This window comes from Rosa chinensis, chromosome 1, assembly GCF_002994745.2.
Source record: "Rosa chinensis cultivar Old Blush chromosome 1, RchiOBHm-V2, whole genome shotgun sequence".
Classification (NCBI taxonomy): Eukaryota; Viridiplantae; Streptophyta; class Magnoliopsida; order Rosales; family Rosaceae; genus Rosa; species Rosa chinensis.
Genome location: NC_037088.1, coordinates 14,112,641 through 14,173,588, shown reverse-complemented (window position 1 = coordinate 14,173,588; position 60,948 = coordinate 14,112,641). Strand labels below are relative to the sequence as shown.

At 38.1% G+C, this 60,948-nt stretch overlaps 3 protein-coding genes, 1 long non-coding RNA gene and 1 pseudogene across 18 annotated transcripts; 2 read left to right on the top strand and 3 right to left on the bottom strand.

The window, feature by feature from the left end:
* Window positions 1–990: 990 nt before the first annotated feature.
* Window positions 991–5,779, top strand: LOC112182986. Of its 12 annotated transcripts, none has more exons than XR_005810143.1 (6): window positions 991–1,586; window positions 2,515–2,632; window positions 4,782–4,879; window positions 5,021–5,090; window positions 5,196–5,294; window positions 5,410–5,779. XR_005810143.1 is itself a non-coding variant. In XM_040518751.1 (4 exons), the coding sequence occupies exons 1-4, from the start codon at window positions 2,059–2,061 to the stop codon at window positions 5,503–5,505; spliced, it is 360 nt and encodes a 119-aa protein (XP_040374685.1). In that variant the 5' UTR covers window positions 1,594–2,058; the 3' UTR covers window positions 5,506–5,779. The 12 variants fall into 12 exon arrangements, 1 of the variants encoding a protein (XP_040374685.1); XR_005810142.1 differs by having other exon boundaries at window positions 4,761–4,879; XR_002929623.2 differs by having other exon boundaries at window positions 992–1,586; window positions 4,772–4,879.
* A 486-nt stretch (window positions 5,780–6,265) lies between these two features.
* Window positions 6,266–7,445, bottom strand: LOC121051552. The gene is made up of 4 exons (XM_040514100.1): window positions 7,152–7,445; window positions 6,767–7,072; window positions 6,592–6,679; window positions 6,266–6,489 (listed from the first exon to the last, which is right to left on the bottom strand). Exons 1-4 carry the CDS (start codon window positions 7,340–7,342, stop codon window positions 6,352–6,354), a joined length of 723 nt encoding a protein of 240 aa, XP_040370034.1. The 5' UTR covers window positions 7,343–7,445; the 3' UTR covers window positions 6,266–6,351.
* Window positions 7,446–16,555: 9,110 nt separating this feature from the next.
* LOC112181750 lies at window positions 16,556–18,558 on the bottom strand (annotated as a pseudogene).
* Window positions 18,559–33,836: 15,278 nt separating this feature from the next.
* Window positions 33,837–39,431, top strand: LOC112175591. Of its 2 annotated transcripts, XM_040512999.1 has the most exons (4): window positions 33,898–34,505; window positions 34,594–34,664; window positions 35,481–35,538; window positions 35,635–39,431. In XM_040512999.1, the coding sequence occupies exon 4, from the start codon at window positions 38,555–38,557 to the stop codon at window positions 39,347–39,349; it is 795 nt and encodes a 264-aa protein (XP_040368933.1). In that variant the 5' UTR covers window positions 33,898–34,505; window positions 34,594–34,664; window positions 35,481–35,538; window positions 35,635–38,554; the 3' UTR covers window positions 39,350–39,431. The 2 variants fall into 2 exon arrangements, with proteins under 2 accessions (XP_040368958.1, XP_040368933.1); XM_040513024.1 differs by lacking the exon at window positions 35,481–35,538 and having other exon boundaries at window positions 33,837–34,505.
* Window positions 39,432–41,660: 2,229 nt separating this feature from the next.
* Window positions 41,661–46,500, bottom strand: LOC112179586. Of its 3 annotated transcripts, none has more exons than XR_002927809.2 (7): window positions 46,101–46,500; window positions 45,063–45,108; window positions 43,713–43,790; window positions 43,441–43,556; window positions 42,615–42,674; window positions 42,052–42,129; window positions 41,661–41,927 (listed from the first exon to the last, which is right to left on the bottom strand). It is a non-coding gene; the product is annotated as an uncharacterized LOC112179586 (long non-coding RNA). The 3 variants fall into 3 exon arrangements; XR_005800950.1 differs by having other exon boundaries at window positions 43,441–43,552; XR_002927814.2 differs by lacking the exon at window positions 45,063–45,108.
* Window positions 46,501–60,948: the final 14,448 nt, after the last annotated feature.

Here is a 60,948-nt window from a genome sequence, read left to right as displayed (position 1 = left end):
CGCAGAAATTTGGGTTATCCATTTTTAAGGGAGGTTATGCCGAAATTTTTGGTAAATCTCATTTAAAGGTGGGTCCCGCAGGGCCACTTCGGATTCCAGGGTAGAATTCGGGGTGGGTCCTGTCAATGCAAATGGATCATTCATATACCATTTTTTGGTAAAATTGATGCTTGTACAATGGTTCTCATCAACTTGAATTCCCTTTCTTGGAATGAGGTCCAGCCAATCACACTTGAAAACAACCACCTGATTATTTCCAAGATAGGATAACACAATTATATCTTTCAAAGCACCATAAAAGTCAATACTTTTACCACGATACTTGCCTTTGACTACCACTCCACTGTTTTGAGTATTTTTATTTCCATTGCATTTATGAGTATGAAACCTTATGCCATTGACAACACACCCACTATACCGTGTCACTTCACGCTGAGGTCCACTGGCCAAGTTTAGTAAGGATTCGATATGTTCTGTTGAACCACTATGCCAATAACTCAATCATACAACAGACATCAGATGACAGAAAGGTAATTTTCTATTGTCCCAAATTTTCAGACAACAGACAAACCTAACTCTGTTGTTTGAATACCCATCGAAACACAGTTTTTTTATTTGAGTAAATGAGTGACATTCAGACAACGCTTTAATGTTGTTACTTGAAAATAGAGATGTACCTATAATTTCATTCCTCTGAAGGCTCTTATTGAAACAACATTTTTGTGTTGTTGGCTGAAGTTAGAGAATTTCATTCCTTTGAAGCCTAAAAGCTTGACTTATTCAAACAACAATGATAAGAAAATCTGTTGTCTGAATGAGTTGGACTGAAATTTTAAAAATCTCCCTCCCAATCGATAAGGTACTTCCCTCTAAAAATTGGTCAAAACCCTAGTTGAGTCAAAGAGTGGTAAGCATCAGACAACGTAATTGTGTTGTCTGTGGGAGTCAACTCATTTAACATCTGTTTTTTATTTTTTGTGCAAGGCAAAATTGCCTTCTGCCTTTCATTTGTGTAAGCCCGACCTCATGCACGTCTCTCAAGTCTGCCTTTTTCTCTCAAGTTTCTCAGCTCAACTGATCTCAAAATGGGCATCCCTCAAGTCTCCATTGAAACTGGGGCCAACGACCACAGGGCAACCACGACCGATTATCGGACCCTAATCTCAAATTCAGCAGCAGATCGAGGTGCATTTGAAGAAAACGCTAATTTCAGTAGCGGCGTTGCACTTGAAGAAAACCATGATAGGCCATCTAACAATCATCCATGAAGAACCCATTGAAGGAAGTAGAGGATGAGTTGATCTAGAGGAAGGTCCGACAGATCCTAGATCCAAAATTTGAACAAGAAGAAGAAGAAGAAGAAGAAATTGGGGCCGATTTTCCAAAAGCCTTGAAGTTGAAATCGAAGTTGATCGACGCATAAGTACTCTTTCATCGTCACTCCGTATTTTCTTAAACATCAACGTCATCCTTCCTTTTGGGGTTTTTGCAGGGTTGCAAAGTTTGGTGCCTTGGTGGGAAATGTGGACGTGCACCCCTGTCTGCTAGTTGTTCATTCACTACGGCCTCAAATTCTTCTGCTCAAGGTAAGATTATGCTCAGACTTCTTCTGGGCTCATACTTCTTCTGAGTCACCTTTGATTATGATTATTGGGTTGAATTGGTTTGCCAAATTTTCACGGAAAGTTTGTTTCTTTTTGGAATCTGGATTTTGGGTTTTACTGGGTTGGATGAGTTTTTGATGGTAGCTGCATCTTTGTATTATTTTTCAGATTGATGATTAGTTTTCAAATTTCAATTATCTTCCCTGTGATGGTATTATGATGTTCGGCAATATATAGATTGATTGTGAAGCTATACATTCTCACCTTGCATATATTTGAATTTGAATATTAATTCCAAGAGGTGGGCTGATCATGATCTAGATAAATCAACACCTTTGTAAACATTCACAGTAGCCGACAAGAAAAGAAGCTTGATGAGGTGCCGACATAGAAAAGCAAAAAAAAAGAAGAAAAGCTTGGCGGTGGTTTTCTAATCAAGTTTGAAAACTTGGTGATGATATGCTCCCTAAGGAATCAATTCCCACTAAGTTTTCGTAATCTGTATGTGTCATATATAGGCAGTTAGTTATTCCATTCTAATGAGAAAATGTTTGATTCACCATTGCATTCCAACCTCTTTTATGCCACCGCTGTGGACGATTTGTAGAAGCCAACTTTCTGCATAGTTGTAGGCATCAAGACCCATTCTTTTATTCTCCTACTGTGGTAAGTATATGGGACTCATAGGCATCTTGTCATTGTTACTAGGTTTCAACATTCCCCATATTTTTTCATGATCAAATGCTAAGGTCGTGTAACTACCAATGTTTTCTTGCATGTTTAAATTAGCAGCTCTGGCAGCTCACTGTTAAATATCAATGTGAAGAATAAAGTGAACAATTGCATTGTCTTTGTAGTTATAATCTAATCAAACAAAGGCACTTAAGTGATCAGATCGAATCTTTTGTAGGTATAATGGTGCAGAAGGCCTCCACACGAAAGTGACCAAGTTTGTCAGGGACAAAGACTGTGTTGTATGTGGCCCAGGTGTGCTTATTGAGCTGGACAACTCAGTTACTTTGCAAAAGGTATTTTCAGTTTCCTATGGTTTTATTGGATTTCTGTGAATCATGAATAGTAAGTGAAGAAAGTTCTTGATTAAGAGTACTTGCTGGTACAGATAAAGTCTTCTATAAATGATGCTAGAGTCCGTGTTGTAGTGTTCCTAAGATCAATTGAAGTGTTTGCTTGTCTAATCCTTGTTTGATTGAACTTGTGTCAACAGTTCATTGAGCTACTTGAAGAACACCCTAAATTGCTGTGGCTTATTCTCAAAAAAAAAAAAAAAAAAAATTAAGGGTATAAGACAAAATGGCAAGGTGGAGTGCAGTAATACCAAAAGCTTTGAAATAATTATCAAAAGCTTTGAATTCATGCAAGAATTTTGGCGTGGCTGGGACTTTTTTATTTGTCTAAGTGATCAATATCTACTTCAATGTGGCATTATGATTTGTTTAGCTGCATTTAGTTTCATGCTTAATGGAATCGTCTCATTTTCATTGCAAATGGAGTCCACCATAGTTTCTGAAAGGCCTTGATCAAAGCTAAGAGAAGCAACACAGACAGAAAGCTTAAAATCATAATTCTAGTTATCATCATCTAGTAAGCAAGTTGACTTGAAATTTTTTTCGTTCTTGACTTGTTCCCCTTTATAAATAATTGACTCAGCTATCAACACTAAAGTACTGTCTGCAAGAATTACCAATTAACAGCTGGAACTTTAAGCTGTTTCTATGGAAGGCAGAGTCGGATAGTTTTCACAATCTTCTCCCAGTTTTACCTTCAGTAGTTCATGTCCGTCTCCTAATATATTCCTTTTTCACAACTACTTGGCATTATTTTTCAGAAAAGCTCTATCTTTGTTATATTTAGTATTTCTTACACACCTCAGGTTCTGTAATCACCATTTGAGTCAAATGACCATGCCACTGAAAAATTCTTCCCTATTGTAAAATGTTTATAGAATTTGTTGTGTAACAACATTTTAATGTATGCCTGTTTGTGTTTATTGTGAGCTAGAATCTAGGTATAAACATTTCTGCTGGCCCCAATTATCTGCAGCCATTATAGTTAGAATCTAGGTGTAAATCCTTTTGCTGGCCCCATTATGATCAGGCTCTGCTATATGTTGTATAGCAAACTAATAATCTTGGATTTGCATGAATTGTGTTGTTCATGTTCCTATCTTTGGTCTCGAGGAGATTCTAGTTATAATTATTTTTGTTTGAAATCTGTTGGCTCTTTAGCTTATTGGACAGAAAATTGTAGTGTGTCACTTTCTTGCTTGGAATATGTACCCCCAGTAAACTTGATCTGTGAGTTTTGTGAAAATTTGATAGAAATGAAGTGAGAAGCTGGTTTCCACTTTAATTGCTTTATTGTGCATATTTGCTGCATAGCTGGACTGCTGAATCAATTTGCAACATTCTGATCATTTAGAAATTACAGAAATTTAACTAGAAATTTCAATTCTCCCTTAATGATTTCATTTCATTTAGGTTTCACACGATTTGCTACAAAAAGATTCTCACCCAAATTATTCTGCCTAACTGCAGTTTGTGTTGTAAAAATCCATCCTCCCCTAGTCCCCTTCTTTTCTTCCATCATGTTAGTATTAGTAATTGTACTACAAGTTTTTATATCTCTCTTTTCCTTGGGTGTTCAATCATTTTTGTTATTACTCCTCTTGTTTCTTCTAGTCCAAAATCACAACCTATCATTCAATCTAGGTCTAGATGAAGAATTAGAGTTTTTTTTTTTTTTTTTCCTCCCTCAATTTGTGCAATCTTACTGGATTCTGCAATTGAAATATGTTTAATAATTACAATAATTATTGCAATTGCAATCAACATGGAGAATATACAGTGGGCTATGCCTTTTTTTTCTTTTTGCGTAGAGAAGAAGAAGATGACATTCATTTTCTAATTTTGATTTGATTTTCTTTATAAAGTTATTTTAATTTAAGTTTTTATTTTATCTTTCATAAATATATATTGTTTCCACATCATACATGAAATTAATCAAGACCATTGAAAGTATTTAAATCTAATGGCTAAAAAGAAGTGTATAAATATGTGTAAAATAAAGTGTCTCAGGAACCGGACCCATATATAATATGTTGCATACAGTAGTTTGTTTTGGTACTAAGTATATCAGTTTGATGTTAGTTGTCATTAGATGTTAACGGTTGTGAACCCCGCTGAAGAAGTTGTGCATTTCATGAATCCATTGAAGAGACGACTTATCACCGGTGAATGGAAAACTATTGTGGACAAGTAAGTAATATTAACCTTCAGTTCGTAACAGTTCTAAAATCATTGTTTTACTAACATTTTTACTGGAAATGTCAAGTGCTTTGATATTTTTTAAGTTCTTCTATTTTTTGAAACTTTATTGTCGTCATCATGAATTTACAGCTCAATCAAACTATGCAATGAGCAAAAAACTAAGAAAGGCAGAAAAATAGTTACATGAAAAAATTGTGCGGTATGTTCTAAATTTGGCTCAATGCATGTGCAATTTCATTTAACTTATAAACTGCTTAATGTCATTCCACAACTTTTTGGTTGGTACTTGACATTTTTGTTGCAGGGCATTCTGGAGCAGCAAGGTGATAAAACCTGTGGGTTTTGGATTATGCATTACATGAAGGACATAGTGGAGGACAAGAACCAAGAGTGGAGTGCTAAGGTAATATATATATATATAACCAAAATCTTTTTTATCTGGCATTTAATGAATTTCAGTTCTTCAAAATGGCTTACATTCCAACTAATATTAACTTTCATATTTTCTATTGTTGCAGTGGGACAGAAAGGGAAGCAACATGTACACACAAAATGATATTGATAAGGTTCGGGCCGAGTGGGCACCAAATGGTGCCCAATTTCAAGAAAGCTAGTGCCTAACTCTTATATATATCTGCTTTTGGACATGCATCACATATATAACCCAGATCAGGAAGCTATAGGTACTAGTTTTTTGCTTTACATGCTCGATACTGTAATGTTTGTTGCGTTGCCTTTATCGATCATGTCTTTTGTTTCATGGATGGGGTTGTATTGAACTGATCCATAGCAGGTTGTGTAATATACTGAATGATTTGCCAGTTTGATGAAATGGCATTTTCTGGATTTCCAGATTACCTAATGAACAGTACAAAATGATTTTTCTGATTTGATTTGATTTGATTCGATTTCCAGATTACCTAATAAACAGTAATTGTGTCGTCTAAACAACCATCCAACAACCCACTCAAAGCCAAAAGTGTGTTGTTGGATCAAACAGAAAACAATAGAAATGGGAAAATTCTATTGTTGTATACTAACTCAAACGACAAAAAGTTGTAGTTTCAATATCACCATGTAGACAGATATATGAGAAATTATGTTGTCCATTCAATTAAACAACAATAGGACTAGGAAAATTCATGTGATCTTAGATGCTTAATATCAACACAATCATATGGCTCTAATTGATATCAGACGACAGATAATTGTGGTTCAAAGGTACATACAACCACAAATAATATGGTTCTAATTGATATCAGACGACAAATAATTGTCTTTCAAAAATATGTACAACCACAAATAATTGTCTGTGAAATAGCTATTAAATGATAGAAAATAAAGATTGCTGATGTCTATTTATATATAAGATAACACATTTCTGTTGTCTGAAATATTCATAACACATACTTGTACATGTGAGGAATCAATCAGACAACAGAAGACCAAAAACATGTTTGTCATCTAAGTGCAATCAGACGACAGAGTTTCTCTGTCGTCTGATTGCATAACGGACAGCAGCGCCTCAGACGACAGATATGATCTGTCGTCTGATTAACTTTTTGGCATAGTGAACCCTCAACTTGCATCTGTTGAACCTATTTACATAACTTACCAATATTAGACTAAGAAATGAAAATGAATTATACATACACACATGTAAATTTGGAATTATATATGCTAAACTATTGATCACTCACACATCCCAAAAACCACTTTTGAAATCTTTGTTGTTGTTCCTTTCCTATGTTTGTAATATTCTGCCTCTCAAGTTCTGCTTTATGCTCCCTACACGGAAAATGACAATATATTCAAAGTTCCTACTAGTAAATATTTAACCAAGTATACATAGAAACAATGCAATAGTTCATGTACCTTATATTTGGGAGTACCTCATCACAATTGTTCAACACATACCATCGAATTGTTGCAAAATCAGTTAGGCTAAGAACATCATCAACTGCTCCTTTTAAAAACCTAACATTCTGGTTGAAAACAGATATTCGTGTCATTCTTCTCTCATTCACATCATGATTCCTGTCTCCTTGGTTAAATTTTGTCTTAATGTCGCGAAAGTACATAGAACAAAATGTGAGGCATTCACTGTCGCAATAACCTTCAGCAATTAATCCTTCGGGATGGGCTTTGTTTCTACAATAATCCTTTAAATTATGCATTTTTCTACAAAAAAATGTAAATAACAGTTAATACAATTTGTATGATTAATATACTCATATAAATAGATAGTTTTAAAAATTACCTCTCGAATGGGAACATCCAACGATATTGTACTGGTCCAGCAAGTATTGCCTCGTATGCTAGGTGAATTGGCAAGTGAGTCATAATGTTAAAAAATGAAGGTGGGAAGTTCAACTCTAGCTTGCACAGAATTACGACAATATCTTTATCTAGTATGAAGATAAATTGGAGTGTCCAGTAAAAACGATTCATGCATGTAAAAACGATTGTGTACTCTTTAGGGAGAAGTATGAAGATAAATTGGAGTGTCCAGTATATAATGAGCCTAGGTACTCTTCTGATAATGGCAAGAAGAAGGTTCCCTAGAAAATCTTGAGATACTTTCCCTTAATTCCAAGGCTGCAAAGATTATTTATATTGAAGAAAACAACTATAGATATGAGATGGCACAAGGATAAAAGGTCAAATGATCAGTATATGAGGCATCCTGCTGATTCTCAAGCATGGAAAGATTTTGATCTAAAGAATGAGTCATTTTCCATGGATTCTCGCAATGTTCGGCTTGGATTATCAACTGATGGTTTTAATCCATTTGGTAATTTGAGTAACTCATATAGCATGTGGCCGGTATTTCTTGTTCCATACAATCTCCTGCCTTGGAAATGTATGAAAGATCCATACTTTATGATGTCATTGCTTATTCCTGGACCAAGAGCTCCTGGAAATGACATTGACGTGTTTCTACAACCGTTAATTAAAGAGTTAAAGGAACTATGGGAGGTTAGGGTTGCTACATATGATGCTGAATCTGGACACAATTTCTGCTTACGAGCTGCATTACTATGGACAATAAACAACTTCCTTGCCTATGCGAATTTGTCTGGATGGAGTACCAAAGCAAAAATGGCATGCCCTACATGCAATGAGCAGACACCTCATCAGTGGTTAAACCTGCAATATCTTTATCTTTATCATAACTGAGACCTAAGTCACGAATAACCTTTTTTGATTCATAATAAGATGTGGGACATGTGTTTCCATCAGGTAATGCCTCCTTGACTAACTCAAGCAATGCTGTAAAGAACTTGTTGTTCCACGAAACAATATCTTCAAATGAAGCAACTTCACAATGAAGGATAATTTAGAGAATTTTTGACAAACTGGATACAAATCTTGCTCAGCATCGCTCATCAATCGTCTAAACTTACTTTCTTCCATGATAGGGACATGTTCTTGAGAATTGCTATCATCATAAGCTTGGAACTCATTTAACATCTCAACTACATCATCAACATCCTCTTCATTTTCAAATTACAAGATATCATCTTTTGGTTCAAAATCATTGTCTTCTTCTCCATGATCTGTCCACTTAGTGTAATACATAGCCATTCCATTTGCATATAAATGATCCTCAACTTGGTATGGGATATATTTACGAAAATGATTGCAATCCATTCATGGACAAGGAATTAATTCAGGCCCTGGCTTCTTGTGCGCAATTGCGAAATTCATGAATTGTTTCACCCCATTGATATATTCTGGCTTTCCCCTAGTGCGTAACTGAATCCAACTCCTATCCATCAACGATAGAGACTAACTCTAGCAAATATCAAAAATTAGACAAGTTAATGAATAACTTATTAGCTCCATAAGAACCAAAGACACAACAAGACCCCATATATTCACAGTTCTGGATGTGTTAACAGACAAAAATAAAAAACAATAACAGAAACAGGAAAAAGAAAAAGAAAAACCAAATTAAATGCTAACCCACCAGATCTAAAGTTATTGAGATTACCTTTCCAATAGACTTAAGCTCACGACCAATGGGTCCAAAAATTGTAGGTCAACTTCAATAGGCCATACTGCATGCCAAATATGAATCAGCTAAAGGTTTAAAAACGAATAATACAACCAAGTAAAGGTAAGTAGCACCAAAATTCAAACTTAAAATGCCTATGACACAAGCACAGTAATCAAAAGTATCCAGCATTAGAGATTCTCCCTGTAACACACTTATCAAACGCAGTATCTGTTTTCCTAAGAGTAGAACATACATCAGCAAGCTTAGAAGTTAAAAGTAATAACTTTGTGGTAATATGAGAAAAGGAAAGACAATACACCGGTTAAATTATAAAGCAATGTCCTACACCGGTTAACTTTGTGGTAATGTAGTTTTTAGCTTTTGAATCTCAAATATCAAAAACCAAACATTAGAGGATAATAATAACAATAGCAACGATCCTAACAAATAAAATTGGCATCTTGAAATACACCTCAGTTGCCTCAAACATTTAGGATGCCTATCTAGTGTTTCACAAAGTAAGTTAGCTATGCCCTATAAACACTATTGAAATACACCTTTGACTTCATTGATTGTCAAATAGCTCAATCATGAAGTGAGATTATCTAGAACTTTTAGGGTATTCACTAATCTAGCACTCAATCCAAAGTTCATAATTCCATGTTAAATAGAAAATTGTCATTAGTACATTACCCCCTCAATTTTCAGCAAATAAAGAGATTATAGATATCAAATATTATCCTAAAGATGACTGGTTATGCTGTAATTGACAACTTGAATAAAATCTCAACTAGAGAACAACCCTCAGTATACATTTAGAACAAGCATGAGGCTTCACCATCACATAACAAAGGTCGGAAGTAACCCATTTCCCGGATTAAGCACTTTTATGTGTTGGTTTCCTCTTGGAATTGTTTTTAGGACGAACCTTATTGACAAAAGCCTTTTCTAAATCCTAACACAAATGATAAAGAAGAAAGTTATGAGCTTTATAACAACTTTGTGGTCTGCATTAAAATCACAGAAAATAGGGGAAAGTGAGGGGAAGAGAGGCAAGAAGAGTGAAAAAATGGACCTTTGCATATAATGTCTCGTCTAAATGTCTTTAGAATTCAAAACCAATTAGCCTTTACAAAATGAGGTTAAATAAACAAATTGAATCACATCACTTCAATACACAAGCAAATCTATCCCCTCTAAACTCCCCAGATTGCAAAACCAAATGAAGAACACTAAGTTTGGCCAGCGATATCAGAACTTCACCTCCAGCTTTCCAACACCTGGGGAACCCAATAGAACTATTTCTCTTTTAAATTTGTAAGCTATAAATCTATTTATGCCATCTGACAGTTAAGGACAAGTAACTAGAATACCCAGGAACTTCTGAAAACTTGATCACCCAAAGGAACATCTTGACATACACCTCAGTTGGCTCAAACATTTAGGATGCCTAGCTAGTGTTTCACAAAGTAAGTTAACCATGCCTTATAAACACTATTGAAATACACCTTTGACTTCATTGATTGTCAAATAGCTCAATCATGAAGTGAAATCAGTTCAACAAGCCTCTCAATGATTGAAAGAGATACTTACAATCAAGTAATTCATTGGAGGAGAAGATCGACGGAGTCGGAGTTGGGGGAAGAACACGAGGACCGACAAAGTTCACTATATCCACAGGGTTCAACAAAACAAGATAAGGAAATAGTGATAATACTTTAACTATGAGATACACTTTTGGCTAACTTACAGATCTCTACTTCATTGCAAGAAGTTCATAAATCCAAAACTCATATGATCATTTTAGTCTACTATTATGCGTTAGTTTCGTGTTTGGAATGCAGATGATAAACTAATCGAAATGCAGCTAGAAAGATAACAATTCCATAATCACCACACACAAAAGCTGAATTAAAAGAGTTGAAGACTCAGTTACAAGAACTAGTGGATAAAGGATTCATCCAATCTAGTGTGTCCCCTTGGGGTGCCCCGGTTTTATTTGTTAAGAAGAAGGATGGCTCTTTAAGGTTGTGCATTGATTATCGGAAGTTGAATAGGGTTACCGTGAAGACTAAATACTCTTTGCCTCGTATTGACGATCTCTTTGATCAGTTGAGGGGAGCCAAAGTCTTTTCTAAAATCGATTTGAGATCGGGTTATCATCAGTTGCGGATAAGGGAGTCTGATATACCCAAGACTGCTTTTCGATCACGTTATGGCCACTATGAATTCAGAGTAATGTCGTTTGGGTTAACTAATGCTCCTGCAGCTTTTATGGACCTCATGAATCGAGTGTTCCGTCCTTATCTTGATCGCTTCGTGATTGTGTTCATCGATGATATCTTGGTATACTCTAAGGACGATGGTCAACATGCTAAACATCTAAGAATTGTATTGCGAACCTTGAGGGAGGCTCAGTTGTATGCAAAGTTCAATAAATGTGAATTTTGGCTTAACAGTATTGGATTCTTAGGTCATATTGTTTCTGCAGAAGGTATTAGTGTGGACCCTCAGAAAGTAGAGGCGGTGCTAAATTGGGAAAGACCTACTACAGTGACGGAGATACGTAGTTTCTTGGGTTTGGCAGGTTATTATCGGCGATTCGTACAAGATTTCTCAAGGATTGCAACTCCTCTTACTAGGTTGACTAGGAAGGGTGTGAAGTTTGTTTGGTCAGAAGAGTGTGAGAAAAGTTTTCAAGAGCTCAAGAGACGTTTAACTAGTGCTCCGGTTCTAGCTTTGCCTGATGATAGTGGGGGTATGTGGTATATAGTGATGCCTCAAGGCAAGGCTTGGGTTGTGTTCTGATGCAACATGGAAAAGTGATTGCCTATGCCTCTAGACAATTGAAGCCGCATGAGTTAAATTATCCGACACATGACCTTGAATTAGCTGCGGTAGTACTTGCACTTAAACTTTGGAGGCACTATTTATATAGAGCTCGGTGTCAAATCTTTACAGATCACAAGAGTCTTCAATATTTACTTACACAAAAAGAGATTAATTTGAGGCAAAGAAGATGGTTGGAGTTGATTAAGGATTATGATTGCACGATCGAGTATCATCCGGGAAGGGCCAATGTGGTAGCTGATGCTCTTAGTAGGAAATCATATCCTTCCCTGTTACCCTCCCCTTCCTTGTCACATTTGAGAACGGTCCGAGTTCCACTTCTTTATGAATTGCGAGCTACAGGAGTTAGTTTGGAAGGGACTGATGAATCTGCAGCCTTAATAGCTAGTTTCCATGTGAGGCCAATCCTTATTGACAAAGTACGAGAGGCGCAGCTGCATGAGGAAGCTCTACAAGAAGTGAGAGAGGCAGTGGAGAATGGAGCTAGAGAAGACTTCATTATTAGAGGGGATGGAGCTTTGATGTGCGGGAATAGAATCTGTGTACCCGATCAGGATGATCTTAAACAGGAGATACTAGAGGAGGCTCATAGTTCTGCTTATGCCATGCATCCTGGTGGAACCAAAATGTATCGGACTCTTAAGGAATACTACTGGTGGCCTAACATGAAGAGGGAAATTGCAGCTTATGTAAGAAGATGTCTAGTGTGTCAACAAGTGAAAGCAGAAAGACAAAAGCCCTCAGGTTTGTTACAGCCATTACCGATACCAGAATGGAAGTGGGAGCACATTACTATGGACTTCGTATCAGGGTTACCACGTAGTCGTAATGGTCATGATAGCATTTGGGTAATTGTGGACCGGCTTACTAAATCCGCACATTTCTTACCTGTCAGCAAGACTTATAAAATGGATAAATATGCAGAGCTATACTTGAATGAGATAGTGAAACTCCACGGCACACCTGTCTCTATTACTTCTGACCGAGATCCCCGCTTCACTTCAAAGTTTTGGCGTGAGCTGATGGAGGCTTTGGGCACTCAGTCTCAGTTTAGTACCGCGTTTCACCCGCAAACAGATGGACAGACGGAAAGGACCATTCAAACATTGGAAGACATGTTGAGAGCTTGTGTTTTGCAATTTAAGGGGAATTGGGATAATCATGTCGCATTGATAGAGTTTGCGTATAATAACAGTTATCACTCCAGCATTGGTATGGCTCCTTATGAAGCCCTTTATGGTAAGCAATGTCATATCCCTCTATGTTGGAATGAAGTAGGAGAAAGGAAACTTATTGGTCCAGAATTGGTACGAATTACGACTAAAAAGGTCAAAGTGATCAAGGAAAAACTTAAAACGGCTCAGAGTAGACAAAAGAGTTATGCAGATAACAGAAGAAAAGATTTGGAGTTTCAAGTAGGTGACTGGGTATTCTTGAAATTATCTCCATGGAAGGGTATTATAAGATTTGGGAAACGAGGGAAGCTTAGGCCTAGATACATCGGACCATATGAAATCACGGAGCGAATTGGTGAAGTTGCTTATCGTTTAGCACTACCTCCAAGATTATCCAGAGTACATGATGTCTTCCATGTCTCAATGCTTCGCAAGTATGTTGCTGATCCCTCTCATGTTCTACAAGAGCAACCTATCCGATTGAGGGAAGACTTGACATATGAAGAAAAATCGGTTCAAATACTTGATAGAAGGGAGCAGATACTCAGGAACAAAACAATACCTTTGGTCAAGGTGCTTTGGAGTAATCATATGGTAGAAGAAGCTACTTGGGAACCAGAAGAACAAATGAGAAGGCAGTATCCTCATCTATTTTGCTAGCAGGTATGTAATTTCGAGGTCAAAATTTTTTTAGGGGGGGGGAGATTGTTACGTCCCAAACCTAGAATTAACGATTTAGTCATTATTTGGACGATAATTGTTGGATACTTTCAATTTTTAATCTTTATTGATATTTTAGTGGCCCTAAAAGTTGACTTTTTGTTCGGGTCAAAATTTGAGAAAATGTTCTTCATGAAAGTTGTAGGGGACGTTAAACCGAACGCGTGCATATGTGGTACGTAAAAATTGGGCTTAGTATGTGAGAGTTATGGCTAAAAATGTAGAATTTACAGTTCATGGTATGTTATATATATATGGAAATTACTGTTGGTAGATTTCTATTTTTGGAAATCTACCTAACCGGGTAACTCTCTCTTCTCTCTCTCCCCGACCCTTCCTCCCTTTTGGCCCGATTCTTTCCCCTTTGATTTCTTCCTCCTCCGGCCGTCCCAGGATGTAATCCGGCCACCCCCAAGCTCGGTTTCTTCCCCTTGTCACGTCTGTGGAGGTATATTACGGTGATTTGGCCGGAGAAGCTCGATTTGGAGCGGAGGAAGCTACGGTGGCAGTTAGCCATTTTTGCAGATTTCCGGCGATTCCGGCCACCTCCGGTCACCATTTTGCCGTTGAAGGCTCGGTTTTCCACGGAGATCATTTCGCCCCTAGCCTCGAATCAAGATTTGAAGTGTAGAGGCAGAATTGAAAATCTAGGGTTCTTGATTTTCTGGGTTAATTTCGCCGGTTGAATTCGACCATTTACAGGTATAATTTGGGAATGTTGTAGTTGAGAAGTTTAATCAGTGTGTTGAGTAGTTGCTGTATATGAAATTTGGTAGCCGGTGGTGAAGGTTGGTACCGGCGCGTGGGTGCCACGCTCCGCCACTGTAGGTGGCGCGTGAGACTGTGTTTTGGCCGGAATTTGACTTCTGTTGTTGATATAATTAGTCAATTATACTTTTAGTTCCATGATTGCAGTTTTGGGATAAAATTGGAGAAGAGTGATTATGGATTTTGATGTTGATCAATGATGAAATTGTTAATTGAATTATGAGAAATCCATCTATCGGATTTCCTTGATTCGGCCCTAAAGCCCATACCTTAAGGGAATAATATTAGTGAAGAAGATTGGGAGATTTTGGGCAAATAAAGATGATGTTAGGGTTTGGTTTTAATTATCGTAATTTAGTTTTCCATCCAGTAATTAAGGTTTACGGACGTTATATTGTACAGGACGTGAGGAGGATTCCCTCGAGGAGGGTTCGGATCGACAGCAGGCTTAGCCGTACACTGTGAGTGGACTTTCGTTTTCAAATAAGTGATGCATGCATTTATTTATTAAAGCATGATTTATTTATTTAACATATTATTTTCCGAGCATATAAGTTTGATTGCAAATTATCCCGTGGTTTTTCTTTTGATAATGATTGTCATGAAATAAATATTGATTTATACCACTTGTAAGTTTCGGTTACCAAGTTGCTATGCTCGGATTCGAATTCATAATTGATGTTGATTGTCGACGAATTGTTTTCGAGGTGATTTTCGGTTTTATACTATTTATATTATATTATATTTATATTCGTCGATTTGAGACTTTATTAGCAAATTGAGTTTTGTTGGAGTAAACCTCCATGTTTACTTATCGACCTACGATTTTGGCATTGGGAATGCCTTATTGATAATCTATTTATCATTTTAGCGTGTGGGACACGCTGTTGGTTTATATGACTTTTTACGAGAATTTCCGGGTACGGTTGGGAATCGCACCCGCGTTTTCTTTATTCGTGGGGCATGGGGAAGCCTTAAGAATTTATTGGATTTTAATAGTTTTTACCCACCATACCTGGGTCGTCATATTTATTGCTAGCTAGCCTATTAGTACTCCTCCCTACTTACTATGTGTTTGTGGGTGAGTAAGAGCAGAGCATGGGATGCTCCAGAGTGTGGGACACTCCGACCCGAGCCTGGGAGGCTCCCTTCTTTCGTATGATGAAATTTCTTCCCCATATTTTATCATTACTTGACTAGCGGGGCTAGTCCGATTTCTTTTAACCAGCGGGGCTGGTATGTTTTTCACGAGTTTTGGATTTAAAGAATTACGTTTTATAAATATTGCATGCATCGAGATTTTATAATGTAAATTTGTGGGAAAGTATAAACTTTTATTCCTTTATACTTATTTATTTTGGTCCACTCACGCTAACGTTTTTATGTACTTTCCCCCTGGGCCCTTTGGTTTCAATTGCCCAGATCGCAGCGTTGCTGGCTGGCTTAGGAGTGGAGGCTAGCACCACCTTTGCCATCTATCCTCAGTAGGTTATTTGTTAACCTACTTTATGTATTATATTTCGAGTGTGTTCTTTAGATTGCTCTGATGACTTAAAAAGGGTGGATTTATACATTTGTATAATTATGTGTGTATGGGAGTTGTATAATATTGGAGGAAGTCGAGAGATTTAATTTGCTGGGTTGTAATTTATATAAATGGTTATGTTTGTGTAGTACGATGTTTATACTTGGAAAGTTGCGGATTGTTGCTTGGAAGCAGGGTGGCTTCAAGCATAGAAATTACTATACTTAGAAGTGTCTTCAGCAGGTTTAGGGTTGTCCACTTTTAGGGGAAGTTCTGTCGAATTTTTCCAAAAAGTGGGTCCCGCAAGTCCATCTTGGAGTTAGGAGGGTAATTCCGGGGTGGGTCCTGACATTATACTACCCTCGAAATGTGTGAAAAAGAAAACCAACAGAGCATATTGTCTTAAAGTTACGCCCACTTGCCTTGTTTATTCCAGCATTATTGAGTCTCTACTTGCCAATCTATGATATTAGTTGATTGCGAAAATTCTATCACATCCAAGTCTAATAAACTTGCACATTTTTCTGTGGTTATATTCATTAACTAGTAGAAATAACAGTGGAAAAATGCAAAGTATCCAAAAGTGAGTTCAAATAGGAGAAACATGATACAAGAGTGTAAGATTACCAATAATCCATACAGGAGCAGATGCCATCTTTATAAAAGTGATGGAATCAAAGCATCTTTACCATTGTAAACTCCACAGTAAACATCTTTGAGATCCATTTGGTCAGTTTGTGGCGGTCATTGCATTAAGATTCTGGGAAAGCTATATACAGAGCAAAGGTAATGCCTAGTGTCTCACTGTGAAGCCCTAGACCAATGATTGTGGTTTTCCATCACTCTCATATTTAACCATAGGTGCCTGTGAATGGTCAGGTGAGTACCCTATTTGAGTCTTTCCTTCATCGCATCCAGGAACTGATATAATTCTCTACTACAAGGATGAGATGTGTCCCCAGCAAAAAATTCATGCATAATACCATCTATGTCTATTAAACTACAGCCAAGCTCTTTGGCTATACCCTCCTCTGTCATGAATTTCCAAATTGATCCGACATCATTCCAGCGGCTAGCTGAAGCAGAAGCATAGACTCTTGACAATAGCACATAAACACCTCTAGAAACATCCTCTTCTCCAGACTCAAGGATCTGCCCGGCCACTTCTTCACTTAGCTCAATACTAGCATGCTGTTGCTTACTGCAAGCATCAAGAAGACTCCTCCATATTACGGCATCAGGCTTCATGGGCGTTGTTGTCACCAAATTCAAAGCTTCGTCAATGAAAACAGCACGTGCAACAAGATCAACTAGGCACCCATAGTGCTCTAATCGCGGTTCAATCTTGTACTCTTTTACCATCACATCAAAGAACTTACGACCTTCGTTAACCATGCCCCTGTGACTGCATGCACTCAAAACACCAAGGAATGTGATTGAATTTGGCCTACAACTCTCCATATTAACTATACGATCAAAACACTTTAAAGCTGCCTCAGCTTTTCCATGCATGGCAAATCCCAGAATCATATAATTCCATGTAATCACATCACGTTTATTCATTCCCTCAAACACTTGGAGAGCCATATCCAAGGACCCACATTTGCAATACATATCAACCAACGAAGAGTTCACCAACACGTTGGTGGCTACAGCATTATCACACTTCCTCAACACATAAGCGTGAGCCCACATTCCCAAATCCAAAGCCCCCAAACCAGCCCAAGCATTTATAACACACTGCATTGTATACCCATCAGGCTCAAACAGCCTCTGCATCTGACCAAACACTTTAACTGAACTCTCAAACTCGCCAGCCCCAACCAAAGAATCAATCATAACATTCCACGACACAACCCTTCTCACACACATTTTCTCAAACACCTTCTGTGCGTAATCCAAACACCCACAGGAAGCATACAGATGAATCAGACTATTGCCGATATAAACGTCTGAACCAAACCCAAGCTTGACAACATGAGCATGCGCTTGTTTTCCTTCCGATAAGGCAAACAAGTAAGCACAAGCTCTGAGAAGGGGAAGGTATACTCATCCGGCAGAGCAACTCCTTGTGATAACATTTTACAGTAGAGTAGTAGAGCCTGGTTTTCGAGCCCAGAGCTTCGAGCGCAACCCCTGATGAGAGTGTTCCAGGTGAAAGAGTTGGGACTCTCAATCTGATTGAAAACCCGAAAGGCGTAGCGGATATCGGTTAGGGATGAGAAGTGGAGGATTCGGCTGTGGAGGAAGAGGGTGTGTGGGTTTGTGGTGGATGTGGTGCGCAGTGTGTGAGCGTGTATTTGTTTCAGCTGAGACATGGACGTACATTGATTCAACAAGTGGAGAAGACGGCTGTGGTGGCTGGGTGAGAGAGAGTCTCCATTACTGGTGTTGAATGTAATAGGGAGATGATGATGAGGAGGAGGAGGAGGACGATGATTTGGTGGGATTGCCAGTGCCATTTTTTCAGGCTGCCTAGTTCAACGTGAAATCACATTCACAGGCATTGGACAAAGGACTAATGTACAGTGAAGAAAGATACCGAGTTACTCGCTCTCTTAATCCAATAGAAGTTTTTACACGCTGCAGGTGAATTGTGTCTAGTTATTTGAAATAATCGACACCACCGTAGGGTTTTAAAATTCTCTTCATTATATAAATTGTGCATGGGGGATAAAAATAAACGTAAATAGGGCCTAAAGAGTCATTGTTCACAGATATATCTAGGGAAAGATATCCAAATGAGTATCATTACTGGGTGTCAACACACCTTGTTGAGGCCCCAAAAATGGGTTAAAGAAACAAAACTAGCATCATAAGACAGAAATAAACTCACAAAACAAATAAAATTGCATTAGAAACTTTACCAATAAGGACCTTTAGCAAAGGTTTTCCTCATTGTATTTTCTCATGTCCCACTACTGAATCCCCATCCTTCAACGCGGCTTCTCTCTAGCCGCCACTCTCATCTCGTGAAACCCTAGCCGGCTTTCGATTTTTCAATTGCTGCTCGGCCGGCATCAATACCGATCTTGGTTGCGTTGTTGCTGTGTTTGCTACTGCCGACGGGAGGTTTCCTATTGACTAGTGATAGACTCATAATTTCATACATTTTTATACCCTTAAATGTAGAATTCTAGGCTTAGTTCTTGTCATTTTTGAGTCATTTACTTTGTATTTGTGTTTTGTAGGTTAAATTGGAGAAAAAAAAGATTTGGAGCTTAAACTCAAACGCAGGATTGAAAGGGTGCTTGCTATCCTAAGCGTCCAGAATTATCTCTACTATGCGTCAACTTTGAGGATTAAACTATACCTTCCCAGAAGGAATTAGCAGGCGAGCCTTACATCATTGGCAAGATACAGATGTTAGCTTTTTGAGGAATTTTTACGGAAGTGGATTCGCATTCTTCTGGAGAAAGTTATGATGATTTAAGTGAACCAAGTTCGGGAAGGCTGATTCTGATGAGCTTTGCATACTGTGCTTAAGGGAATGACCTTGTGCTTGCACACTTATTCTACAATTGATTCGTGCACTTGCAAGTATTATATTAAAATTGACAACAACTGGTTCTCAGGATTGCTTAGTTTCATGGTTCTCTTGTTCGATGCTTCTAAAGCAAGGAAGTTATGTGCTTTGGGTTACTATTTTGACATTCAGTGGGTAGGAGGGGATGCTCTAAATTCTTGTTTCGAGATTGAGCAACGACTTGCTGCTCCAGTGGAGACGTCGAGATAGGAGGATGAAGTTTCTCTTCTATGCTGACCGCGGCAATAGTTCGAGTGTACTCTTGACGGATCTACACAGGGGTAGAGTGGGCTGGGCCAGGTTGTTGTTGGACCTGAGGCTGACTTTCCTTTTGACCTTATTGGGGTTGCTATTTAGTTAGTTGTTTTTACTATCTAATAATTCCCTACTATATTTAGAGAGCTATGACTTTTGTGTTTTGGTGTGCCTTTACTATGTCATTGTGTTAACATAATTTATAGGCTCCTTTTTTAAGTAAGCATGGAGTGTTCAATTAGTGGACCTAATTGCTGTGATACCACCACAAACTTCTATCTGTCCATAGATAATAGAGGGATGGTATGTAATGGCTCATTTTAACTTGAGATTTATGAGATCTCTATGACTTCACAAAAAAAAAAAAAAATTGCTTTCCTCTTTGTTTTTCTAAATTTAATGTTTAATTTATTTTTTGAATAGCATTGTAAAATGAGTTACATTACTGAATGTTCACGAACTTTAATGAGCTCTCTGAACGAGCCATAGGATACAAGTTAGTCTAATAAGTGATTGAAATACTCACCTAAAGAAGTGTATAGAATCTCTCCCCAAGACTAGACATATATGATTCAGTTTCAATTTTTCGATAGCACTATTAGACGAATTTTATTCCTAAACGTTGGCAGATCCACCTGGGCTCCCTTAACAAGCTAGAAGAACAAAATTTTCATAGATAAATAACTTGCATAAGAAATTTGTATGATCTTTTCTAACTTGTCATTGGCAAAGGTGTTCCCCACATTTGTTTCTTATAGTAATTTTTTGATGCCTTTGTTAAATGACTTATATGCCCAAACACTGGCAGATCCTCTCGAGCTTCCTAAACAAGTGATAGCAACCAAAAAGTTAGCAAAAGTAAAAATGGAACTGAACTCACAAAAATAAAAATAGAAATTCTTGGTCACCAATGGCAAAGTGACCATTACCTGTGTGTGTCTCTGTGTGTGTGTCTATATATATATACATCCGCATTCAAAAGAAGATATCCATAAGATTGATATTTTGCGGATTGAATGACGTCAGCCATTGGATGGTGCAACCAAAATCCTATCATTCAATTTTGGTTGATTCCAAAACAAGTGCAGGTCAAGTGATTATTTACTCATTTTGTTCTTTTGTAAACAATAACTTCATCCACACGCAGGGCCGGTCTTGAGGTTTTTGATGCCCCGGGCAAAAAAAATTTTGGTGCCTAACTACCCATATATATATATATATATATTCATATGTAAAACAGTACAACTTTAAACGATAAACATTCGAGCATAGAACAATAAAACAAGGATTGCGATGTAGCAATTGTAAATACGTATGCATCAACATATCAACCTGCAACTTCTGACTTCCAATTAATGCATCTAAAGATGCTATGTTTGTAGAGAAAGAGAGCAAAAAAAAAAAAATTCCATTGTAGGGGAAAAAAAAAGTTGATCTTCTAGTGTTCAATATAGATTGAACATGTAATTAACTGATTAAGGATGTTGAAAGCTGCAAATTGAACATCAGCGGTGACAGTATAGTCGAGATTTTGAGATTACAGGCACAAAAATTTATAATAGTTGTTAGAATAATCAACAAATACCACAAAATGCCTGTAATAGAACTTATAATGTCCAAAATTTCAACGAATTTAAAAATTGAAGAACACCCACCATAAAAAAAATAATAATAATAATTTGAAGAACACCCAATTTAACTATACCTATTTTGATCGATCTCTATTGCAGCCTGAATCTATGGAATGCCAAAAATTATGTCTGATCACCGTAGAAGAAGAGAAAAATATAGGAGCGAAAGATTGAGAGGAGGTGACAGATGATGAAAATAAATTGCTTGATTGAATAACCATTGAAACCCCAATATTTCAAGAGAAATTTGTTTGTTTTTAAAGTTTTAGAGAGAGTTAAGAGACTCTTGAAATTCGTCTGCTATAATTGTGTGTACAATTCTCAAAGTGAGGAGAAGAGAAAACCATTTTGAAGTGAGGAGAGGAGAAGAGAAAACACTGCGTTTGGGAACAAAGCAATTTTTTTTTTTTGTTTACTGTCGACATATACTATATATAAATATTTTTTTTTATATATATATAACCTTATTTAAAAAAAAAATTTGTGCCCCCCTCTCACTTGGGCCCTGGGCCATCGCCAAGCCCACCCTTGGGCAAGGCCGGCCCTGTCCACACGGCCACTCTGAAGTCATCATCTTCGTTCTCACACTAGAAGTATCGATCTTAGAGCCACGAGAAAGCCACCGATTCATCTCAAATGGGTGATCTTGCTAGCCGGTCTTTGATTTTCCTCTTTTGTTTCTTTTTCTCTGAGTTAGTACTGATCTCCTCTAGATCTTTCCCACAACTTTTCCGATTATGGAAGCATTTGCAAGCTATAAGGATCCTCTATCATAGAGTTGTGATTTTCTATGTTACAATCTAGGAGTTTCATGGTAGGCATCAGATTATGAATTTTTCCTTTTTGCCTTAATTTCTTTATGCTCTACTCTACTTCAAGCTCTACTAGTCTGATTTTTGCATTTTCGTCAGGATTTGCTAGTAGTGTAGCTATCCTTAAGGAAGACAGTTGTACTTCTAATGGTAAAACTGCTTTAGACCCATAGACCAAACTGTATGATGTGCAACCAGTTGCCGTGCGGATGGTAGTTCTATAGGCCCATAGTGCCTCAGGCAAACGATCATGTCAATCTCTTTTATTTGCTGAGACCACTTTTTTTAGGATAATACCAATCACTTAGGCCTTGTCAACTGGCGGAGCCAGGCCCAGCCCAGCCCAGCCAATTCGAAGCGGGCTTGGAGCGGCCCGACTTAGACCTTACTACATTTTTAAATAATATCAAGTCGGGTTAGGCCAGGCTTTATTGTAAATTGCAAGATCCAAGCCCGTCCATATAAAGTGAGACTTGTGGGCTTTTTCGGGCCAGGCTGAGTAGCCCTCATTTTTTCCAGACCGGGCCTGGCTTTATTTACAAATAAATCTTTAAAGATACTATTATTTTTAAGGGGTTTGGAACCCAACCTAGTTAGGAGGCTCATCCCCACGCCTGGTTGAATTTATTAAAATAAAAATAAGGAAAATACAAAGTGTAGGGAATGGGGGACTATACCAAAAGTCCAAAATCATTCCCATTACAACTTAGAAGTTAGAACAAAAGCAGATTATTAATACAACTTCTATTGAGTTATTTCTACTTAGGTATATTGTCTTCCATTTTAAGGCTGTTCCTCTTCTTTGCACAACTTAGTTCGCAGATATTCTACTATCCATTCCTTGGTTTGCTCTTCCTCGTCCTACAATATTAGAGATTACAATCAAAACAAGAAAAAAAAGAGATGCTACTGTCACATATACATATCTGCAATGTTTACAAAATAGAAGCACAAAGCAAACAAGTACTCATTCACTATCTAATAGACAATTAAGAGATAATGAAGCTCACCTTAATCACCTTTTGCAAAAGTTGTATCACTATCTAATATCCACCAGGGCAATCTTATTCACTAGCAGAGTGGAGTTATGTCAATCTCATTCATAGCATTATTATGTCAATCTTGCTCTACTTTGCAAGATTGCTCTACTCTAGCAAGTGTTATGTTACCAGGATATTCACTAGCAGGAATAAATAAATTATGCTTACATTTTACTCTAGCATATCATCGAACATGTATAGCACATTAAATAACACACCATTAACCCACATGTATTCGAGCATTTGAAGCCATTTACTAATATTCCATCTAGCTTGTAAAAAATATAGAAAGAAATTCCTGCACACTCAAATTTTACTCTAGCATTTTATCGAACATTGTCCCACTGTATCAGAGCTACTGAAGCCATTTACTAACTAATACTCCATCTAGCTTGAAACAGAAAGAAAGAAATTCTTGCACACTCAAATTTTACACTAGCATTTCACAGAACATCAAAATTACAGTAGTAAAGCTATAACGGTACCCAAAATGACACTCTCACAGACTTAAGCGAAACCTGCAGCTCCCTTCTTCCTTGGTGGAGCTTTGGTACTTGTTCAAACAAACAAACCAATTAATCGCAAAACTAAAACCAGACTAGACATCAAGAGTACAAAACTAAAAGGATCAATACCTTCCTGAGCTATCAAATCCTCAAGCAACAAGTAATCTGTAGAGGAAGAGGAACAAAGTGAGTCGATGTTATGGAATTCATGAACAAACAAAACCTAGATTCATAATCACCTTATACGAGTTTCCATCTCCTTAGATACATTCTATTGGCCTTTCTCTCATATACAGGTTTTCGAGGCTGAAAAAATCTAAGCCCTTCTCTCAAGAGGAAGACAAAGAAAGTGAGTCGATGAGAGAGGATCGAATGATCGATGTGAGTCGTGAATGAGGTGATGGAGGATTAGAGGCAGAGCGGCTAAGAGGAACAATGTGAATCGAGGCCAAAAAAGTGAGTCAAAGGGAGAGGCCGAGAGGAGCAATGGAGGATTGGAGCTTGGAGGGAATGGAGGAACAGCGGTTGAGAAAGTGAGAAAAGTTTAGGTCTTTAGTGAGTTAGTCTGAGTCGTTCAACCTAAGTCACCTAGTGTAAGACAGCTGGTCTCCACTCTCCAGATCTAACAGTAGGAAACAGATACTTGTCTAAAAAAAATTATATATATATATATATAATTTTATATAACGTATGTTAATTTAGGGCTATTACAGGCCGGGCCTAAGGGGCTTTTGGCTGGTCAGGCCTATGGGCTGGGCCGGGTTTCAAACCCCTAAACCAAGCTCGGCCCACTACCTACTAGAGTGGGTTTTTATGTGGGACGGGTCATGTTTTTACCCTGCGGGCCTATATCGGCCCACTTGATCCGCGGGCCAAATGGTTAGGCCTTCAAGTACATTATTGAAACGTTTTGTTGGACTAGTAGCCGTTGGATTATAACTTACTGAATTCGTATTGGATATTGTACTTTTCATAATGTAACCAAGGCCTTGCACTTGAAGTATAAGGTGGTATTAGATATTATCTTTGAGGGGACTCTTAAGTGATATATGATATGAGTCTTGATAAAAAAAAAAACTTGCAACGTCCTCTGCTTTCACTACCTTAAGGGAAATTGCTTCACTCCATTTTGCAAAATTATTTGTTGCAGCCGATATATATTAATGCAAACGTAAGGATTTAGGGTTTATAGAGCTAATAACATCCAATCCCCAGGTTTCGAAAGGGGATGAGAGAATTGCAAGATGAAGAGGTAATGGAGGCGTGTGTATAAAATCTCCATGCAGTTGGCACGCCTTGCAAGCTCAGGCATAATTTATTGAATCTTGTATCATCGTTGGCCAGTAGTAACCTATTCTCTTCAATTGGGCCGTTAGTTTTGAACTACCTTGATGGGTTCCACAAATACCGGAATAAGTATCTTTAAAAGCTTGAACTGCCTCCTCTTTTGATAAACATCTCAAGAGTATTTCATTAAAAGATCTTCTGTATAGAGTGTTATTAATGTATGTGAATCGGGGAGCTGTTCATCTTACATAAACCATTTTCTTCGGATCTTTAGGCATTCTTCTAGTTTGATAATACTCGATCATATCCCTTCATCAATCAGACTCTTCTTCAACTTTGAATACTGAGACTACAATTGCCTCGTAGGAATCTTCCAATCACTTGAGTGTCATTGGTAACAATCGACATTACCCAACTATTATCTGGACGTCTCTTTCATTAGGGAAGGTCAAGGAAGCTGTCAAATTAGCCAATGTGTCGGCTTTGTCATTTTCTGATCAAGGGATGTGGCTAATACTTATGTCTTCAAATTACGCCATGAGATATTTGACCCCTTAGTGATATGGGATAAGATTCTCGTTCTTGACCGTATTGATAGGAGCATTTTAATGTGATGTTTTAATAGTTATTTCCTCATATTTTACTTAGTTATTTCCTTAAATAAATCAGTTTTAATGTAGTTTCTATTTTTAGGTGCACTAGAGAAAATAGAGAAGAAATGAGCTGAAATGACGACACGTAGCAAAAAGAGAGGAGTCCTGATGGCACTAGGAGACCTTATGGCTTGAAGATGACACATGGAGGCCCAAGAATCTTATGGATTAATTTGGATTTTCGGCAAATGGAGAAGGCCCATTGGATTTAGGGTTTTGTGGACGTCAAAGAGAGATTCTTGGAGAATAAATCTTTAATTGCCGTGAATTATCAAGAGAAGATTATGGAGACAACGTGAAAATTAAGGGAGAGTCATAAGAACATTACGTTGGAGATATTATTGGGGAATTAAATTTGATTTTGCCATGGGAAATTATGGAGTTAATGTCAAAAATCAAGAGAGGATCAAGGATAATGATGTCATGGAGAGATTTAAGGGAAAAAAGGTCCAAAACAAGTCTAGATTCATTCCTATTTTCACTCAAGATTATTTTGGCTGAAAATTAAGAGAAAAATCAGATAAAATCTTGGGAAAATCAGCAATAATATATTTTGAAGGATTATGGACTTTATTTTGGAGGCTTCTGATTGGTTGGATGACATAGCAGAGCTGACGTGACATTATTTGATTGGTTGAAGCTGTGTGTCATGAGCAGAAAATTCCTAGGAAATTAATAGAACATTCATGAAGGCTTGGAGACCAAGTTGCCGTCCTCCTATAAATAGGAGAATCATTGACACACCACACCACACCACACCACAACACCACAGCACACCAAAAATTCTCTCCATTCTCTAGTCTTCAGAAGCTTTACGTCTCAACCAAGGAGGAGAAGAAGTCATGCAATACATCAAGATCTTAGCCACCATCCACCCTTGGTCGTCCCTAAAAGATTTCTTGCTTTCAAGGATCTTCGAGTTCTTCGTCTCAAGGCTTGTCATCTATCTTTCACGGTGTATTTCATACTTTCTTTTGTTTTCCTTTGTTTGATTCGTAGAGTTATGAATTCTAGTTAACATGACGTTAAGGGCAAAGTTTAAAGCCCATTTATATGTTTTGAAATAAAGTTGTGATTTCTTTATGTTGATTTATATGTTGCTTATGTGAGATTGCTTAATTGATTTTGGATTACAAAAAACTTTTATATGTATGTGTTCTTTGGTGGCCAACTTAGGATATATGCATGTAATTGGAGCTAGATTTAAGTAGTAAAGGCTTTGGACAAAAGTCGAAATCAATTAAGGAGGATTGCAAATAGATGAACTTTTTCATACTAGGTTGTGCACTTTGGTTGACGTCCTTTCTTTGTTTTGCATGCATTGAATGTGTTCTTGAGTAGCTAGCTTTCTAGACTATGATTGCACGTTCAATAGGTTTAATTTAGGTGCTTTCACTTAGATTAAATATTGAAGGAAAGTAAAATATGGGAAATCGTTTGCTTATTAACGTTTCACATGGTCAACTTCTTTCTCATGACATTGAAAATCAACTATTGGAATTGTGATTGGATTTCATTCATATGATTGTGGTTTTGATCTTTGTTCCTTGCATTCCACCCTTGTATATATGTTTTTACTTTTTCTTTATTTTATTTATTTAATTTTCAATTTTGTAATCTTAGAACCCCCCCTTCTTTGTGTTTACTTATATATATATTTTAATTCTTTGTTTTATTTTTGTAAATAATACTTTATTTTCTTTATTTGTTTTTGCAATTACAGGTGTACCCTCAATCCCCAGCTAGAACGATCTCTACTTATTCTATACTGACAACTACATTTTGCAGGGTTAAATTGCGCGCTTCCTTTTAGCGCTATCAATTTTTGGCGCCGTTGCCGGGGATTGAAAAATCACTTGTTTTTGTTTATAATTGTTGTATATAATTTGTTCGAAACTTAGTTTAAATTAACTAGGATCTTTTTTATATTGTTGAACACGAGTTTTAATTGTAAGTTGTAAATTAAGTGGAATAGGTGAAGTCTCTTTTGTTAGTATTGGCCTAAACCCATTTTTGGTGCCTAGTTCAGGTCCCTTAAGGTTGAGGGCGGCCTTTATTAACACTTGTTGAACTGTCTTCACACTTATAACCTTTTTCATCTTAGTAAGTATAGCCTATGTGGAATGGTGTCTAGGAAGTGGACAACGTTCATGACGGGTTTTTAAATCCAGAAGTGCTTGCAAATGGGCCTAAACCACTATATGAGAGTAGCTCATGCCAAAATAGATTCTGCCTCTCGTGTTCGCCCTCCCCCACCTGGCCATTTCAGTAAGGTTACCCAAAGGATGTGAAAGGGAATTTGTGTCTAGGCGACTATACTTGGGCCGCACATCCACTTAGTTTACCGCTTGGAATTAGATTTGATATCAACAATATTTATAACAAAAGAAAATGTTGTGATACACTAAGGTATATTGGATAAAATATAGTCTTAGAAAGGGTAGCTGTTTCAGTCTCATTGCACATCGAGACTCCCTGTTCCCGTACCTAAGTGTTGAAAATAAATTAAACTCTTGACTAAAAAAAAAACACTTGTAAAAATACTTTTTACGTTTTTTACTCAGTTGTTGACTTAACTTGTGTCTTGTGTACAATTTACTTGATAATTTTACTTATAGTTTGTAGTTCATAGTTGCTTGTTTATATATTTTGTATTTCTTTGTTAATTATAATTACTAACTTTATTTAATGAAGGTACTGTCTGGCTAAAAGACGTTAAATTCAAGCGCTGCTTGGGAGGCAACCTAATTCAAAAGCAACTGTGAAGGAGTCTACAAATGCAGATTGCTTTCTCTTTCCCTAGTTCTTTTTATTTTTCTATTTTTCTCTTTTGTTTTTATTTTAGGATTTGTTTTCATAAATGCCTTCTATCTATGCTTACTTGTTTCATTGCATGCTTTTAATTGATTACATTGAGGACAATGCAATATTTAAGTGTGGGGGAAGAGATTTATATTTTTGTCTTCTATTTTGAGTCCTATATATTGAAAAATACAAAAAAAAAAATCGAAAAATGTCAAAAAACAAAAGATTATTTTTATTTTTGGTTCCTGAGTCTTAGGATGCCCTTTCAACTGTCTAGGATAAGCTTATATCTCTGAAATTATGGCTAAAAGAGGATCACAATATTGAGAAAATTTGAATGGTATTATGAGATATATGAAAAGCATGTGCATGAGTAGTGGATATGGATTTCGTTACCTTGGTACAGAATATGAGCATGTTAAGATGAGTTTTGATTCATAAAAGCTCATGTGAGATATTTGAGCCCATGTCCCTTTTTCTTGGAGTGATAAATGAAAAATATTCTTATTTTCTTGGCGATATTTTGATGATCTCATTATTCTTCATTTGATTGATTGCTTGCCATAGATTAAGTTTAATGGACTAGAGAATGCTAGAATTCACTCTTGTGCTTGTTGAGACTTTTATCAATACATGTCCGTGATTCTGGAAAGGTTAAAGGCACCCTAGGAATTACCACCATTGCCAAATAAGCATGTGTCCCCATTTGTGCCCGTCATGGGACTCCCCTAGTTTAAACCCTTTGAACCTACGTGAAGCCTTTTCTTTCATCACCCTTAAATCCTTAACCCCAAAACCTTAGTATAGTTACAATCCTACCCTTTGTTCTAAAAACTTAGTGGAGCTATCTTTTGAGACTTACTACATGGATTTGGTGGCAAGGATGAAGATTTAGAAGAGGTGAAAGTTCAAGTGTGGGAGTAGACTTGTCCATGAAAAAAAAATTATGTGAAAGCCGTGAAAAAGAAAATGAAAAAGAAATGAAAAAATATATATTGTGTACGGCTAGAAAGAAAAGAGAAATGTTTGTGGATTTTAGTCCCCCATACTTTGGTGAGTTTGGAGATTGTTTTAAATTGAAGGCCCACTACAAGAAAATTTGGTCTTTGTCCAATTCATAAGAGTTCAAGGGAAGTTTAGAATGAAGTTTGACCCCAACATAAGACATTAGGCCATTTTATTTTGCCTCTATTTGGTTATGACGTTTTTGCAATGCCTTGATAGATTTGTAGAAGTCCCTATATCAACATGAGCTCTACTAGGTTTTTATGATACTTTGTTAAATTCCCTATCCCTTTGTTTCTTAAATCCTTAAGCCTTGGCCCCATTACAACCCTTTATAAGACCTTTTTGATCCTTAAGATGGGATAGCCTTTGATCTGTGGAGATGAGTTATAAGAGTTGAAGCTATGGCTTGGGTCCATTCGTGCAAGTAGTTGATATCTTTCATGAGATCTTTTGAAGAAAAAAAATTATATTCACAAAGTGCTTTTCGTTTCTGATATATGTGAGCTATTTGATTGCCTCAAAATATTTTCTCTCACATATAATTGAGTGATTATAAGCTTTTAAGCATTGCCTTGATCTGAGAGAAAAAAGAGTGGATATATCTTGTGAAGATATGAATCATACTTGTCTGAAACATGCTGAGCTCCACCCCATCACCATTGTTACAACCAAGTCCTACTTGTGTATGAGTGGATTATATGTTTGAATTAACTCTCGAATGCCTAAACATTGATTCTTGGTTGAGTGCTAATCTTTATGCTATGAAAGTAAAAGATTTCTGAGACAAAATGTTGAAAGGCAATAGGTCATTGTTTGTCGTAACGTTTTTGTATTTTGATTCTTTAAGTTTTTGTCGAGTCTGAGTCTCTGTTTTTAGTTTATTTGTTTTGATTTTGCTAAGGGACTAGCAAAAGTTAAGTGTGGGGGAATTTGATAGGAGCATTTTAATGCGATGTTTTAATAGTTATTTCCTCATATTTTGCTTAGTTATTTCCTTAAATAAATCAGTTTTAATGTAGTTTCTATTTTTAGGTGCACTGGAGAAAATGGAGAAGAAATGAGCTGAAATGAAGACACGTAGCAAAAAGAGAGGAGTCCTGATGGCACTAGGAGACCTTATGGCTTGAAATGACACATGGAGGCCCAAGAATCTTATGGATTAATTGGATTTTCGGCAAATGGAGAAGGCCCATTGGATTTAGGGTTTTGTGGACGTCAAAGAGAGATACTTGGAGAATAAATCTTTAATTGCCGTGAATTATCAAGAGAAGATTATGGAGACAACGTGAAAATCAAGGGAGAGTAATAAGACGATTACGTTGGAGATATTATTGGGGAATTAAATCTGATTTTGCCATGGGAAATTATGGAGTTAATGTCAAAAATCAAGAGAGGATCAAGGATAATGATGCCATTGAGAGATTTAAGGGGAAAAAAAGGTCCAAAACAAGTCCAGATTCATTTCTATTTTCACTCAAGATTATTTTGGCAGAAAATTAAGAGAAAAATCAGATAAAATCTTGAGAAAATCAGCAATAATATATTTTGAAGGATTATGGACTTTATTTTGGAGGCTTCTGATTGGTTGGATGACATAGCAGACCTGATGTGGCATTATTTGGTTGGTTGAAACTGTGTGGCATGAGCAGAAAATTCCTAGGAAATTAATAGAAGATTCATGAAGGCTTGGAGACCAAGTTGCCATCCTCCTATAAATAGGAGCATCATTGACACACCACACCACAACACCACAACACACCAAAAATTCTCTCTATTCTCTAGTCTTCAGAAGCTCTGCGTCTCAACCAAGGAGGAGAAGAAGTCATGCAATACATCAAGATCCTAGCCACCATCCACCCTTGGTCGTCCCTAGAAGATTGCTTGCTTTCAAGGATCTTCGAGTTCTTCGTCTTAAGGCTTGTCATCCATCTTTCACGGTGTATTTCATACTTTCTTTTGTTTTCCTTTGTTTGATTCGTAGAGTTATGAATTCTAGTTAACATGACGTTAAGGGCAAAGTTTAAAGCCCATTTATATGTTTTGAAATAAAGTTGTGATTTCTTTATGTTGATTTATATGTTGCTTATGTGAGATTGCTTAATTGATTTTGGATTACAAAAAACTTTTATATGTATGTGTTCTTTGGTGGCCAACTTAGGATATATGCATGTAATTGGAGCTAGATTTAAGTAGTAAAGGCTTTGGACAAAAGTCGAAATCAATTAAGGAGGATTGCAAATAGATGAACTTTTTCATACTAGGTTGTGCACTTTGGTTGACGTCCTTTCTTTGTTTTGCATGCATTGAATGTGTTCTTGAGTAGCTAGCTTTCTAGACTATGATTGCACGTTCAATAGGTTTAATTTAGGTGCTTTCACTTAGATTAAATATTGAAGGAAAGTAAAATATGGGAAATCGTTTGCTTATTAACGTTTCACATGGTCAACTTCTTTCTCATGACATTGAAAATCAACTATTGGAATTGTGATTGGATTTCATTCATATGATTGTGGTTTTGATCTTTGTTCCTTGCATTCCACCCTTGTATATATGTTTTTACTTTTTCTTTATTTTATTTATTTAATTTTCAATTTGTAATCTTAGAACCCCCCCTTCTTTGTGTTTACTTATATATATTTTAATTCTTTGTTTTATTTTTGTAAATAATACTTTATTTTCTTTATTTGTTTTTGCAATTACAGGTGTACCCTCAATCCCCGGCTAGAACGATCTCTACTTATTCTATACTGACAACTACATTTTGCAGGGTTAAATTGCGCGCTTCCTTTTTAGCGATGTCACGCATACTTATCATTTATTTGTCTAGAAATCAACTGAGAATCATTGAATGCTTTGAAGGAGTCGATCTGCATTTTCACCGCTATTTCAAGGCCAATGATAAGTGCTTCATATTCTGCAATATTATTTGAACACAAAGCCATAGATAAGAGGAAATGAATATGAGATTAAACCCCTATTGGGTGTGATAAACACAATGCTAGCTCTTGCTCCTTGTCTCCTGTTATCCTATCAAAGTATAGTTGCCAATGGGTGATTTCTGTTGAGAAGACTTCTTCATCTGGCAAATCTTCAGGTAACTCGAAATTAACTGGCATGGGATGTGCTACCAAGAAATCAGCAAGTGTCTGTCCTTTGTTGCTTTTTGGGACACATATTTGATATCGAATTCTGATAAGAATATAGAGAACTTTTCTAGTCATCTTGATGGGACCGGCTTTGACATTAGATAGCTTAAGGGATCAGCCCTAGGGATTAAAGTGGCGCTGTGGGCCAGTAAGTAATGCCGTAGTTTTTGGACAGCGAAAACCAAGACAAGATAAACCTTCTCTATAGGCATGTAATTATGTTCAACTTAAGTAGTAGAGAGCATTTTCCTTTCCCTCTTCATTATTTTGTGCGAACAATGCCCCCAAAGAGCGCTCAAGAGCTGCAATATAGAGGATTAGGGTTTCCATTTGGTAAGTGCCATTAAGACTGGTGGTTTGAGCAAGTACTCCTTGATATTGTCAACGGCATTTTGGCATGCTTGGTCCCACATGAAAGGCACATTTTTCTCCATTAGTGTTGTAAAGGGTTGGCACATTCCGGAAATATTTGAAATGAGGCGAGTCTCCCCTACAATCCTCTCAACATTCGAAGATTCTTAGGTGGCGGCATTTCTCTGATTGCTTTAATTTTGGTAGGATCCATTTCAATTCCTTAGTACCTGACAATAAAACCGAGAAACTTACAAGATGTTACTCTAAATGCTCACTTAAGGGATTCATTTTCTGCTGATGTTTACAAATTCTTTCAAATACTTCTTTTGTCACGTAGGTGGTGTTGTCTTTTCTTGCTTTTGACCACCAAGTCATCTACGGAGTACTCGACTATATTGTGTAACTGTTGAGTAAAAATTGCACACAGTGAGCGAAAATATCACCTAACATAATTTCACTCGTATTCATTAAAAGAATAGAGTTTTAATTAGTTCGGGTTCGACCCATTCAAGACAGAATGTGTCTTTTAATTACAATCTCCATTGTAGGGAAACACTCTTTGATTCCTATTATGAAGAAATCAATTGTAGGGATGTGTGGGTTTGTTTGTTTTTGTGGCTGCACCCGGATATCTAAATGGGTTGCCTACGTACCCTTCGAGAGGGATCAAGCCATTAGTAGTTCAAGAATTCCAATGGGTAAATGACCCATTGGAGGGTATTGCTTTTTGGAATAGGAATAGTGTTTGGACGAATTTGGTGTAAGTGAACCAGAGATTCGATTTGTTTTGGATTTGTTTGGAAAGACTGCGACGTTTCCTGGTATTTGGTGGAATTTGACTGACGAGGTTAGGGATTTAGATTGGATGAACCAGGGTGTCAGGGATTTTGTTTGGACTTGCGGTTGCATCTAGTGGGTTGCTAGATTGCCTACATACCCCCAAGGAGGGATCAAACCGTTGTAGTTCTTGGATTTGTATTTCTGGTGTTGAGAGAATTTTTGTGTCGACGGATGTATATATATTTATTTTTGAATCCCTCGAATATATTTCTTCTGCAGACGCCCTAATTTAATTTGGGCACCCGATGTGTCAAAACTTATATTGGGCCGTGAGAATGGACTTTTGTGTTGTTACACAAACGAATTTGGCCGGGCCCGAACATCGAGATAAACTGTTTGAAAATGGGCTTCATAATTCGTGGATGAGTGATTCAGCAGGCCCATGTATTGGACATCCATCTTTCTTTCCAGGCCCTTTAGCTTTAATTTGCGCCAAGCCCAATTGAATTATTGAAAGGCCTACTCCATCCATGAGACCAAACAGATAGACTCCATCTTCACTCTGGCCAAACTGATCAGCTGGAGTTCTTCTAGGCGTAGTTATCCCAAGCGGATAGATACCAAATCAGAGTGGGGGTCGATCTCAATTCGAATTGGAGAAGGAGACACCTTCTTGTATTCCCAATAAAAGGGAGGGCTCCATCGCTTGGCTCTATACCCCTTCTCCAACATGCAGAATCTAAAATTGCTTCATTCGGCGGAGAAATTAGGTAAAGATCCCATCTCTCTCATCTCTCTCAGCTGGGGTTTTGTTGATCTGAATATTGACAAGATTTCTAATGTCTTTCGTTGCTACAGATTGAGCATTTGGTGTGACAATTGGACGAGCGACCAGTGTACAGTGTTAACGCGACCCAATTCGATTTCTGGTACGGTACACCATTCTGAATAATGATCATGTATATGGCACCGCTAGCTCCGTTTCAATTAACATAGTTGACACCATGAAACAAGTGTTCAGATTTGAATTGCTTTGTCTATGATTGCTTAAAGTTGTCCCCATTTTGCTGTTGTGCCATCTGCTATTACACCTTCACACCACCACTTCGATTAAAAGCACTTTTGTCTTTTCCTATTTTACTTCTTTGATTGAAAGATGAGCACGGTTAAGCATGTATTTCTTGGTCTAAATTGTATTCAATACCATTCTGCAGCCCACTTGTTTAATTATATATATTTGAAAGCTTTAATCTGCAGCACGTTTTGACAAGCTCTCACATGATTAAAGCTATTTGTCCTTTGACAAAGCAATTGTTTAATTGAACCTTGTTGCTGCACTTGTGTTTGTTGTTGTCGTCAGTACTTGAAAAGATCAATTAATTAACATGCCATCTTTTTTGTTTGCTAGCTATTGAATCAATTAATTGAATTATAGTTGCCACCGTTTGACTTTTGCAAGTTCCAGATTGAACATCTAAGCCATGTTTCTATCTTGTTGCTTCCCAGCTTGTATTGGCCTCTCACTGATCACGATCACGGCCTCAAAGGCTTAATTAACATAGCCATTATTTGTTATTAACCATGGTTGGCACTGCTGCAGCACATCACCACTTCAAAATGGTTTAACAAATTAATTAACCCTGTCATTTCCTTTGATTGTCTACACCGCTTCACCAAAGCACACAGCACTTGCTAACTGTTCTCTTTCTTTATTCGTGAACCTTAATTTAGCCTTTTTATTTCAGGCGTCATTGTGTCTCCACCGCCGAGCCTTGTTGCCACTCTTTTAGAAAGCTAAGCACTGTAAAGATCGGCAGTCCTGCTAACTCTCTTCTTTTATTTCTTTTTCTCTTGTCTGGAGCTCTGCCTTCTGAGTCTTTTATTTCTTTTTGTTTGCAGGTTACAGAGAAAGATTAAAGAGAGTATTTTAGAGGGTGAGGCTTTGATCATTTCTCTTGGTTGTTTGGCTTTGTATGGCTTGTTTTTGGGAAGTAGTGGTGCAAGGCTTTCACTATGGTGGAAGAAGGAAAAAGAGGCAGAGTGGGAAGCTTCCTGTGTGATGTGTATTGCTGAGATTGAAGGAAGAAAATGTGGCATCTTGTGCAGATTTCTAGCGCTGGAACTTGGCCGCTCATGAATGACCATATGTTCCAGTGCTGGCAATCACAGCAGCCAAGCGTGTTAAGGTTGGCCACTCATGAACGACCATATATGTCTTAACGCAGGAGCAGATCACCATGAAGGTTGGTCGTTCATGAACGAAAGAACGTTGTTCATGAACAGCTTATCTTTTGTTGACAGCAAGCATTCCGGACCATGTATTTCTCTGTTAAGGAAGACGGGTACAGTAAGAGTGCGTTGTATACCTGAGCATCGCCTTTGGAGCTTGAATAGTTGCTGGACATGCTTTTCAGATTTTTTTTCTTCTCTCTGTGTATTTTGCTTCAACGTGGCCACCTTTATATAATAGTGGTTGGATAGCTGATGCCTTGTATTTGAATTTGAATAATAGCCCTATCTTTAGCACTTGTTTTTTTTTTTTTTCCGAATGTTTGAATTGGTTGAGATATTAACCAACACTTGAATAGTCAAAGCTCAAAGCTAGCAGAATTTATCCTTGACGTTATTCAAAGCCAAAAGACTTTGAAAAATATTTGAATAGCCCCCCTTGCTTGATGTTTGAACTTGGTCAAAGATAAAACAGGCTTATCTCATGTGTGAATGAGTATCTTTTTTTTTCTTTCTATACGGCAACCATAATTTTTTTTTATATCTCAACAATTGCCCCCCAAGCATTGTGCGTGAAAAGACTTTACATGTGCGAGGCTTGATATTTCCCACTTACTAATCTGTATTTCTGTGTATAGGTAAATGGATACTCAAGGATTTCTTTGCTCCGAGTGAGCCCCCAAGAAGGAAGGGAAGGATCTTGACTGCGGTCCCGAATACCAAAGATCGTTACCTTTGAACTCAATTAGTCTCATGGTGTCCCTTGAGAGTAGGCCTACCTGGGTTACCACTGCCAACTTGAATTCTGGCCATCTTAGATTCGATCCTCATGCTGATGACGGTGTTAAAAGAATGTTCGCTATTTTGGTGCTCGTTTTGATGCTCACACGTTGAGGAAGGCGAACAATGAAGAGGACGGTGACAGCAAGTTCCCAGTTGGAGAAGATTTTTACCCTACCCTACATAAAATGCTGAAATGTAAGAAAGACTGGGGTGAAGACTTCTATTTTCGAGGTCGGGCCGTTTTTGAGCATGGCATTTTAGAATGGATGGAAACCATCTTAACTGACATTGAAGACGCATTAGACAAAGCCGGTATCTTTGGTGCAGTTGTTGTTTCTCGTTATCCATATGACTATTGCAGTAATGTGTGGAGGGCATTCTGTGAGCTGCGGGGGCCTTTGACAAACATTTTTCATCATGTAAATGGAGAAATGAGCATCTCTTTGCATGATTTGAATGTTATTGGAGGATTGTCAGTTTCGGGACAACCATACGAAGAATTCGTTCCTCCAAATAAAGATCTGGTGAAGGTTGAATTATATCCTCCTACGGTTGCAGAGCTTTTGAGGATTTACACCTATCTGTGCGCTGCTTATAAGAGCAAGTAGGTCTACTGGCCATGGTGGATTGAACATTCTCTCGTGGGGAAATAATTTACGGAGCCTATGGTGAATGTAAGAATTCTGGGGTTCTGAAATTAAGAGAACCGAACTTGAGTTGAAGATTTCAAAACAAGGAAAATTGGCTGCATTCCTCGCGTTTTGGCTTAGCAAGTTTGTTTTCCCTTCCAAGAGTAAGAAGATAAGGCCTCAGGGTATCTCTTGCGCCCACAGTATTGGGTTATGTGCACCATGGTCTTGGTGAGATGGCTACTCACCCTGTCGGTCCCGGCTCTTCCAACTCTTGTTTGCCTATCCACTACGTCATTGGTTGCCTTAGAGAATATTTTCTTATCTGTACTCATCACTCTCTGATAAAGAGTTCCTAGCAGCATACCCTCGTTTGGACAGGTATGCAGGTGTTCAAGGCAGGAGTCTAAGCATTACAGAGGCTTGTATGGTTTTCAGGACTAGTAAATCTGTCGTGCATCGCCATATCTCTGTAGCCTGTGAAAAAGACCGTTTTTTGCTTGATGACGACTAATTGCCTAATGTGTTATTTGAGGTCCTCGTCTGTATGCGTTCTGCAGTGCTGCCTGTGCGAGTTGGCAAGAGTCTTTTCCTTGAGCCCTATTATCCGAATAGGTTTGTTCGTCAGATTGGTCTTGATCAGAGTGTTCCCTCCAACAAACTATCCTTTAGTGTTTCCAAAAGGCAGCAATGTGGTGTTGATGATCTGTTGAGGGCACAGATTATCCTGTATAGGAAGAACACTACCTCTCGTTTCTTTATCCCACGTTCTTCTTATTCTGGCCAGTGTACATGGTGGTACTGCAGATGGTGGTCGAGAGCTTGTACTCCTTACTTGGGGCTATCGGTGTCCAAAACTTTCACGACTTTGAACGAGCACCCTCCTGAAAAGCCACAACGTGTTTTTGTCGTACAGAAATTGAGAGAAATTTCTATTGGTCTGAAACAAGAGGTTAAAATCTCAGAGGTGGAAAAGTCTTGGGAAATCTTCTAGAAAGGCTCCTCGAAAAGTCTTGTGATGGAGCTTCTTGTTCTAAGGCCAGCAGAGCCCATCCCACAGATGAATGTGGTGGACACAAAAGAGTTAGGCTTGAAAAGGTGGTTGAAAAGACTGTTGTTATCCCAGTGAAGTCTTCTTCAAATGGTGAACGTGGTTAAATGTTCATAGTCCTTTGAGAATGGAAGCTCCAGATCAAGTCATTAAGAATGAAGCGGTTATGCCAACCATTTGTTTGAGTGATGCTTCTTCAAACCAGGCTCTATCACCATTGTCGAATCAAGAGAATTCCATATCTAATTTGCTTGGTTCAGAACTGCCGTCCTTCAAGAAATATTACCTCATTGCTCAGGTTGTGGACATTTACGCTAAAATTTCTTCATCTTCCATTCCAAAGGAACTATTAGTCCATGTTTCGGACATCAGATCAAGCCTTGACATGCTTCGCCCTGCAATTAAGCCTCTGAAAGCTGGAAAGTCGCAGCTTGAAGCGTTCGTAACTGCTATTGAGAAGATGCTAGAGGTGGCGGACCAGTCATTAGCTACTACTAGGGTCCTTGAGCAGAAAACTACCATGGATGTTGAACTTGAGGAGTGTAAGAAATCCAAGGGAAGTTTAGAGTCTCAACTTCTGGGATCTTCCAAAGAGCTTGAAGCCTTGAAAGCTACGAAATCTGACATCATAGCAGATGAGCAGCGAGTTCAGAAGAGGCGATCAGAATATGATGCTAAGAGACAATCTCTTAAAGACATACAATCTCTTGAAGACACTCTGCAAGGACTGATGGATTCCTTGAAAGAGCATGATGAAAGAGGCCAAAAGCTTCAAGAAGATAGAGCTGCTTATATGGCGGAGAAACTCCCGGAGATTGAGCAGGCTACGGCTTCGTATAAGTTGGAAACAGAGGCGTATCAGAGCCTGTTCGATTCTTTGCTCCCGTTATTCCATGTGTGCACCACCCCAGTACAGACTTGAGGTAGTTTAGGATTCGGTTTTGGGAGCCTGTTCCCACCGTTTGCTCTTTCTATAGGACTTTTGTTTCCATTTTCCATAACTAGTGATTGATTTTTTCCTTTTCTTGATTCTGGACTCTGATGAGATGTACTTCAGCTTTAAAGTAGTTTCCAAATGCATCTTCTTAACCTAGAATAAAACTGAAGTAATTGTTCATTCATTTCTTTCCTTTATTTGCTGTAAACCCCGTTAAGGGATCAAGCCAAACGTAGTTCCCCTGGTTGAATCAGGAAAGGGATTTGTTTATTAAAAAAATTTGCAGTTGCACCTTGTTAAACCTTGGTTGCCTACGTACCTTGTGAAGGGATCAAGCTATACGTAGTTCACCTGATTAATTTAGGAATGTTTAAAATGGGTGGCTGCATCTAGCTTTGAGACTACACTGCCTACGTACCCCTTTTGAGGGATCATGTCGTCGTAGTTCTGAAGGGATTGTATTTATATGCTCTATCTTTTCCTAGATTATTCCTTCGGGTTGTCAATCCAACGAGCATCTCAAGTGAAGAACTTTTTAACAAACTTCCCATTCACACAGGGGTAGATACAGTCTCCGTCTGCATTTGAAAGCTCGTATGCTCCTTTGGTGAAGACTTTAGTAATGACATAGGGTCTCTCCCATTTTAGCTCAAATTTTCCCTTTGACTTTCTGGTAACAATTATGGGCCTTTGTATTGTTAAGACTAAGTCTCCAACTCTGAATGATCTGAACTTAACCTTTTTGTTGAAGGCACCTGCGACCTGTGCTTGGTAGATCTTGAGCCTTTGTTGGACCGCAAGTCTTTTTTCATCAAGAGTTTCAAGTTCTACAAACCTAATCTTCTTATTTTCGTCTAGACTTGCAAGTTGAGTAGCAATCCTCAGTGATGGAAACTGGATCTCTAGTGGTAACACTGCTTCAGACCAGTATACCAAATTGTATGGTGTGCACCCCGTTGCTGTACGAACAATAGTTCTTTAGGCCCACAATGCCTCATTTAGGCATTCATGCCAGTTCCTGAGACCATCTTCTTTAAGATGTTGCAAAGAACCTTGTTGAAAGCCTCGGCTTGCCTATTAGTTGTAGGGTTGTAGCTTGCAGAGAATGCATGCTGAATATGGTATTTCTCATACAGCTGGACCATGGCCTTGCACTTGAAGTGTGAGGCATTATCAGATACTATCTTTGCAGGTACACCGAAATGGTAAATAATGTTGTTCCGGATAAAGCTTGCAACATCTTCTGCCTTGACTACTTTGAGGGAAATTACTTCAGACCACTTAGAGAAATTATCAGTTGTAGCTAGTATGTACTGATGTAGTCATGAGGATTTAGGGTTTATGGCACCCGTAACATCTAATCCTCATGTCTCAAAGGGGTATGAAAAGACAGAAGGATGCAGAGGTCACTATGTCAATAACCTCATCAGACAACAGCCGAGGACTGTTGTCTGATTCAGAAAATTTCTGTTGTCTAGTAGCCTGATATCTCTTAGGCCTTCAGACAACAGATATTACCCGTGATTTATATTTCACTCAAACAACATAGGCCGGCCAATAATATGTTGTCTGATTATGTCGAGATATGCCGAATTATGAATTTCTGTGGTTGCAGATGTAATAAGACGACAGTTATATGTTGTTATAAAGGTTTCTGCACAACATCTTTTCATAAAACTCTATCGTATGTATTTCATTAAGACGACAGAAATCTGTTGTGTGAATATATAGAAATTTGAAGTATCTTAGATTTTTTCTATTGTGTGAATCAATTGTAGACAACATATATTTGTTATGTTATGTTGTTTCTTTTTGATTAAAATGACATAAATATGTCGTTTGAATATGTAGAGGTGTGAGCTCTCTTGGGTCTTTCTGTTGTGTGAGTCAATTATGAACAACATATATTTATAAAGTTCTGTTGTTTCTTTTTGACTAAAATGACAGAAATATGTCATTTGAATATGTAGAGGCGTGAACTTTCTTGGGTCTTTCTGTTGTGTGACTCAACCATGAACATATACTCATAAAGTTCTGTTGTTTCTTTTTTACTAAAATGATAGAAATATGTCGTTTGAATATGTAGCAGCGTGAACCTTCTTAGGTCTTTCTGTTGTCTGATTAGCATAAGGACTATAGTTTGCCTACATCAACTGTGGTTTATGGTGCTTTCAGACAACAGACATTTGCTTGAATTTTGTTGTTTGATGTTGATTCAGATTTCAGCTTGTTTTTGTTCTCATGCCTGTCAACTAACACCTCCAATCTTGACATAATAAGATACAGACACAAGTACTATAGGCAAAGAATCAGTTATATATTATATTAACAACTCCATATGTACAAGTCATCAGTACATTATCTTGACATAATAAGTACATAGAAACAAGTAGTTAACACAAAGCAGCTTCAGTTGTTAGCATTTTCTCTTACTACTACTGTTCATTCCAATTCTGAAGCAGAGGCTCTTCTCACATGGTGAAATGCTATAACATTAATTATCGCCCGCTTTGAACTTCTGAACTCCTTGTCCAACATCGAACCTTCATTATGTAGTCTTCAGCTACATGATAATTATCCAATGAGCAGGCAATAACAAAATGGAGAAATCCCAATGACAAAATGTTATGTTGATTAATACAAGAGGCACATAGCAAACACATAAATTGAACATGATTTAAGCAAACCTGGTATAGGAAAAGTAGCAATCCATTAGCAAAATTGACCCATCTAAGTGGAGCTGAATCCAATCCTGGTGAATATATCTGGGCAGAAATTAACACGAAGTATTTCATGAGAGTTTACTAAATAACAACTATCTTGAAACTTTAACACATGGAAACTTAAGAAATTCTTCAAGTCCTATCTAAAACTTTAGTGATCTTCTATCTTCTTTCATCCATGATTTATCCATCTTATATATACGAACATATAAAACAATTAGAATTCTAACATTTTATCTACCTAAGATCATGATATATACTTAAACTAAGAGGAAAATACAGATCTGTTAGGAACTTTAACACATTTTGCATACCATATATTTTTCAGTTGCATACTTTCCTGGGATTATACATTTCCTAGATCTATCAAGATTATTAATATTCTTTGTTAGCAAAGAAGACCATTTTAGACAAAGCAAATTAAAAACAGTACATGCTCTCATAATTTCTGAATTCATTTTAGACAAAGTCAATTTATGAGGAAAAATAAATAAGGAAAGATTGTAGGGTAGATCAAATAATCTCACCTTCTTTTTTGTTTCTTGAAGCTCTCTAGCAAGACTGAATTTGTCAAGTATCAAATACACCTGCATACGAGAACATGTTAACATATATCCGATGATCAATAATTTGGGCTGAAAGCTTTAAATATTTGCATGATAAATTGGTAATGTAAGAAAGAACTTGTACCAACTTAATTATTATAATATAAGGCAAGCTAGCTTTTCTCTGTGCCTCTTTTATTAGACATGTAGCAAAGTATTTCGATTCGGACTGTACATATTATATGGTGTGCGTGAAAGTAAATATACATATGTTGTCTAGCCAAAGTTGGACAGCAGTATTGTACTGGTTCTATAATACATGCCAATGATCAAACAACCTGCATATCTATTAGAATATAGAAAAATAGCTATTTACTTAATAAAGAACTGCAGAAATAAAGGGGATGATGAAAGAACAATCTAATAAATTCCTCAAGTCCTATCTGAAACTTTAGTGATCTTCTATCTTCTTTCATCCATGTTTTGTGCATCTTATATATACAAACACATAAAACAATTAGAATTCTAATATTTTACGTAGCTAGGATCATGATATATACTTAAACTAGTTCACACAAATATGTACATGCTTCGTAATTTAGTATGAATTATACTCTTTATAACAGATAAGTGATATCATACTCTTTATAATATTCAAAACCACTTGTCAAAAACAGTCAAAACTGAAGTAAAACAGTTATGAAACTTTAAGCACACCTCTAAGAGAATCAAGTTTAATTAATCTTCAAACTTAATTTTAACATTATCTTTACACATCAGAGAGCTTTTTAAAACTTGCTTGGGTTACCTGAAGAGGTGATAGAAGCTTTTGGTACCAAACAGAGTATGATGCCAAGAAAAGATCAGAGCTGCATTCCTTTCAAGTCACCCTAGCAAGCAAATTCCTCCCCAGCATTTATCTGGCTAAAACAGGAGAAAATATAGAAAATTAATTAACATTCAAACAAGAACAAGATTAGTCTTTGAAAGTATCTGAAACTTTCTGTGCCTTATATACAATAGATTCAAAACTTCAGGTATAGATTAGAGTTATTAAATATCAAAAGGAGATCAACTTACCTTTTTGGCATGGCCTTCTCATCAATTAAAGCTCCAATCTATTCCTTTATGTGCAGCCTTTTCAAGAGGATCACCAACCTACATGCAGTTGTGAAAGATTACTCAGAAATGAGAAATTCAAGAAGAAAAATGTTACCAAACAATAGTCAGAAAAAGGAATGTCAATTGTAACCCAAAGTTTGATTTACAGCAGACTACAGCTACAATTTTGTTTTGTTTGTAGGAATATAATATCATTGATAGGAAAAAATACACTACAAAGCAGAGGAAAACTTGTTCCGTGGACTAATTATCATAACCTACAGTTGCAAACAAGACTAAGCATTATCAGAAATGATTAAGAAAATTCAAAAAGGAATTAAATAATTCAATCACACAAAAATTCTTGAAAAGAACATCCTGAGATTCCCTCAATACTAGCTAATACACAAGAATCATTAAATAATCCACCTCTTTATCCCTGGCTCCATCTAAGGTCCTTATATTCCTTCTTCTTTCCACCAAAGAATCATTAGTTTCACCATTCAGTCAACGTAGCTATATATATAATGTAAAGTTAAACAACTTTATCCAACATATTCCTACTAAATTTCTTGCAAATTTTAACAGTTCAATTGCCCAAATCCTCAAATTACAAATTAAAAATCTAATCATGCAAACACAAACCAAGGTCAGTGTTGCATTAAAAGAATGGGATTTGACCATCATGTGCATGATTTGAATGTTTCTAATAATTAAGAAGCCAACCGAGACTGACTTTCTGCAATATCATGTAGCTAAAGCAAAAGCAAAAGCAAGTGATAAAAGTGAAATAAACAAGTCTGGTGTTTTCAAAACAATTTTGGGTATGAAACATTCATTACCATAAAACAAAAATTTTTGGGCAATTAGTGAGAATGGGTTAATGGATCTGCATGTGAGAAGAGGTAGAGAACGGAGGGTTATTTTAAAAATATGAAGCTGTTATTTTAAGGATAATACCAGCTACTATTAACATCGGTATCTGATGTAGAAATATTTTACTGACTGAATCTTAGTGCATAGATGCATACTTGATAGGCATGCATGGATCATAGTTAAGGGATATAGCAAAATATCCTAATCTTGTTTGGAAACATTAATCTGTTCCCTTTCTGTAAGTAATAAGGTATGGACTAGTGTGAAAACTTTTTCTCTGAAGCCAAAATTCACACTCCTTAACAGTTGCACTCAAACGAGAAACCAAAGGCACGGACTAGATTAGCATTATGCATGTCAAAGAAGATGCCACAACCATCCCCAAAAAGATGTCGAAATGGAATAATATGATCACTGATTTCCTATGAAATGGAAGAGTCCAAAGCTAAGTACCTGCAAAAGCTCCAATTATAGCATTCTCAGGATCGTTGAGCTCACTCTTTGCCCGATAAAAAGAGAAGATCAGAAAGATAATTATAGATATTAAGACAAAGAGAATGAATATACAGTACACATGATTCTTACATATATGTATATATATACAGACATTGCAGTCATATGTTATAGAATCACTCAAGAGGAGGCATGTTGTCTCACTCACATGCACACTTTTTGTTATATAAATCATGATCTCATGTTATATGACCATAGATTTTTGCTCATGGCAGGGCACCACTTGCGAATTTGGTTTAGAAGAGAAAAACTAATGTTTGGATTCTCCCATTGGTATATTAAAGGGGAAGTTAAAAGGGCAGAAATTTTTCCATGACTACTTGTTCAGAGTTTAGGGAATTCCACTTTGGGAAGTAAATAACAAGCAAGTATTCTTTGTGATCTTTAAATATATAAAAAAAAAAAGTATTCCACTTTAAAAACAACGTTGATTTAAAAAAGTTTACATTGCCAAATTTTCAGCTTAAGAATCTAACAACCACATGAGGGATTTCCATTGAAGACAAGAAAACAGAATGTTGTAATTAACGTAGATGATAAACCAGTACTTCACATCATGTTCCTAGGCTACTGCATATGATTATGTATTATAGTTCTGTACTAATGAAGCAGCAAATTAATTCAACATAATATTCAAGAGAGAATAGAACTCAGCATTCCAGTTCTCCTTATCATAATTTTTGAAATTGCTCTCTGACACATCAACATATATATTCTTCATCTTTATATTCCCTTCAAAAACAAATGAACGAGACAATTTCCAGAACAGTAAAGCTTCTTCTTGTTTGATATACAGATGGGACAAAATTTTAAACAAAGCCACAATATAACCATTCGAATATATATCAGAACTGATTAAGTGATAATCAAAACCCATGCTAGCAATAATCAAAATTGATTCAATGCAAAACCCATTCAATGCCAATTCGAATCAAGCAATCTTAATTTAAACAAAAAAGTAAATCAAATCGAGCTCACCAGAGAGAGACAGATCTAGATTGACTGACTGATAGTGTGATGTTGAGAGAACGTGATGAGGTCGTCGCCGGGACTGGGTCGTCGCCAAGAGAACTAGACGAGGTAGTCGCCTTTGCCTAATGCAGTAAAAAAAAAAAAAAAAAAACCCAAAATCCTCAATCTTGAGCAGAACACTTAATCGAAAAACACCCTAAATCCCCAATCTTGGAGAAACCCTAAATCTATTAACACTTAATCAAGGAGAGATTGATGTTGGGTTAGGACTGAAATAGAGGAGTTCATTTTGATAATTTGGGTAGAGGAGATCTGTTGTGCGCCACGAAGTAGAGAGAATAGCTCATTCATAGTTTGAGAAAGCCATGTTTTGTGCTGAGTGTTAGGTTTTGTTTCAGTTTCATAAATTTGTCGGGCCAAAATTTCATTTAAGTGTTAGACCAATAGGTCTTCACGTTGTGCCAAAAAAAGGAGCACTACCTTTCAAAAAAAAAAATCCCAAACAACCAAAATTGAATCAAACTTAGTTTAATGCACAACAGATTTCTGTTGTGTGAGGGCATTGTGTCTTTCAAACAAAACAAAAAAAAACCCAGGCAACCAAAACTATATCAATCTCAATGTAATGCACAACAGAAATCTGTTGTCTGAAACAAAACATTTATCAGAAAACTGATTTACCATGATATATCCCTATGTTCAGACAACAGAATTTTTTCATTCTATCGTTAAAATTATTCAGTCAACAGAAAACAATCATTCTGTCATCTGAGCTCTGTCATCTGATGAGTTTATTGACGTAGTGGGTAATGGGGGTTGATGTATGAAATCCCCATGTACCTGGCATGCCTTGCAGGCTCGAGCATAATTCACTGAATCTTGTATCATTGTCGGCCAGTAGTAGCTTATTCGTTTAAGTTGGGCTGCCAGTTTTGGACCGCCCTGATGAGCTCCACAAATGCCTGCATGGGTGTCTCTAAGAGCTTGAGTTGCCTCTTCTTTTGACAGACACCTTAAGAGTATCCCATCAAAGGACCTTCTGTACAAAGTGTCATTTAGATAAGCAAATCGAAGGGCTGCTCGCCTCACATACACCCTTTTTCTCGGATCGCTAGGCAACTTTCTGGTTTGGCAGTATTCGGTCATGTCTTTTCGCCAATCTAGCTCCTACTCGACTTCAAGCACTGAGACTGCATGTATTTCTTGAGATTCTTCCACCCGTTCAAATACTGGAGGCAATAGGCGACGTTCTCCAATAGTAATCTGAATATCTCTTTCATTTGGGAGTGTTAAAGATGCCGCCAAGTTAGCTAGTGCGTCAACATTGTCATTCTCTGATCTGGGAATATGGCTAACATATACTTCTTGGAATTGTGCCAGAAGGTATTTGACTCTTCCATGGTACGAAATGAGGTTCTCATTTTTGATTGCGTACTTATCATTTATTGCCTGACAATCAGCTGAGAATCTCCATAGACTTGCAAAGAGCCAATCTTTATTTCCAGTGTTATCTCAAGGCCATGAGAGAGAATGAGTTAAACCCCCAGAGGGTGTAATAAGAACAATGTCTGCTCCTGCTCCTCTTTTCCTAGCCGCCCCATCAAAATAAAGCTGCCATGTAGATGCTTCCGTTGAGAAAACCTCTTCATCTGGCAGGTCTTCTGGTATTTCCATACAATCAGGCACAAGGTGTGCTGCTAAGAAATCAGCAAGTGCTTGCCTTTTGATGGCTTTTTGGGACACGTATTTGATATCAAACTCTGATAAGAACAAAGGCCATTTTGCTAAGCGTCCGGATAGCACGGGCTTTGACATTAAGTACCTGAGTGGATCGGCTTTGGCGATCAGAGTAATATTGTGAGCGAGCATGTAGTGTCGTAATTTCTGAGTGGCAAAGATCAAGGCTAGGCAAACCTTTTCGATGGGGGTGTAGTTGTGTTCTGCCCCCACAAGTGTCCTGCTCAGATAATACAGAGCATTGGCTTTCCCCTCGTCATTGTTTTGTGCAAGCAATGCCCCCAGAGATCTCTCGAGTGCCGCAATATAGAGGATGAGAGGTTTACCTTTGATAGATGCCATTAACACGGGAGGCTTAAGGAGGTACTCCTTGATGCTATCAAAGGCATTTTGGCAAGCTTGATCCCATACAAATGGGATGTCCTTCTTCATCAGTCTTGTGAAGGGTTGGCATCTTCCAGAAAGATTTGAAATGAACCTCCTTATGTAAGCCAGCCTGCCCTGTAACCCTCTTAGCTCTCTCAAATTTCTAGGAGGAGGCATTTCTCTGATTGCCTTGATTTTGGTAGGGTATTCCTTGGTACCTGACAACGAAGCCAAGGAACTTTCCAGATGTTACCCCGAATGCACATTTCAAGGGGTTCATTTTTAGTTGATGTTTCTGGAGCCTTTCAAACACCCTTCTCAAGTCAACTCGGTGGTGCTCCCTTTTTCTTGACTGAACTACTAAATTGTCGACTTAACACTCAACCGTGTTATGTAGCATGTCGATGAAGATGACTGTCCTAGCCCTTTGATAGGTTGCTCCTGCATTCTTTAAACCGAAAGGCATTACAGTGTAGTAATATACCCCTTTTGGTGTACGAAATGCTGTGAGCTCTTCGTCTTCGGGTGCCATCTTGATCTGATTATAACTAAAGAAACCATCCATGAAAGACAAAGCACCATATCCCGTTGTAGCATCAACCAGTAATTCTGTAATTGGGAGCGGGAACTCATCTTTTAGACATGCGTCGTTGAGATCTCTATAGTCAATGCAAATGCGGATCTGTCCGTTCTTCTTCTTCACTGGGACAATACTTGCCAGCCATGTGGGATATTTAACCTCTCAGATGAAACCAGCATCAATGAGCTTATCAACTTCTGCTTTAACTTGAACAGTGAGCTCTGGGCGAAAGCGTCGAGGAGCTTGTTTTACCAGGCGTTTCTGATCTGAGACTGCTAACTTGTGAAATGCCACTTTTTGATCTAAACCAGACATGTCTTGATAGCCCCAGGCGAAGATGTCTTTGTATTTCTGGAGAAGAGATCTCTAGCCTTCTAATTCGTCTGGTGTCAACAAAGCACTCACAAATATAGGCTTTGGGTCTTCAGTTGTCCCAAGGTTGATCTCTTGGAGGTCATCAATGGTTGCTTGTCCTCCATCTTCCATTTGTGGGGGAGAAGGTTGGGCGATGTCAATGAATTATGGCACTTGATCTTGGTCTGGATCCTCTTCAAATGAAACACAGTTCACGGACACTGATTCTTCCATGTTTTTATCTAGCTTAGAACCCACCGTCTTTTTGAAGATCACCCTAGTGTGTCATTTAACCTTCCATTTCTTGCTTGCTTATGACTTGTTGGACTGTGATGGAGAAGTGTTACCCAAACGTTGGAAAGCGGAGACATGAGGTTGCGTTTGAGTTCCCAAGCGTTGAAAGATTAGGACGTAGGGTGGATCGTTTGTCCCTAGGCGTTGAAAGACCGAGACATGTGATGGCTTTTGCATCATCTGTTCTTCTTGAAAAACAGCCCTTTCGTGATTGGTAAGTATGTCTGCTTCAGGAACTTTTGCTTTAAGCATGCCATTCACATATTGAACTGTGATCTTGAGTGCATTGTTCCCTGGTCTGTTCCTGAGCCTTCTTAATTTGACCCTTAGTGGAGCAGGTGTTGTATTTCTGAATGAGACAATGCACTTGTTCTGGCTTTGCTTTTTCCCAAATACTGTAGAAATAACCATATTGCCCTGTGGGATAGACTGATCAATCTTGCGGAGAGGCTTGGTGTAGCTCGTCATGAGTGCCTCAATTGTATCTCTGACTGGTGTTAACGCCTTTTGTCTAGGTTCCTGGTCTTTCTTTGAGTATTTGAAGATCACTTTAGGTCGTATTGTTGTTGAGATTGAATGCTTCCCCTCATCTTTTAAGGTCATCACCTTGACTCGGATGGGCTTTGGTGGCTTAGCAACCTCAGGGTTTTCAGACTGTCGTTCAACTATGTTATCCTTCAATATTCCAGTCTTTAGCTGCTCTGTCAAACTAAAGGGTAGAGGCTTGTAGAATTTGGCATCAGAGTAGTTTACATTTTCACCTTTAAAGGGATCCACATCTGCCACTACTTTCTCAGCCTCAGCATCTGCCAAAAACTTGAAGCACTGATGTAGTGTCGAAGGAACAACGACTTATGTGTGGAGTCATAGTCGTCCCAATAGTACGTTAAAAGATGTCGGAGAATCAATCACATGAAATAATGCGTCCGAGCATAGCCCCCCAATCTCCATCTGGAGTGTAACTGTGCCCTTGGCCTTTTGCTCGGATTGGTTATATCCCTGCATTGTCAACATGGATGGGGACAATTGTTTCACACTCATCCCTATCGTGCAGAGTGTCTTGAGCGGTAGAAGAATCACAGCTGAACCACCATCTAAGAGGATCCGATTAAGCGTCCTGTTTCCCACAAGTCCTGTAACATAAATAGGTCTATTATGGTACTCCGATCCTAGCAAGAGGTCCTCTTCACCAAATATGATGCATTCCATACAACTTGCACAAACTTTTGGCGTGGTTATAGCAACATCTACAATTTGTTCCTTGTACATGTCAGGGCTCATTAAGGTTTCAATGAGTGCTTCCCTTAGTTCCCTCGACATCTGCAGTGCGTCATAGACACTCAATGTAGCTGGGACACGTTTCAGGTGAGCTAGCACATTATTTCTGTATTTCTGTGATGACTCCTTTACTTGGCCCTCGTTCTGTTATCGTTTAGAGTTCTTCGACGTCAAAGCTTTTGCAGTTTTGTTCGCCGTGTTCTCTAGAACTATTTTTGACTTTGACTTTTTTGGGATATCAGAGGGCACATTCACTTCTTTCTGCTTATCAACTCCTGGAATGCTCAAACCATAGCGTAGAGTGATCTTATTAACCTCGGGTTCTGACTTATCAAATCTTTCGTCATCTGCCTTGGTGTCTGATCCCTTAGGATGGTGACCATGCAACACTAAAGCACTTCCTCACCATCCTCTTGCTGTTCAGCTACGAGATGTTCCTTAGGTAAAAATTCCCGTAGGGTGATTGGCAGCCTTGGTGGTTGTTCTTACTCTTCTTCATCAAGGATCTGAACCTTCTTGCGTGCTCTCTTCTTCTTTTTCTTGTTTCTTAAGGATGGCCTTCCCCTAATCTTGACTCTGGATTGAGTGGAGGACCCAGTGTTGACAGGACGATGCGTGAACACTTTCGCCAATGTCTTCCACTCATCTGCTGACCTATCAGACTCTTTTGAATCTTCCTAAACATCAAAACTTGGTGCAGTCATTAGCTCATACAGACTCAAAAGTTTTGGATTCCCAGGGTGAGGCATATCTGGGTACTCAGGAACAATCTTAACTTCATTGTCCACTTGGAATGTGACGGGTATAGTACCCTCTATTAATGAGACTGTTGCAGCCTTTGTTGGTAAGACAGTTTGCCTAGGACTTTCCTTAACCACATTTGCAGATGCAGTTTTGTTTGGAGATGAATCAATCTCTATTTCATGATTATTAATCATCTCTTGAATAAAATCTTTAAGGATGTAGCAGCCCTTTAGCATGTGACTGACCAAGCGATGGTACCTGCAATACCTGGGGTAGTTGGTCCTGTTCATTTCAGCAGGGCGTTTCAGTTCTGAGAGTTTTATGGCTTTCGCTGTAAGTTCATCAAAGATCAAGTCTACATCGTCATCATCAAATGAATACTTGACCTGTCTTCTTTCTTTCCATGTGAGCCCCCACGGTCGCTCATCCCTTCCTCGATTACTGCTGCCCGCACTGTTCTTTTCTGTTCTGATGAAAGTGGCCATTGACTCTCCCTTCTTCATTGTAGGTTTCTTGGGGTCATTTTTCTTTTCCTCAGTCTGAACCTTTGGAGTTAGAGTCTTCTAGCGAGCTATCTGTCTTTCCACATTGCTTGCCTTTGAAACTAATGCATCAAAAGTTTGAGGCTCTACGGTGCCAACAAATGTCGCAATATCCGGAAGCAAGTTGTTGGTGCACATTTGAACGGCAGACTGTTCAGTCAGCTTCTCAGGGCATTAGAAGTTCAAGCTTCTCCACCTGGTGATAAAGTCATTGGCGTTTACCCCCACCTTTTGTCTTGCATCAGCCAAGTCAATGATTGAAACCTTTTTCTTGGAACTGACAAACTACACCAAGAATGCTCTCTACATGTCGTCCCATGTTGTGATGGACCCTGGCTGAAGCTAGATGTACCATGTGAATGCGGACCATTTGAGGGACTGAACAAATTGCCTAACCAAAAAGGCATCCAGTTGAGAAGTCTTTCCGCAAGCTGAGTGGAAGTGGACCAGATGTTCGTGAGGAGAGCCATTTATCCCATCAAACTTATCGAAAGTGGGTCTCTGATACCCTTTGGGGAAAGGTATGGCGTCATAGTGGAGAGGGAATGGCTTCCTGTATCCAATTACAGACGGATTTAGCGATAACTGAAATTGTTTAACCCCCTCGGCTAAAACTATCTTGATGTCGTCCGGAGAGAATGTGTTTGAGCCGCCTGAAGAACCTCCACATTCCACATGTTTCCGTTCTGAATACTGGAACATTTCTTTGCCCTTGTCCTTGTTATTGGCCATTAAGGCTAGTTGTGCTACCAATATAGCTACTTCAGCCTCCTTCTCTTCCAATTTTTTGACTGCTACTGCTTCTATTTCATTGCGCCTCTTGGCCTCCTCTTCCTGCCTTCGGATTGCCTCAAACTCAAGCTGAACTAACCTTCTCTGCAACTCTTGCATATGCTCTTTTGGGATTTGCGGGTTAGCCACCAGCACTTTTGCACTTCTGAATAATAGCCCTATCTTTCTTTCTTTTTTTGAAAAGACAGCCCTATCTTTATCACTTGTTTTTTTTTTTTTTTGAATGTTTAAATTGGTTGAGATATTAACCAACACTTGAATAGTCAAAGGCTCAAAGCTAGCAGAACTTATCCTTGACGTTATTCAAAGCCAAAAGACTTTGAAAAATATTTGAATAGCCCCCCTTGCTTGCTGTTTGAAGTTGGTCAAAGATAAAACAAGCTTATCTCATGTGTGAATGAGTTTCTTTTTTTTTTCTTTCTGTACAGCAACCATAATTTTTTTTATATCTCTCAACAGTAACACATCACTGAAAATAAGTCACTGCTCTTTGGTATGTTGCTTCAGCGCTCTTTAAACCAAATGGCATTACAGTGTAACAATATACCCTTTTTGGAATACGAAATGCCATGAACTCCTCATCCTCAGATGCCATTTTTATTTGGTTATAACTTGAGAATCCATCCATAAAGACTAAGGAACCGAAACCTGTCATAGCATCCACCAACAGTTCTGTAATCAATAATAGGAATTCATCTTTTGGCCAAGGTTCGTTGAGATCTCTGTAGTCTACACGAATGAGGATTTGACCATTCTTTTTGTTGACGAGAACCATACTAGCCAATCATGTAGGGCACTTAATCTCTCGGATAGAGCCAACATCAATGAGTTTGTCCACTTGAGTAGCCAATTCCGAGGCGAGAACATCCTGGTGCTTGTTTTACCCACTGCTTATTATCTGAAACTGCTAATTTGTGAATAACAACTTTTGAATCTAAACCAGTCATGTCATGATATCCCCAAGCAAACACGTCTTTATATTCTTCCACAAGCTCTTTATAGTCTTGCAATTCTTCTGGAATCAAAAGAGCATTACGAATATAGGCATCTGATCTTCAGCTGTGTCAAGGTTTACCTTTTCAAACTTAATGATTGTCGCTTATCCTCCGTCTTCTATTTGTGGCGGAGCAAGTGAAGCATTGCTGATGAATTCATGCTTCTCTTCACTTAGAGATGTGCCCCTTTTCTTTTGGGTGGAATCTTCTTCGATAGAGACATAATTTGTTGAAGATGATTCCCCCATATTTCATCTACTTGTTTAGCAATTACCATTTTCTGTTGTTTAATCTTGAGCTTCCATTTCTTGCTCTTTTGTGATTTGGATTGCGTTTTGCCCAAACGTTGGAACATTAAGACTCGAGGCTGAACCTCAATTGCTAAATGTTGAAAGACTAACAAACAAGGTGATGTCTTTTTTCTAACCCGTTGCAAAGCCGAGATTTGAGACAAGCTTTCTACCATCTCTTCCTCTCAAAACATAGAATTCTCGAGATTTGTAAGGACGCTAGACTCTGAGGAAACTAACTCGAGAATTGTTACCCTAAGCATGCTATTCACCTGCTGGATCATGATCTTGATGGGGTTGATTTTTGAGGTTGCTTTCCTCCTTTTTGGTTTAATTTTTAGTGAAGTGGAAGACGTTGATGGCGGGCATGTATTCTTGAAAGAGACAATACGCTTGTTTCGACTTTGCTTATTTTAGTGCGTGATCACGATACTACCTTTCGAAATAGAGTATCAATTTTGCAAATAGGTCGTGCATAGCTTGTCATGATTGTCTTTACTGTGTCCTTGATCGGTGTTATAGATTTCTGCCCAGGTTCTCGTTGGTCTTTTCTTATATATTTGAAAGTTACCTTTGGCTTCGACACTTCTAACCTTGAAGGCTTCTCATTTTCCAAGGACAAAGCTGAAAAGAGTTATCTTGATTCAGAGGTGCTTGGGAGCATCTGACCTCTCTATCTCTAGTACCTGTATAAGTGTCTCATTTGTGGCTATTTTAGGAGTGTTAGATGGTTGTGCGATAGTGAGCTCCGGTGATATATAGAACTTAGCATCTGAATAACCCACCTCTTCACATTTGAAGGGATATGTGTTTGCAACAACCCTCTTGAGCTCTCTATCTTCCATCCACTTGAAACATTGATGTAATGTTGATGAGACAACACCATAATTATAAAGCCATGAGCATCCCAATAAGACATTATAAGACAACGGAGAGTCAGTTATATGAAACAGGGTGTTTGAGAAAAGTTCCTCAATCTCCATTTGCAATGCAATAGTGCCATTTGCCTTCTATCCAGCTTGATTGAAGTATTGAATGTTAATCATGGATCGAGAAAGCTGTTTGGCACTCATTCCCATAATGTGGAGCATTTTGATAGGTAATAGGTTTATAGCTGAACCTCAATCGAGCAAAATCCGGTTGACTGTTTTATTGGCCACAAGTTTGGTGACGCAGAGAGGTCTATTATGATATTCATGTCCCAATAACAAACCTTCCTCCTAAATGTGATGCAATTTTTTCAATTTGCACAAACTGTTGGTGTAGTTATATTAACTTCTACGATGTCCTCTTTATAAGAGTCTGGACTTAGTAAGGCTTCGATCAATGCTTCTCTCAACTTCCTTGACATATGCAAAGCATTGTAGACACATAAAAGAGTGGGAATACATTGCAAGTTTGCTAGGATGTCATACTTGCACTTTTGTAGAGGCTCTTTTGGCTTTCGTGAAGTTCTTTCACAACTTTTTCCTGTTCAAATGTGGACTGTTTTACTATGGTCAAAGTCTTGTCAGGCACACTTTTCAGATCATCTTTACTTTGAGCTTTTTGGATAATACTTTTCCATCCTTTTAGTTAGCTAATGGTATGGTTAAACTGGAGCGTAGTTGGATTTAATCAACTTCGGAATTCAACTTGCGTGTGCCCACGTCATCTGCCTCGGTGTCTGATGTGGTAGTTGTATTAATAGTCACCATGTAGCACTAGAGCACTTCTTCATCATCATATTCTCTTTTTAAGTCATGCTCAAGAAGCACTTTTGGTAGGAAACTCCCTAAGGGAAATTAGAACCCTTGGAAGCTGCTTGTACTCGTTGGTCTTACAGATTTGAGCCTTATTTGTTGCATTCTTTCCTTTCTTCCTAATTTCTGAGAATGACCTGCCACGATATTTGGTATTTAAAGAATTAGATTCTATGGTAGGAAGACGATGGTGCTTGACCTTCTTCTCTAAAGTCTTCCCCTTGTCACCTGATTCTTCCCAACCATTTGAACCCTCCTAGACGTCAAAACTTGGTGCTATCATGAGTTCATATAGAGTTGGGATAGTAGGGTTTCTAGGACAAGGCATGTTTGGATGCTTCGGCAATTGTGACTTCATTGTCAACCTCAAGTGCAACAGATCAGGCGCTTTTTGATTCTGATACATCAGTCGTAGTCACATTTGTCGCTGCTATTTTTTGGGATGGTGACTCACTCTCGATTTCATTATTGTTAATCATTTCTTGGACTATATCCTTGAGGATGTAGCAATACCTCAATGTATGACTAATTAGGCCGTGATACAGAAGGATCATTGGTCTTGTTCATTTCAGCTGGACGCTTTGATTCAGGGAGCTTAATGGTTTTGGCCGCAAGGAGCTCATCAAAAATTGAATCAACATCATCGTCATCAAATGAATATTTGACACTCTTCCTCTCTTTAAGCAAGAGTCTTCGAGGTCGATCATCCCTTCCTTTATTGTTGTTGTTGTTGCTGTTACTGTTGCTTTTGTTGTTGTCATTTTTCCTTTCACCTTTGATGAAAGTGGCGATCCTTTCTCCCTTCTTTATAACTAGCTTCTAAGGGTCATTTTTCTTGTTCGCAATTTGGACTTTCGAAGTTGACTTTTAGCGGGAGATTTGTCTTTCAACATTGCTTGGTTTGGAAACCAATGCTTCAATCTTTTAGGGCTCTGCTGTGCCAACATATATTGCAACTTCTGGGAAAAGGTTATCGACACATTTGTACACCAGACTGCTCAGATAGCTTCTCAAGGCATTGGAGATTGAGGCTTTTCCACCTTGTAATAAAGGCATTGGAGAATGAGGCTTCTCCACCTTCTATCTTGTATCAGCTTGGTCAGTGATTGAGATTTTCTTCTTGGAGTTGAAGAACTGTGCCAAGATTACTCTTTACATATCATCCCATGTCTGAATGGACCATAGCTCAAGTTGAATATACCGCATAAATTTGGATCCTTTAAGGTATTAGACGAACTGAATGACCAAGAAAGCGTCCCCTTATGATGTTTCTCCACAAGCTGAATAGAAGTGAGCTAAATGCTCTTGCGGAGAACTATTTATCCCATCGAACTTGTCGAATGTCAGTCTTTGGTACCCTTTTACGGAGAACTATTTGTCCCATCAAACTTGTCGAATATGATAGATTCCCTCATCTATCATATTTTTAATTCCTTCTGGTGTAAATATACTCATGTTATCTTTACTGAATGAAGGACCACCCATTTCAATTTTGGGATGATCATTCACCTTGTCCTTATCCTTTTGATTCATAAGGAAAGCACACTTTGTCAAAAGGTCAACAATTTCAGCCTCATTTTCAGCCAATCACTTTTTTGCTTCAGCCTCAATATCAGCAAGTCTAGAAGCCAAGAGTTCTTTCTCGACCTGCCTCTAGAGAGCCTCTTTCTCAAGCTAAGCTGACCTTTTTAATTCTTGTATTTACTCCTTTAGGGTTGATGGAGTTGCCATGAATACATGAGCATTGCCAGAATCACTAATTTCTACATCCTGCAACTGAGACATTAAGACTGGTGGGGAGCCTTCCTTTGGCATTGACGCCTCATATCAAAGATTATCCTTCCAAGACACATATCTCCATCCTCATACGTGGTATATGCTCCTTGATGTACCAAGTGTTATCTTCTTAGTCATATTGCTGGTAATTGGTTCTGGATAATAGTCATCTCCATATGTTGGATATTCCTTGTTTTTAACTAATTTCTTTGGGTTAAGCTCTTGTCTCTCTTGTGATGTTGCCTGTTGTGAGGACATGGTGGACCTTTGTGAGGTTTCACCTGGAGTCTGAGCTTCATATTCATCCTTTGAAGTTTTGTCATCTTCATCATTTCCCTTAGCCAAAGTTACCATCACGGTCTCTATGTTGGGTAAGTAGACCGGTATCGTGCTAACCATGAAATGAGCGAGCTCGGAACCCTCGAAGCTTTAGAGGCTTTCTGGGTTTTGGCTAGTTTCCACCGCAGTAGGTGTTAGCTGGGCAATCTCTACCAAGATGGCTTCAATTGTCTTAGTTTAAGCCTCCCTCTTCCTTTGAGCTCTGGCTCTATCTTTCTTTGATTCCTCAAAGCATTCTTGGAGGAGGCTTTAACAATCTGAGTCTTGATAGCCTTCACAACTACCTTGTCTTGCTTTCCAGCAAGCTTTGGTTCTACGGCGGTATGAATAACAAGAGCATGGCCAATCACGAATGACGTGCAGTGACCGAGTTCACTTTGGGTAGTCAGCAGTTGCTGGAAGCTTGTGGAAGAAAACTATAACTTGTGGTGCCATTGATTTGTTTCCGAAAAGCACACACAACAAATTAGTAGCTTCATAAAAGGAGATGAAAGGGGAAATGGGTCCCAAAAAGCGTGCCAAAAATTATGTTAGCAAAATTATAAATATACATACCTAACGCAATTTTGGTCTATTTTATTGATGAAAATAGAGCTTTTATTTTGTCAAATTCGACCCATTCAGAAAAAGATAATCTCTTAATTACAATCCCCCCTTTCAAGGAAAAACCTTTTGATTACAAATACAAAGTCGATAGATGGAGATGTGAATGTTTGTGAAAAGTTGTCGCTGCACCTGGGTGGTTTTACAGGCTGCCTATGTACCCCGGGAGGGATTAAGCCATTCGTAGTTCAAGTTTTTGTGACTTTGGGGTTTCAACATATATATAACCTGTCGAAAAATTTTGGTTAGGTATTTGGGTGAATTTGGTTTAAAAAGAACCAGGGATTCGGTTTAAGTTGTGGACTTGTGGTTGCATCCATATTTAAATTCAGATTGCCTACATACCCTGTGAAGTGATCAAACCATTGTGATTCAGAAATTTGGGTATTTTTTTGGATTTTTCTTGGTTTTAAACCAAAAGGATTTTTTTTTAGGATCCTAAGTAAATTTTAACGAAACCGAACTTTGGGCGTTTTGATTTGGACATCCGGGGCATCAAGAGAACTTCGTGAGAGCATTTCACAGTTTTCAAGCCTCTTTTTCCAAATTTACTATGGGCACCCAATAGAGTCTTCTTAGTACCCAAATTTGATTTGGGGAACCTCAATGTGTCGAGTGAACTCTGAGGTCATAATTCTTCAAATTTCTTCTAACACCCTAAGACATGCATTGATCTTTTACTTTCGAGCACTAGATTTTGATATGAACACCCATTGAAAAACCTCTCAAAAGCCCAAAGCTTCCCAGAGGTCTAGCTGCCATTTTTTTTTTACTTATTATTCTTTTTATTTTTCTTTTTCACAACTACTCTACTTCATTTTTTACTGCCTTCACTATGCCTTATCCAAAACGTAGTAGGACACGAATTTGGTGTTGAGCTTCTGCAAATTGAAGGTGGAAACCAACTTGGAGATGGAATTGCAATTGTCTTCAACAAAATAGAGTTTCCCAACATCTGAAGCTTGCAATTAGCTTTATCCCCTCATTCCGTGAAAACAAATTGGGTGAGAAAAGTCTTGATTTCATGCAATGAATATTGAGCTTTCATTTAATATATACAAGAAATTTCTACACGTGCGATGGGTGTGGGAGTAAAGGTAGTTATCTAAATAAGGTAGATGGTTATCATGTCTTTTTTTTTAGGACTAAATAATGTTTACTCCCTATACTTATAGGGTCTCGACGTTTTAGTCTCTAACTTTTCAATTTCACCCAAATAGTCCTCGAACTCTCAAATTTCATGCAATAGGTCCTTGCTGTTAGCTTTCCGTCAAAATCTCAGTTAAATCGCTAAGGTGGCATCTGTTTCGCCCCAAATGTCCATTATACCCTCACTTACCCTTTTTAATTTTTTTTTCTCTTTTTATTTTTATTTTTTTGTTTTTCCTCTTCCTTTTCCTGCTCTCTCTCCTCCTTTATTTATCTCCGTCTGTTATAAGACCCACTATTATCCAGAAGCACCCTCCAGCATCTTCCCACTGGATCGAGAATGCATACCCATGACCAGAATCAAAAGTAAAAAACTTACATATCACTCAATCTCATATCCCCAAATTCACAGATCTAACTACACTCATCAAAGCCTATCTAGTTAACCCAAAACAAAATAAACTAACCCAAACAATCGTCCATAACCAGCAGTACCTAATCTAAAGAATCACAAAAAATCAACTGATGTTGCAAAGTATTCGGCTCAATTCGAACTCCAACAGACCCATAAAACCCAAACCAATACGAAAATCACAACCCCAAATCAGTGCCAAATAACGCTAGATCTAAACAGCAACAAACAAACAAAAAAACCACCAGAACATAAATTGAAAGAAACAACCACATTTAGCAAATTGTTTGAAATGTTGGGGAGGTGCAACACCAGAACAGACCCATAAAGCTTATTGTTTTCGAGGTACAGTGTCCTTATCCGAGTGAGATTTTTTGAACGATGGTGAGATCGAGCCTGAAAAGTTGCTGGAGGCCAAGTTGAGCCGACCAAATCATGCAAGCTGTATAGAAACTCTGGGATTTCTCCGGAGAACAAGTTCCTCTGCAAGTAACCCCAAATTGAAGAGTAACGCGAGCCTTGATTCCGGCACAGGAACATGGGCTGGGTCGGGTTATGTCCCAGAAGAGGGTTCGGCCACCGATGGTGAAGCAGAGAGCGCTACGCAGTCGGAGCTTAGATCTGGTGTTGCTACGGGAAGCAAAACTAGTAAACTTCCGGGGTCTGTTCCGCCATTTGTTTTTTATCGGAACATTGACAGGGGCGTTGAATTCTTTGACAAATTACTTGGAAACGTCGCCGTTTTGGCTGGTGTTAGCGATGGCGTCATCGAAGGCCTAGAGATGAAAAGAGAGCTAGGTTTGTTTTTGGAAGAAGAAGAAGAAACAGATAAATGAAGGAGGAGATGGATGCGGAAGAAGA

Bases quoted from the DNA above. Each gene is read 5' to 3' on its own strand.
- LOC112175591 (XM_040513024.1), top strand. From the start codon at position 38,555: ATGGAAGCTCCAGATCAAGTCATTAAGAATGAAGCGGTTATGCCAACC.
- LOC112182986 (XM_040518751.1), top strand. From the start codon at position 2,059: ATGATATGCTCCCTAAGGAATCAATTCCCACTAAGTTTTCGTAATCT. The intron at 2,106-2,514 runs GTATGTGTCATA...AATCTTTTGTAG, and splicing joins CCACTAAGTTTTCGTAATCT to GTATAATGGTGCAGAAGGCC. The intron at 2,633-5,195 runs GTATTTTCAGTT...TTTTTGTTGCAG, and splicing joins ACTCAGTTACTTTGCAAAAG to GGCATTCTGGAGCAGCAAGG.
- LOC121051552 (XM_040514100.1), bottom strand. From the start codon at position 7,342: ATGAATCGTTTTTACTGGACACTCCAATTTATCTTCATACTAGATAAA. The intron at 6,680-6,766 runs GTACATGAACTA...TTTTCCGTGTAG, and splicing joins GAGGTACTCCCAAATATAAG to GGAGCATAAAGCAGAACTTG. The intron at 6,490-6,591 runs GTGAGTGATCAA...TTATGTAAATAG, and splicing joins AAAAGTGGTTTTTGGGATGT to GTTCAACAGATGCAAGTTGA.